Raw genomic sequence first — 60,948 nt, forward strand, 5'->3', positions numbered from 1 at the left:
AACTGGTGCAATTATGGGATGTTTCCAGAAGGCCTGTCCCCGAAATTATCACTACAGATGTGCCATCCAGTCGGGTAACGTTCAACACGGGGAGCCTGAATACGCGTGTGCAGTGGAGCCTGAACACGCGTGTGCATTTACGCTTTTTAAATCTTATTCTGTGCGTCTGTTTTTTTTTCAGGCTGCGTGTTGAACGAGGAAAACTTCTCCATTAGATGTCCGGAGCATAAGGTCAGTTTGAACCTCCGTCAGGGAGCCGTCCGACCTCTAGGGGTCACTAGTGATTCATTTAAGGCGTGAGGAGCCACGCGACCTCTAGGGGTCACTAGTGATTCATTTAAGGTGTGAGGAGCCACGTGACCTCTAGGGGTCACTAGGGATTCATTTAAGATGTGAGGAGCCGTGTGACCTCTAGGGATTCATTTAAGGTGTGAGGAGCCGTGTGACCTCTAGGGGTCACTAGGGATTCATTTAAGGTGTGAGGAGCCGTGTGACCTCTAGGGGTCACTAGGGATTCATTTAAGGTGTGAGGAGCCGTGTGACCTCTAGGGGTCACTAGGGATTCATGTAAGGTGTGAGGAGCCATGTGACCTCTAGGGGTCACTAGTGATTCATTTAAGGTGTGAGGAGCCACGTGACCTCTAGGGATTCATTTAAGGTGTGAGGAGCCACGTGACCTCTAGGGGTCACTAGTGATTCATTTAAGGTGTGAGGAGCCATATGACCTCTAGGGGTCACTAGGGATTCATTTAAGGTGTGAGGAGCTTTATGACCTCTAGGGGTCACTAGTGATTCATTTAAGGTGTGAGGAGCTTTATGACCTCTAGGGGTCACTAGGGATTCAATTAAGGTGTGAGGAGCTTTATGACCTCTAGGGGTCACTAGTGATTCATTTAAGGTGTGAGGAGCCACGTGACCTCTAGGGGTCACTAGTGATTCATTTAAGGTGTGAGGAGCCACGTGACCTCTAGGGGTCACTAGGGATTCATTTAAGGTGTGAGGAGCCACGTGACCTCTAGGGGTCACTAGTGATTCATTTAAGGTGTGAGGAGCCATGTGACCTCTAGGGGTCACTAGGGATTCATTTAAGGTGTGAGGAGCTTTATGACCTCTAGGGGTCACTAGGGATTCATTTAAGGTGTGAGGAGCTTTATGACCTCTAGGCAGGGCTCCAGACTGCGACCAAATGGTCGCATTTTGCGCCTAAAATTAGACACAGTGCGAGTAAATTTTTCATCAACTCGCGCATGCGCGACCAGTAAATTAGCAGATTTTTTTTGTTTTTGTTATTAAATATTTGTTGCTGACAAACTTGTTCTACACTTCAGCCCACTATAGTTAGCGGTAATGCCTGAATGACTGGTTTGCTAACCGACATTAACTCCAGAAGAAGAAGAAAGGAGACGAAAACCGAAGAAGAAGGCTGGCCTGTGTGTGTGTGGGGGGGGGGGGGCTAATGTGTGAAAAGAGGCGCACCGCAGCGGAGACACAACGAGGGCGAGGGCCGCAGAGTGAGAGGTCCACGAGGGGATCCTCACCACCGAGCGGCGTCCCCCGAGTTGAATCTCTGGGTCGACTCAGCCGACTCTCACATGTCTGCCCCTACAGACTGATGCTCACGGTAAACACATTCGATCGGGAGCGCGCGAGGGTTTTGAGAAAGTTAGCGGAAGGATTTAAGTGACAACATCCGGTTTTGCAAAGTTAGCGTAAAGAACCACGTGAAACAACAGCCGTTTTTGAAAATAAGATGTCGACAAATCATACACGAACATATAAAAGTAAACAATGAACTGATTTTGTATCTTTAGAGATCGTTTCTGAGATTTAGCTTAACATATGCTAAGATTAGAACATTTTTACTGGACCAAGGAAGAGTTTATAAAAATTAGTCAGACTTGTGTATGTTAAGAAAAGTCCTGTATATAGATTTCCCCAAGAGTTCCAGGAAATGAATGATGCAGATGTGTTCCATACATATCTGAAATCCTACAATAGCAATCAAACAATTGTAATGTATCAATTAGGACATTTTCAAAGTAAAGTCCTAAATGTTTAAAGAAATCTGTAATTTCTTTAATGTTTGAGTTGCTTTATATATGTATTTCCTCATAGTCCTCATAGCAATAATGCTACACAAAAAATAGAATGCTTCAATCGACACCGTGATCGGTATTATCGGTGATCGGCAGATACTGATTTCAGTGATCGGTGATCGGCACCAAAAACCTGATCGGTGCATCTCTAGAAACCAACAAATGTTTTGATTGGCCACATCGAAGTGCAACATGCACATGCTCAAGGTATGTTTTTTCTTAAAATATGTTTAAACTCAATACAGTAACTTCTGAAGAGTTCTCTGTTGTGAATGTTTTGCAGTTCATGAAGGCAAAAAGGCATAAGATTGTATATTGTCAAATTATGTATCAGTAATACAGTAGAAATGATGGGAAAACTTTGCAAGTCGATTTCTACTGTGCGCAGGGTTTTTCCTGCATAGAGAAAATTTGGGCGAGCCGAGAAGAGTTGTTAACGGGGGAGGGGGTGCTAGTGAGGAGTGTGCTTACCCGTGTGCGCGGATGTGTGCGCGCATCATGACAGAGCGGCCAGCTGCTGATCACTCAGGAAAACCCTGTGTGCGCCCCTAAATTTTCTGCTTGCGCCCCTAACATTTTAAGTTAGGGGCCACTGTGCTCCTAGTTAAAAAAGTTAGTCTGGAGCCCTGCCTCTAGGGGTCACTAGTGATTCATTTAAGGTGTGAGGAGCTTTATGACCTCTAGGGGTCACTAGGGATTCATTTAAGGTGTGAGGAGCTTTATGACCTCTAGGGGTCACTAGGGATTCATTTAAGGTGTGAGGAGCTTTATGACCTCTAGGGGTCACTAGTGATTCATTTAAGGTGTGAGGAGCTTTATGACCTCTAGGGGTCACTAGTGATTCATTTAAGGTGTGAGGAGCTTTATGACCTCTAGGGGTCACTAGTGATTCATTTAAGGTGTGAGGAGCTTTATGACCTCTAGGGGTCACTAGTGATTCATTTAAGGTGTGAGGAGCTTTATGACCTCTAGGGGTCACTAGTGATTCATTTAAGGTGTGAGGAGCTTTATGACCTCTAGGGGTCACTAGTGATTCATTTAAGGTGTGAGGAGCTTTATGACCTCTAGGGGTCACTAGTGATTCATTTAAGGTGTGAGGAGCTTTATGACCTCTAGGGGTCACTAGTGATTCATTTAAGGTGTGAGGAGCTTTATGACCTCTAGGGGTCACTAGTGATTCATTTAAGGTGTGAGGAGCCGTGTGACCTCTAGGGGTCACTAGGGATTCATTTAAGGTGTGAGGAGCTTTATGACCTCTAGGGGTCACTAGTGATTAATTTAAGGTGTGAGGAGCCGTGTGACCTCTAGGGGTCACTAGGGATTCATTTAAGGTGTGAGGAGCCACGTGACCTCTAGGGGTCACTAGTGATTCATTTAAGGTGTGAGGAGCTTTATGACCTCTAGGGGTCACTAGTGATTAATTTAAGGTGTGAGGAGCCGTGTGACCTCTAGGGGTCACTAGTGATTCATTTAAGGTGTGAGGAGCCACGTGACCTCTAGGGGTCACTAGTGATTCATTTAAGGTGTGAGGAGCCGTGTGACCTCTAGGGGTCACTAGTGATTCATTTAAGGTGTGAGGAGCCGTGTGACCTCTAGGGGTCACTAGGGATTCATTTCAAAGTGTGAGGAGCCGTGTGACCTCTAGGGGTCACGAGTGATTCATTTAAGGTGTGAGGAGCCGCGTGACCTCTAGGGGTCACTAGGGATTCATTTAAGGTGTGAGGAGCCGTGTGACCTCTAGGGGTCACTAGTGATTCATTTCAAAGTGTGAGGAGCTTTATGACCTCTAGGGGTCACTAGTGATTCATTTCAAAGTGTGAGGAGCTTTATGACCTCTAGGGGTCACTAGTGATTCATTTCAAAGTGTGAGGAGCTTTATGACCTCTAGGGGTCACTAGTGATTCCTTCAGGGTGTTTATTTGTTTACATGTGTTTGTTTGTTTGTTTGTGTCCAACAGAACAAACTGTTGACGGTGGTCACCAGGCAACACAGGAGATGACGTGAAAGACATTCGGGGGGAACTGGAGGTTTGTGATATTTAAACAATCGATTTTTTATATTCAAATGTTATATATAGACTTTATATATATATAAAGTATTTATAAATTTATTAATCGTCCCAAATACTTCTCTTGTTCTTTTTAGAACATTATTTACCTTTATTTTTAATCTTTCCAACTCCTTTAAGGATCGTTAGTGGAGTGAGCTTTAATAAATAACTTAACTTATTTTTATTTTAATACTTTTTCAGACTAAAACAAACAAGAAAATATTCAAATGTATTCTTTTAATGTCAATGTAATATCTTTGTTGTTGTTCTTCCAGAATGATCCACAGAGCTCCTCGACTGGTTTAAACAAAAAAAGAAAAAACACAAATTAATTTCACATCAAAGACGGATCAATCGTGTGTGTGTGTGTGTTCCTCCATCCACAAACACATTTGTATTAATTACCGTCGCATTGAAAATGCAGAAGGTTATGTTTTGATCGCCGTGTATTTATTTATTTATTTGTATGAGTGTTACTCGCATAACTAAAAAAGTATTAAAATTGCATGAAATTTGGTGGGATGATTGGTTATTATCCGGGGACCATTTGATTAGATTTTGGGATCCGTCGGGTCAAAGGTCAAGGTCATGAAAAGGTCAAAATCTTTTTACCATAGCGTGGTCAATTTTTATCCAATTGGCATAAAACTAATGCCAAAATGTTAATAATTCAATGCCCAATCTTGTGGTATGCACTCTACCGAGTGCCCGTTCTAGTTGAACATGTTTAAATGAGCTTCATTCATTCTTTTATAAGAGTCCTCTACTCCCCTTTTTTCTTCTCTTCTCTTCTTTTCAGTCATCACAAAAACCCGTAACATAAATATGTTCATAAAGCTGCAGCCACCGGCCACTAGGCACTTTATCGGTTGTTATTTTTTACTCTTATTATTTAAGTTTTAAGACCACGAACTGGACATTCAAGTTATTTGAAGCACTTTTTGTTTCCGGGGGAATTTTTTGATTGAAACGTGAAAGAAAAAGCAGAAATGTCTCGTAAACGGCAGCGTTCAATGTCCCGTGGTCGAGTCGGGGAAGTTCTCTGATTGTTTTGTTTATTTTAAAGGGCCAGTTAAACTAAATCACCAAGAAAACTATTTTAATTGTGATTTTAATTGAAAAGAATTCCAGCTTCTTGCAGTTAAAGATTTGCTTCGTCTAGTTTTATTATTATTATTTATTGGTCGTAAACAAAACAAACTATTAGACTATTAAATAGATTTATAAAAACATAACATATAGGCTGATGAATGCAGGAAACTATTTTTTGTGATTATGTTGAATTGATCCTTTTAATATAAATATGTATTTCTGAGCCACGTGGAGCTAAAACCGCGTTCTGCAGCTTTACCTTCCCCTATATATATTTATATAATTATATATATATATAATTATATTTATTTACATGTGTAATTATAATTAAATATAATTATTCATATATACTTGTGTATATATATAAATAAATTATTTAAGGTTGTAAGAACGGACGCGTTTTGTTTTTTATTGTTTGAAAAATGAAAAAGATAATTCAGGTTCTTTAAGTCAGTAAAACTGAACTCTGTCTCTCTTGAAATAGAAAAATAGATTTTATAAACTCAGATTCATGCTGTTTTTTGGGCGGGGTTTATACTTGTTTTATGTAAGTTTTGAACAATGTTTTTTGGGCAAATATCCAAATATCCTCTTAATGCAGATGTGTTATTCATCATGTGTGCGTATGTATATATATAATTTATGTTTCTGTGGTAGACAGATTGGTTTTGTACTTTTTACATTTGAGCTGAAGAAAAATTATGATTTATCGTTGACATTTTGCTTCATAGAAATATCATATTTGCTAGGATTTCAGTGAAAGATATTACTTTTTATTTTTTTTAATGTTCAGTATCTCTTACCCTAAAAGGTAATTGGCTGAAGCCATGCAGGTAAAGTCCAGGTGTGCTGTAGTTTCATGGGGGCGGGGCTAGAAGAGTAAAACAAGAGCCAATTAACACTCATACCACTAGGGGGCGTTTCCAGACGCTCATAGCCGATTGGTTGAGGCATCAAAAAGGGAAAAAGAAATTTTTTAGTCATAGAACTAACAGTCTGTTTATTAATTTTTTTAATTCGAAATCACAACATGACAAATATTAAAAGAACAATGTGGGTTTGTGATAAAACAAATCATAAATATATGCATCTGCTAGAAATAAATAATTTAACTACATAAACAAAAACACTTTACAGGAACATGTCTACCAAACACCACGCTGCCCTCGACCTCTTTCGAAAGCCTTCCCGGTTATTTGGTGGACTTTCCAATCATTTAAACATATTGCTTCATTGTTCTGGACATTGTTGTCCAGTGAGATCAACACGAGGCGCGTGACCGGGGGTCGATCCCGACGCTCAGGCGCAACACTTCTTCTTCTTTTTAATATTTCTTCTTCATCTTTGGAGGGATTTTTATTTCCTCCTCGGTCTCACTCACGCGTAACGCACGCCGCCTACACGCAGATCTCGATGGGCGTGGCCACCAGGAGGCGCCCCCTCTCATTGTTCTCCCGGTTGACGCGCTCGTAGCCGCCGGTGGAGGCCGGCGAACTGTTGGCGGAGGAGTAGTGCGTGTCCATCGCGACGCTCCCCTTCGCCGTCGCCGCGGGCGACAGGCTCTGCCGCTTCAGCCTGTCCGCTAACGCGTCGTCCTCCGATGACGAAGAGGAGGCGGAGGAGGCGATGTCTAGGGGAGGCGCGCTGTTCGCCGCGCCGCCGCCGCTCGCGTTCCCGTTCTCCGTGTCCAACATCCAGCACAGGTTGAAGTAGCTGAAGACCTCCTTGACGGAGCAGCGGCGCTCCTGCTCCACGCAGAGGAGCCTGCGGAACATGCGCATCGCCTCGTCGGTGAAGCGGCGCCACTGCGACGGCACGGCGGCGGCGGCGGCGCGGCGGCGGAGGCACTGCCAGCGCACAAACTCCTCGTAGAAGTTGTCGTCGGGCATGGCCTTCTCCCACGGGAAGTTGCCAGTCAGCATGCAGAAGAGCAGCACGCCGAACGCCCACACGTCCGTGCTGTCGTCCACGCGGAAGCCCTCGTGCCGCGCGGGGTCGCACAGCTCCGGCGCCGTGTACGGGATCGTGCCGCTCACGCGCTTCACGGGGGAGCCGGCGCGCCGCGTCATGCCGAAGTCGGACAGCTTGACGCGGCGGCACTCCTTGTCGAACAGGAGGATGTTCTCGGGCTTGATGTCCCGGTGGACCAGCTTCTTGCAGTGCAGGTAGTCCAGCGCGAGCGCCACCTGGTGGACGCAGCGCTTCGCCACCGGCTCAGGTAAACCCACCTGAGGGGGGGGGGGGGGGGGACAGACAAGGAGACCCCATCAGCTCACGGTTTACTTTTACTATTAGTATACACTCACACATGTTAAAATATATATATAAATGTGTATATATATATACATACTTAAATGTATATATATACATATTTAAATATGTATATGTACACATATTTAAATATATATACATATTTATATGTATATATATATATACATATTTAAATATGTATATATATAAATATATGTATATATAGAGTAGAGCCAGTGAAATGTTTGGCTGCAGGAGTAAATACGTTATGAGCTATTTTAATAAATATTATGTATAACTATGCTGGGTTAATGACTCAGAAAATGTATAATCATGTTTTTATTAGACAAAGAGTATTTCTACGCGCTACCAGCTGTCTATGAGTCATTCGTAGGTCTATGTATTTTAAATGTATTGTATTCTATTTCATGTTTTGTACCATTTGAATTAAAAGTTTAATTGATTATGTCCTAATTAGACCCTTTTTTTTTCCAGCTTGTATTTCCTCATATTTATTATAAATATGCCGAAGTAGCCACAAGCAGTTCCTGTTTTCCTAAAACCTTAAAAACAAACATGGTCCTCTCACCTGTGGCGGGATGATGTCGAACAGATCCCCGGCCAGCGCGTACTCCTGAGCGAAGACGTAGTACTCGTCCGTCTCGAAGGCGATGCCGTACATGTTGATGATGAAGGGGCAGGGCGACAGGTACAGGGACACGCTGTACTCACGCAGGAAGCTGCGCAACTTCGTGCTCTTCTTCCTCAGGAACTTCAGTGCCATCTTTGTGCCTGAAGAAAAAATAAAATAAAGATTGTGTTGTGTTATATATATATAAATATGTATATTTAAATATATATATACACACATATATAAATAAATTTACATATGTAAATATATAAATACATATTTATATCAGTATAAATATATTTATATAAATAAATATATTTATATATATATATAATTTATTTTCTCAACATATCAAAGTGATTTATTTCACAGCCGCCTAATTGCCTGAATGAAACTTAATTAAAAATATCAAAATGTGATTAATAATTCAAATCTGAATGAATCGCTGCCGTCTCTTAAATCCTCTCGTGTGAACTCGTTTTGACATCCTTCACTTAAATGTACTAATACCACACTGAAACTTTAAATATGTCAGCATAGTTGTTCTATTCATCAACTTATACGTCTTGTAAAACGAGCGTCACAGAAGTATTTAAACTCGAGGCGTACCTCGGATCTTGTGGACGACCAGGTCCACCTTGCCGTAGGTTCCCTTCCCGAGCTCCCCGACCACCTCGTAGTATTTGTTGATGTCCAGCTTCTCCAGGTTCTGAGCGGCGATCAGCTGGAGCTCCTCCAGGATGTCGATGGAGGCGCCGCGGGGCGAGGAGCTCATCGCGGTGGAGCGTCGGAGCCGGGGGGGCGAGGGGTCGGGGGGTCGGTGTTCCTGAGGGTCGGGAGGAGCCGGAAGGAGGTGACGCTCATTGTATTGGAGCTACACATTGTCTTGTATATGCACATTGTGCACATTGTATTATACGTGCACATTGTATTGCATGTACACATTGTATTATACATTAACATTGTACACACTGTACACATTGTATTTTACGTGCACATTGTACTGCAGGTTGAGGAAGAAGAAAAAGTCGAACCGCGAGCGAGACGAGAACCACGGAGCTATTTGTGGAGCCGATGTACTGAAAGTCTAATTCCGCTCCTTCGCGCCGGCTGGCTTCCAAATCTCAGCAAACCTGTCTCACCTTCCTCCTTCTGCCCGTCTGTCTGCTTCCACAGCGAGCCGGCAGGACAGGAGAGACGCCCGCCGCAGCATTGATACCGTCTCATTAATAATGGCGGGAACGCGGCGAATGAGGCGGGAACGCGGGTAGAGAGGCGGGAACGCAGCGATGGAGATAATATCACACAAGTACAATATCTGCCTCTAAGATTTAGTGCAAAAGAAAGTTAAAAACATAAATACTTAAGTAATAATACTTTGACTTTATAGGACCCGAAAATGTTACTTTAAGCAACAAATAAAGATCACACTCCTCGTCGAGTTGTCATATTTAACATGTGCAAATATTCTTTGTATTTTTACGTCAAAATCTATATATCTTTTCTTCACGCCTGATGAAATTTGACGCGTTCTTACGTAACATAATGCAATCAATACTTTTGAGACTCATTGATTTAAACCGTCTTCACGTATATCGATCGCACTGAGAGAAAACAAAACACGTCATCATTTAAAATGATTGACAGCAGCTTAAAAGTCGCCTTGCAGACACGGAGGGTTTAGGAAACGTCCCCGGACTCAAACGGCGCCGAGCAGATAAAAACGACGAGTCGGCAGAACCCGAAGGAGCCGGCTGTCCGTCAGCATCCGTCTGACAAGGTCAGTAAAACAAACGCACAGCGGACAGACAAACAATTCACAACAACAACGTCCAGTTCATCTTCCACATGAAACTTGACAGCCGGTTTCTTTGTTCTTTTATCACCCGTCCTCTGAAGATACCGGAGCAGATTGGTTTTAACTGGTTTTGGTGTTCCCACGCAGGCAACGAGCCTCGCGATGCGGCTCAGAGGATCTTCTGACGATGCACAATAAGTCTGCTTCAGTTCACCCGTCTTTACTGGACGGGCATTTTCCATTTGTGCATTAAAACCAGTAGAAATATATAAACATCGGTCTCACACCTGAAGGGGACCATGGCTCTGTGTTCTAGAGCTTTTATTCCTCATCCTGCAGCAGCCATGCCTGCTTTGGATTGCAAAAGAAAAGTTGTTCTTTTACAGTTTGTCCACTGTAAAAACAACCAAAGAGAACAATTGAACTTTGGGAAATGCAATTTATTGAAAATATCTATTTTTGCAATTTGTTGTAAATATCAAATTTTTTTTTTTATATCTATTTTTTTGAGTAATGTACAAATCACTCTAAAATTATACTGTATATATATATAAATTATTAAAGGTAAGAACGGACGCGTTTTGTTTTTTATTGTTTCAGGAATGAAAAAGAAAATTCATGTTCTTTAATAAAAGTCAGTAAAACTGAACTCTTTGTCTCTCTTGAAATGAATAAATAGATTCATAAACTCAGATTCATGGTGTGTTGGTTTTTTTACACTTGTTTTCTGTAAGTTTTGAATTAAATGTTCTTGCAGCTGCAAAAAGTGCGTCTGAGTTTTTTTGGCAAATTACCAAATATCCTCTAATGCATTTGGGTTCTTCATCATGTGTGTGTATGTGTATGTATATACTGTATATGTATTTATGTTCCTGTGGCCCCAGCTGCATCTTGGTCACAGTTACATTAATAAAGTACAACATTATTTAATCATGCAACGGCTCGGACTATAAAAAGTTGAAAGAATTAAGATGGCACAAATTAGTCAGCCTTTTATGAAAAGATGTTCCCTCTATCTGATTGTATTTTTTTTTTTAACCACATTCAGAAAATCCCATATGGAGTGCCACATTTTTTTAAATGCACATAGAGACGCGCGTTCCCTTTTCAAGTTTATCCACGAAGGCGAAGCTACACAATCGAACCTGGAGCGTCTCGACCTTTTCCAGGCTTCCCTCTCTGGTCCCAGTCTCTGCAGGACTTCAGGTCTGGTCCCAGTCCCTGCAGGACTTCAGGTCTAGTCCCAGTCTCTGCAGGACTTCAGGTCTGGTCCCAGTCTCTGCAGGACTTCAGGTCTCCTCTTCTGTGTAAAATGTCACTCTCTGAATCTGAGATGACAGAACCAGGGAGATTATTTCTTCACCACGAGCAGCTCTGTCTTCTTTCCTCTCTTCCTCTCTTTCCTCGCTCCCTCTTTCCTCGCTGTGCTGCTCGGGCCGTCGGCTCGCACCGCACATCAAAGCAGCGAGGCTCAAACCGGCATCTACGAGCACACGGGCTTCTGTGGCGGCACATCACCGGGCGCCTTTAATGCCAACCCAGCCCCCCAGTGGAAAAGGTACCGCCCTTTCTCTGCTTTTATCTCTTCTTGTTCTTCTCCTTCATCATTCCTCCTCTTCTCTGAACATGTGATCCTCCGTCTGCAGGGTGGCGGTGTGTACGCAAAAAAAAAAGAAGAGAATCGGGACGGCCATGAATAAAAACAGAGCTCTGAGTCTTGTGAATTATTTTGTATTTATTTTTATTATGTCTTTCTGACTGAAGACATCAGATTTGTGGCGACGCTGTTGAATTAAAAGATTCACGTGAGGGAAATTAAACCATCTGTCGCTGTCGTGGAGCCCCGGTGTGCGGCGTTAAATCAGCCGGGTGCAATATGCAGCATCACCACTAGATGTCACTAGATCCTCCGCACATGCACACTTACGCCGGAGATATTTTAACATGTTAAATCTGGAATTTCTTTTACACTTCACTGTAAATGAAACTGTATTTTCAGAGCCAGTTACACCACATGTCATCATTCGTAAATCGGTAGCAAACTCTTGCGGACTTGTGGATCCGGGAATCGAACCAACGACTCCTCGGATAAGAGGGCGACCTGCTGCGCCACGGTGACTTCTTGTGGAACGCTCCAGTAAAAACGTGTACGTAGGGCCAGTATGTGGAACAATGACGTCAACGGTAGCCGTCGTTTAAAATCAGGTGGATGCAATATGAAACTTCACCACTAGAGGTCACTAGATCCTCCACACGTGCTTCTTTATGCCGGAGATAACATGTTAAAATCGTGGAAATCTGGATTTTCGACACCGTCTCGAGTTCTCCGTTAAATTAACGTGCATTTTCAGAGGGTCCCGTAAAAACGCGTACGTAGGCCGACTGTGTGGAACAGTGACGTCAACGGCTGTCTTCACAAATACGAGTTTAAAAGAAAGAAAAGATCCAAACGAAGCAATATTTAAAAAGCCTTCAGGAAATGAATTCTCTTTCTATTGACACTTAATGTAACGTACGGGAGGCCACGCCCACAACAGACTCTTATTCACGTTATCCATTTGCCGGCGGTTCGAGCGGGAACCCGACGCGACATTCAAAGGTCGTGTTGCATTCAAATGAAAAGACCAAATCCTGAAGACAACGGAGGTCAAAGGCGGCAAAGTTGCCGACGAAATAGATCGTTAACGATTAAATTCAACGATTGTTCTTCCAATTAATTGATTAAAGCTGCAAGCTGTGTGGATGTAAACCTTCATTTGAGTATTCGGAACATTATTTTGACTTTTTGTGCTTTGAAAACACCTAAAAGGATAAACCGAGTATTAAATCGTACAATAGTAGATCATATTTATGCCAATCAAATAATGGATTAATGGACTCATCATTTCGGATATGAGACCAGACTCCATAATCTCTGCCGCCCAGTCTGAGGGATCAAAACGCTTTTTTATGCCATTTCAGCTCCCAAAAAAACAAAGAGTTCCCATTAATACAAAATAATTTAAATAGAAGATAATGAAGATGTTGAGCACCCACAGCGTCTCATCCTTCACGAGGCTGATGTCAGTGTCATTGTTTACAGTCTGGGGGGGGGGGGGGGGGGGGGGGGGGGAGTCATGAGAAGCTGCAGCACAAAGACATCATGAACCAGCTCTGCAGACACAAAGCAGCGCAATCGATGCACACGCAAAGACACGTATGCGCGTGCACGTGAGCACGTTTGCAAATTAATAACGTGATCAATAAAATGTTTTTTAAATCCCAAATACAGTGACGTAGCTACAGATGAGCAAGAGAGGAGGTTGACGGCAGCTCCATTGTTCTGCTCAGCCACACGGACTCTGACTTTTAAATTATAAATTATTTAAAATGCGATTCATAATTGAAATAAATCAGATTTAAAACAGATGAATTAACAACGGAGGCGTGTATGCTTTGTAGCACAAAGACGTGACGTGACCGACCCCAATCTGAGAATCAATGCATGATAATAATACAAATAAAACACATTCAAAGACACAAACGAGCATTTAATTAGCAGTTATCTGATCTTACCTTTCAAAATATGCTGCATGCAACCTGTCAATCCGCCCAGACACCTGCGTGTTTGAGAGAAAAGAGGACGCCGACGCTTCGTTTCTTCTTCTTCTTCTTCTTCTTCTTCTTCTCCTTCTTCTTCTCCTCCTTCCCGACCTCCGCTCGTCTGCCCCGCCGCTGTCGGTCGCCGTCTCCCCCGCTGCCGGTTCTCCCTCGAGCCGCTCCGTCTCTCTATTGTCTCGGCTGCTTCGTCTTCTCCTCCTGCGGGCGAGGCCCCGCCCACCCGCCGCCGACGGCCAATCAGAGCGCAGAGCGGCGGTGCGCTCCTCTGCGACGGTGTTGCGTTCACGTAACGTAGGAATTTAATATAATCTACAACCGGGTGAGATGAGAACAAATAAGACAAGATACACATTTAAGATAAGATAAAGTAAGGTAAGATTAAATAGGATAAGACAAGATATAAAATAAGACGAATTAATGTAAGATAAAGTCAAATAAAATAAGATCAAACAAGATACAATAACAGTAATATAATAAAAAATAAGAAAATTAAGAAAGAGTAACATTCAAAATATACACAACACCAAAAATGTAAACAAATATCCCAAAGTGGTTCTTGATGAGGTAAAGTTTCACGTTATTTTTATATATTTGAACGGAGAACAAAAACAGAGAAGCAGTCTGTGGCAATAAAAGTCAAAGATCTCTCTTTTGTTAAGATAAAATAATAATAAAATAACATAATCCTTTATTTTCAAGAGCAAAGTATAAAAAAAATAAAAAAATACAAGCGCAATAAATAATTAAACAGCAGCGGTAAAAAAATAAGTAAACCGTAAAAAACTAAAAAAATTAGAAATAAAAAACATCATCAGATTGAGTGAATTAGGTCATGAAATAGGTCAGTGAACGCCCCTTTGGTGGATTTTAAAGCTTTTCCATGCCTTAAAAAATAAGTTTTAATAAGACGATTAAATGTCCTCACAGGACAACGAGTCCTCCTAACTCAGTGCTGGAGACAGGAAGTCATGTGACCGTGGTGGAGTTCCTTTATTGCCTTTAAAGTCTGTTTATTCCAATTAAAAAATGTCGTTGGCCTTTTTTTGGAGGAACTTCCTGTTGACCTGAAAAAATAATCATCTTTCCTGTAGCACTCTAGTGACTTAGAACCATTAAAAGCAGGTAGATAATGGATTAATATGAGAATAATAAGTAAGGATATAGGTTTATTTCTCTGAGAATATGTAGGATAAGGAAGTATTATATCATATAAATGTTAAATTCATGGATTCTGTAACTGACTGCAAATGTTTCCTAAACACTTTTGTTCTGAAAATCCATCAAGGAGTATTTCAATAAATGTTGTGGTGTTTTTTTGGTGTTTTCTTGATAATAATTCCCAGGTCCTCGAATGCAGCACGAGGACAGGCAGAAATCAAAGCACAACATGTTCTGGATGAATCTGTGACGTTCACATCTGAATCAATAGTTCCCTGTTTGCAGTGAGTGAATGAAAGGTGCTGAGTCAAAAGAGCTCATGCAAAGAGATCGTTATTGGTGGATTGATTATGTATCTGTGCAGCTAATGATCACCGGGATCAGTTGAAGGCTTCGGGCTCTGTGGCCGTGATACGGAGGGTAAATAAGAACTTTTTTTGACATTATTGTTTAATTAAATCAAGCAAATGCAATGAGAAATCTGACGGATCACGATATCATTGAAAAAAATATGACTTTTGCATCATTTGTTGTTGTGATATATTAAATAGTTTGACCTCCTTGTGTCTCTGTTCGAATCAAATTGATTATTTGATTATTTTTAAATTCAAATAAGCCCAAAAAACTATTTTTCACACTCACTGATATCAGCAAAGCGTCTTTTAGGTTTTCCGTGTTCCCATTTCACTTTTTTCTTTTAACCATATCCTAAATGTTCCTTAAAGGAGCAGTGCCGAGGATTCACTGCCATCTAGTGGTAAAGTTGCAGATTGCCGTTCACTGCTCCTTTTTCATTATTAACTAATAAAACAACGTATCCATGTTTCTAAAGCATTTACATGTCTGTCTTTTCAAAATAAACTTCCTTATTCACAGGAATCAAACTCCGTTAAGTTTAAGCACCAAAAAATACCTCGTTAGGTGGAAAATAAGATTGTATTTTGGGTTAAAATAACTATGGAAGTGACAAATAAAGTCACAAAATTTATATATTTGTATTTATTTGTATTTTGTATCTTTTTATTATATTTGATTTTATTTTTTAAACATTATGTAATTACATTTTTTATATTTTTTATAAATATATATTTCAATAAATATATATATTTTAATATATATATATACTTATTTATTTATTTTAAATAAATATATTTGTATTTATATTTATTTATATTTTGTTTTCAATCTTTTTCTTTTATTTTGTAAAAAAAAAGTTTATTTAAACTTATTTTTTTAAATAAACATATATTTAAATATATATATATATGTTATTATATAAATATATATTTCTTCTTTAAAAAAAATATATGAACAAAAACTGACCAGGTCAAAGGTCATTAATAAATACTAAACAATGAGCAGTACAGAACACCTGACTGCAGGTCCTCGCCACACGGTGGACGTCTCATGATGTCAGAGGCTCGTTTTATGGCGTCCTGAGTCATCGGAGCAGATTGTTATTCTGTAGACGAAGGAATTAGGTCTCAGGGGAGAGGATTTCGTTTGTTGGTTAAATATGACAGTTGTGGCCATGTGAATCTGTCTGAGAGCATCTCTGAGCATCTTCAAGTCACATTTTAAATACCCCCCCCCCCCCCCACACACACACACACACACACACACATTATCAGACACACCTGAAAGCCCTCCATTACATTAAGGGTGCAGCACTAAGTGCCTCACGTTTGTCCTCACTTGCTTTTTGTTTCCCACCAGATAAAAAACAACAAGAACAACAACAGAACAGCTGAGAGTCCTTCAGTCAAGGTTATGGAGGAAATTACCCAGAATGCAGTGCAGTGCCATGATTCCCAGTCCCCTTGGCTGACGTCCAGTGTTTTTAATCTTCTCCTCAGATAACCCGACTCAATTTCCAGCCCGATGGAAATCTGTGAGAGGCCGAAGCAGGGGGGGGGGGGGGGGGGAGAGTGTTTTTAAAAGCTGCATTCTCTCTTCTGACCACCAGGGGGCGACTCCTCTGGTTGTATAGAAGTCTATGCTTCATGTGTTAAAGCTGCATTCTCTCTCCTGACCACCAGGGGACGACTCCTCTGGTTGTATAGAAGCCTCTGCTTCGTGTGTTAAAGCTGCATTCTCTCTCCTGACCACCAGGGGGCGACTCCTCTGGTTGTATAGAAGCCTCTGCTTCATGTGCCTCTCTCCTCATAGTCTCTAAACATCCTGCAGCATGTCAGTGACTCCTGAGGGATTACGCAACAAAGCCGATGAGAACTCTCCAAACTGGTCTTTCCTCAGTCCTTCAGCCTCCTGGGTCAAATAATGCGCTCTTTAAATTCCTCTCCCCAACACACACACACACACACCAGAAACTACGTCAGGTGGAGAGTGTCCACTGAACATCTGTGCTTTTTCATTTTGGGACCACAGAGAGTAAACATCCAGCTCCACATCGGACCAGCAGAAACGTCCACGTGTAGCGAAGACACGCCGCCGCGTGGACACGTGCACGGCAGGAAAATGAATTGCACCCTGACACTCGCTCTCTTGCTCTCTCGCTCTCTCGCTCTCTCGCTCTCTCGCTCCAGATATTTCTTCCGGGCGCATCGTGGACCCAGCGCTGCGGAGTGAAGGTTTATTTCCACCCGCCGAGCCGCCGGCCATCCTGATGAATTGAAGCGCGTGGGTTTTTTTTTAACGACAATCATTCAACTCTCAGAGCACGAGAACATAAATATCGTTTCCCCGTGTCGCGGTTCTCAAGACGAGAGTGGTGAGAATGATGAGAGTGGCCCGTCGGCCGCGGTTACCATCGCTTTCCCACCGCCGGTTGTCCTCTGGCGGCGAATCAGATCAAAGGAAGTGAATCACGAGAGAAAACAAGCCGACATTTTGAATCCAATTCACCACTTTGAGGGGATTACTTGCCTCCATATCTTCACAACTACTGGATGAATTATTATGAAATTGTACTCAGTATTTCATGGTTCCCTGAGGATATATCCTCCCAACTTTGGTTATCCTCTGATTTTCCCTCTAGCGCCACCATGAGGTTATATATGTTTTTGACTTTTTTGAAAGATGTATTATGAACATGAACACATCTTTAGTTCAGACTAATATCTTCACAACTACTGGATGAATCATCATTAAATTGTACTCAGTATTTCATAGTTCCCTGAGGATATATCCTCCCAACTTTGGTCATCCTCAGATTTTCCCTCTAGCGCCACCATGAGGTTGATATATGTGTATTTTTTGCATTTGAAAAGTGTATTATGAACATGAAGACAATTTTTGTTCAGACTAATATCTTCACAACTGCTGGATGAATCATCATTAAATTGTACTCAGTATTTCATAGTTCCCTGAGGATATATCCTCCCAACTTTGGTCATCCTCTGACTTTTCCTCTAGCGCCACCATGAGGTTGATATATGTGTATTTTTTGCATTTGAAAAGTGTATTATGAACATGAACACATCTTTAGTTCAGACTAATATCTTCACAACTACTGGATGAATCATCATTAAATTGTACTCAGTATTTCATGGTTTCCTGAGGATATATCCTCCCAACTTTGGTCATCCTCTGACTTTTCCTCTAGCGCCACCATGAGATTGATATATGTGTGTTTTTTAACACTGTTTCTCTTTTATTGGTCGCACGAAACAGAGATTTGACAGCTTTTCTTTGAGTAATGATGATTCAGTTTTTTAGTTTATGTTGCTTTATTCAAATGTATTATGAACATGAACACTTTCTATTTTTGAGATGAAACAGTTTCTTAATTATGGAGTAAAAACTGCAGAAATACCACCCATTGTTTGGTGTGATGCACATGTCTGATGGCGTCTGGGCTCCTCGTGCCTCAGATAACTGTCATTCACTGCGTCTCTTTGCTGCAGAGTGTGTAATTAATGTGTGTGAGAGCTCGTTTGATTTAAAGCTCACAGAATCTGGATATCCAGGATATTCAGGAGGCTCTCTCTTCTGATCCGACGGCTCAGCACTGTGAATATTAACCGTGTCGGATTATCAGCAGACTGCAGATGCACAGAGCTCCACACGGAGCTGCACGCCCAACGCCTTCCATAATAAACATTTCCCAGTTGCACGTCGGCGGTCGTGAAGCTCACATCGTTTTTTGTCAAACATAAAACATCCAAAACATCACCTGGGAATGCACGATGCGCCGTGTGAAACCATCACACGCTGCTCGTTTGGTCGCCTTTAAAAACTCCCAAATCCAGCAGAGTCACTGAGTTACAGAGCATATCATTAATTACCTCCCCTCCCCCCTTCCTACTCGTTGCAAGTTATGTCTAAATGTATGTGCTTATGTGCGGGTTGGTGTTTTCTATGCTGTAATCTTTCATCCACCCTTTCTTGTAATTTCGATGCTTTTGTACCTGTACTCTGGCAAACGACAAATAAATATATCATCATCATCATCATCATCATCATCATTTCCATTTGACCATTTTACAAAAAAGTCCACGAAAATACTTCCTAAATATTTTTCTAAAGATCGATTAAGGAACCAGCTGATAATTGATGAATCTAATAAATAATATACTTCCTGAACTAGAATGATAATGAGTTACTGCTTGAATGAATGATAATGTAAATAAATCATTAAGTAATGATTAGTTATATGTGAATTTACTGATTACTTTCTTCACGACTTGTAAGTAACATCGGTTTTTTCCCCCTGTCTCTCTACGTTGGAAAGAGGAGCTTTGAGCTAACTGCTAAAGTTGAAAGATGACATGCGGCTATAGGCCCACATGTCTAAGTAAAATAAACTGAATAGAAGCTCCTCTTTGACGCTGGTTGGTGAGAGGTTGGCGGAGCGCCGTGTGCTTCTGTTTGGACTTATCATCCCGTCGTTCAGTTGCCTTCAGGCGCCTCGGGGGCTGCTCGCAAACAGCTAGCGGAAGCTACGTCTAGTACAGGGGTCGGGAACCTATGGCTCGCGAGCCAAATATGGCTCTTCCGGTGACGGCATATGGCTCGCAGACAATTTTGAGTTGTAAAAAAAAAAAAATCTCCGCTCGCCCCCCTGTACAGCAGAAGTAATGTCAGGTGCTTTTCTTAAAGACGTCTTTGTTCTTTTATTAAACTAAACGTCTGTTATTGATCGTCTCTAACCAGCAGCATGTCATTCTGTCTCTACGTGTCGCGGTTACACTTCTCGGCTCGCCGTCTCGCACGCCGCAGAGCTCCGATGCCGGCGTGTGCGCGCATCGGAGCGGAGCAAAGAAAAAGTCCCCCCCCCCCGTAGCATCATGCAGCACCAGAAGTCGCATTAAAAGCAAAACATATTTAATTTATTATCCGTTAAAAATACGATATGGCTCTCAATGAAATATATTTAGAAATATTTGGCTTTTATGGCTCTCCCAGTCAAAAAGGTTCCTGACCCCTGGTCTAGTAGCTCCTCACCGACTATGGGTGGGGGCGGGCTAACATCAGGACGTTGCAGGTCATCCATGTTTTTACGTCTTTAACACATGCTTGAGCACCTGGAACAGGTGGTGGAGAGGAGGACGTTGAAGAAACTTGTGTACATATTGGACAACCCGGACCACCCTCTCCACCTCCTACAGGGACAGAGGAGGACTTTCTCCAGACGTCTCCTCACGCTCCGCTGCCACAAGGACAGATACAGGAGAACCTGCCGACGGCTTGGAGGCTCTCCAACAGATCACCTCTTGCCAGATCATAGTGCAATAACTACAACAATAACTGAATACTTACACTATGTTGATCTGCACTTCACACATCTCATTTGTTTGCACTACACACATACACACACATTTCATTTCATTTGCTCTGCACTCATACACACACTTTGCTTTTTGCACTCTGTCTATATTTAATATTTTTGTATTTGATTTGTCAGTGTTGTTGTGTGTTGTGTATGCATGTGTGTTGTATATTTACATATATATTTTGTTTTGTATTTTACTTTTATTTTACTTGTATACTTCTATATCTTTCATCCCTGTTTCTTATATTTTGTGTTTTGTTTTTATTCTTGTGTGTTGCTGCTACTGTCACGACAAATTTCCCCTTGGGGATTAATAAAGTATATATCTATCTATCTATCTATCTATCTTGAAGTTCAGCGAGCCGGTTGGCCTCTTCTGGTCTGATCGATAGATATAATTGAGTATCATCTGCATATTGGAAGTAAATACTGTAATGCAGTGGTTCCTTCGATTGTAATTCACTGTCTTACTTTTTCTCTACATAACTCTTATTAATAGGCTTCGTTACATTTAATATTATGCTAAAAATTGGTGAGTGTACTGAGCTATTATCTCAACAAAAAACTGAATATATCAGAATAATAACTCACGATTTATTTGAGCTAACGGTAAATTCGTCTGCTGGAAACGAGCTGCACACAGAAACTTCTCCTGATATTTGAGATGTGTTTCCTTAGAGAAGTTAAAACACGTCGGAGTTCATTTAATGTATTTAATGTATTTAATCTTCTTGATCTCGGCTCTACAGGACGCTGCAGTTCAGGCCTCCGTAAACAAACAGCCGATCCATCACAGTAAGATCATTTAGTTATATTGGACGTATATGGCGAGAGAGAAATACAGTCATTAGTCTCACTGTCGGGAATAATTTGGTCTTTTTGTCTCTGCAGCTGCAGGAAGTAATTTATGCAGGAACATAATGAAATACACGGGATACTCCCCGAGCTCCGAAACAACGTGGGGAGAAAATCTGCATCAATTTACATCACTGGCACAAAAAAAAGACCAAAGATATTCTGAAAGGTGGATTATATATTTTCTGTCTTTAAAATTTTTATATTACATTACATTATATGTCATTTAGCAGACGCTTTTATCCAAAGCGACTTACAATAAGTGCATTTCAACCTAGAGTACAAACTAAGAACAACAAGAATACAGGAAGTAACATTTCCTCAACATAGTCGAACTACAAAAGTACCATAAGTAAGTGCTATCTAAGTGCCACTGAAGTGCTAATCTGTGTTTTAATCCAGATATAGTCGGAAAAGGTGTGTTTTCAGTCTCCGACGGAAGATGTAGAGACTTCCTGCTGTCCTGATGTCAGTGGGGAGCTCGTTCCACCACTGAGGAGCCAGGACAGCAAACAGTCTGGATTTCGAGTGATTAGCTCGAGGTGCAGGAGGCACAAGTCGATTGGCTGTTGCCGAGCGGAGCGAACGTGCCGGGGTGTACGGTGTGACCATATCCCGGATGTAGACGGGACCCGATCCGTCTAGAGCACGGTACGCCAGGACCAGTGTTTTGAAGCGGATGCGAGCAGCCACCGGTAACCAGTGGAGAGCGGAGGAGCGGAGTGGTGTGGGTGAATTTCGGGAGGCTGAAGACCAGTCGAGCTGCTGCATTCTGGATGAGCTGCAGGGGTCGGATGGCCTTAGCAGGTAGACCAGCCAGGAGGGAGTTGCAGTAGTCGAGGCGTGAAATGACCAGAGCCTGGATCAGAACCTGCGCCGCCTTCTGAGTAAGAAGAGGACGTATTCTCCTGATGTTGTGCAGCATGGACCTACAGGAACGCGTCGTCGCAGCGATGTTGGCCGTCAGGGAGAGTTGACTGTCGAGTGTCACCCCGAGGTTCCTGGCAGTCAGGGTAGGGGCCAACACAGAGCTGTTGAAGGTGATAGTCAGGTCGTGGGTGGGGGAGCCTTTCCCTGGAAGGAATAGTAGCTCAGTCTTGTCAGGGTTGATCTTCAGGTGGTGAGCAGACATCCACTGAGAGATGTCAGTCAGACAGGCAGAGATTTGTGTCGCCACCCGTGTTTCGGACGGTGGAAACGAGAAGATCAGTTGGGTGTCGTCAGCATAGCTATGGTAGGAGAAGCCATGCGAACGAATGACAGAGCCGAGAGAATTTGTGTACAGAGAGAAGAGGAGGGGACCCAGGACGGAGCCTTGAGGAACCCCAGTAGTGAGAGGACAAGGATCAGACACAGATCCTCTCCAAGTTACCCGGTAGGTGCGGTCTTTAAGGTAGGAAGAGAAAAGAGCGAGTGCAGTGCCTGAGATCCCCAGGTCCTGAAGAGAAGAGATCAGGATCTGGTGGTTCACGGTGTCAAATGCTGCAGAAAGGTCGAGAAGGATAAGGACAGAGGAGAGAGGCTGCTCTAGCAGTGTGAAGCTGCTCAGAGACAGCAAGGAGGGCCGTCTCTGTCGAGTGGCCGGCCTTGAATCCAGACTGGTGAGGGTCAAGAAGGTTGTTACTGTGGAGATAGGAGGACACTTGGCTCAAGATAGCTCGCTCCAGAGTTTTGGAGAGAAAAGGTAGAAGAGAGACCGGTCTGTAGTTGCTGACTTTAGACGGGTCGAGCGTGGGTTTCTTCAGGAGAGGGTTGACTCTCGCCTCCTTCAGAGAGTTAGGGAAACAGCCAGTTGAGAGGGAGCTGTTAATAAGATGGGTGAGGAAGGTCAGAAGGTCAGGAGCAACAGCCTGGAGAATGGGAGACGGGACGGGGTCAAGGGCGCAGGTGGTCGGTCGAGCGGAGGTCACCAAGCTAAGAACTTGATTGGGAGACAAGGGGGTGAAAGAGGAAAGAGAGGGGGATGAAGAAGTTAGTGTTGGTGAGGTGATAGAAGATGGATTTGTAAAGGAGGAGCGTATGTCGTCTATCTTGTTTGTAAATCTTGTTTGTATATCAGAGATTATTCTAGACAGCAAACAGATAATACTGTAAATATGGTTAACATTGTTAATATGGTTAATACTATTATTACTGTTAATATTGTTAATAAGGTTAACATTGTTAATATGGTTAATCCTGTAAATATTGTTAATACTGTTTATCCTGTTAATACTGTTAATATTGTTAATAAGGTTAATATGATTAATACTGTTAATATTGTTAATATGGTTAATATAGTTAATATGGTTAATATTGTTAATACTGTTAATACTTTTTATACTACTATTACTGTTAATATTGTTAATATTGTTAAAATGGTTAAAATGGTTTCAATGGTTAATATGGTCAATACTGCCCCCAAGTGGACATAAGAGGTACCATTAGTTTTATGCAGGTCCTCAACAATGACCACTTTTCTTTTTACAAATGAGCTATAAAATAATATATAAAAAAAGTTGAACTGAATGCTTTCATCTCATTTTACTTTGTCGGTCGACCTTCCTCTAAATCAACGTGTGTGTGTGTGTGTGTGGCGCTCCTGTTACCATGACAACCGGTCAACGGAATGACTCAACAACGACACACACACACACAAACTTCTCAGAAGATTTAACTTCTAACAGAAGCAAAGGAATTCAAGTATTAGTAGCATCAAAGTATAATCAACGTACCAAAGTACAAGTACTCGTGATACAGAATGACTCATTACGCAATGATGTATTATTTTATTATAATTATTGATGCATTAATGTGTTCATCACTTTAATGTTGCAGCTCATTTTAATTGCTTTATCTTTTGCAATGTAGCTTCCCCCCCCCCTCAAGGATCAATAAAGTTTACTCTTAATCTATGATATAACATTATAATTTATATGTTGATAACATTTTGTATTATTAATCTCAACATCCAAATTCACTCAAGTTATTAAATAAATGAAATGGAGTAAAAAGTCCCTCTGTGTTGTAAAGTAGAAGCATAAAGTGGCAGACAGTTAAAATAATACAGATATTGATTATAGAATTTTTTCAAATGTTTCTAATTATTATTTAGTGGTTTAAATAAATACAGAAATTTGGGTAAAATAAAATGAATAATGAGTGAATATGAGGTAGTGAAACATATGAAAGCCCACATCCTGAAATGTTCACTTTTTAATTTGTGATTTTACATCTAGAGCAACAATACATTAAAAAAATATATATTTGTATTTACAGTTCTTTATTTATAAATGATCCTCGTCCTCTTGGCTTCTTGTTTTCCTCCAGCAGAGGGCGCCACACATAATGTTCACCCCTTCGTTTGACTGAAGTGGGTCAGAGCAGGAAGTTACTGTGATTTTCATCATGGATACGTCAATCAATTGATTGGTTTATAAAAAATAAAAATAAAGCACTTTTGGGTAGTTTATTTATAACAAAAGACGCTTTTTATGATCTCTTTTTTTCTTCTTCTATATGTTTTGTGTCCAACATTTTTTTGTTTGTAAAGTGACTAAACTAAATGTTTAGTTTGTCCCGCTGCGATGTCGTGGAGCAGAAGTATAACATGGTAAGAAAAGAACAAATACATATATAAATCACAACAAAGTACCAGATTTAAACTAAATTGTAAGATTACAGAAACACGGGACTTTCAGATTCTTGTAATTCAGTATTTTCATTTCATGCCACATAATACCCTCAAATCTTTGAACTCAAACTATCCAAAAGAATATAAATACTTTTTTTTTATTGACGTTGTTTAAGATTTTGAATACTTTTGCTTGTAACTACATCTCACTAATACAACTTTAACTTTGAGTATACTAACACTGTCTTTTTGCTGCTTGAATAAATACTAAATACTTCTTCCAGCAGTCCTCATTAGAGTAAGTTTGTTTAGAGCCCAAAATACATCAAGTCCTGTTCTTACATTTCATGTTGCATGAGTGCACAGTGGGGAGGGAAAGAGGGGGAGGGGGAGTGTCCCTGACCCCCCCCCCCCGCCCCAAGCCCTGTTCTCCACATACCAGCAGCACACCTGTGGTTCTGCATTTGGTTTGTTAGAACCTTGAAATCCACTTTGAAGTGATCCGCCTGTTGTCGCAGCATAAATATGCATGAGGGGAATTTTTTATGAAGAGCAAAGATAAAAAGACGACTTTAGTTTAGCGTTTCTCTCTGAGGAAGCGCGTCGTCAGAAACATGAAGAAGAAGAAAGAAGGTTTATAGTTGACTGAGTTCATTCGTCGGTTTCAGAAGTTTTGAAACTCGGCATATTCAATATATTCAAATGATGTTAGCATTCCAACGCATTTTCAGATTGAAATGCTCTTTCTAGTTGTACTATATAGTACATAAAACTACGAAAATATGATGAATTACGAATTGTTTAGAATTGTATATAAAGATTATATATAATGTGTATAAAAAGGAGAGTAAAACTAATATCTTTAAAAATATTAATATTTCCAAGTCACATTGTTCTATGGGAGTTGCAGTTGAATTCCCAGTTTGAAAACAGACTGATATGAGCAGCTACACTGTGAGTTGTCTAAGCTTAAGAAACAATAATAGTAATAAAACTTTTTTTCCGTTATGGTGGTTCATCCTACTTTCAATTAGTCGGTGAGTCAAACTCTCTCAGACTCGGAGGAATCTTTACTGGCGTTTACCTTCGTCTCCAGACGGGATTTCCTGTCTGTGTCTGAGGGAGGGGCTTGATCTCCGGACCCCCCCCCCCCCTCCCAACCGGGTTCCTAGCACTGATACTGGGACATTGACTCAGGACTGGTAGGAAGTCGGCATGGCGGTGACAACACTCACTCTTGCCGTGTTAAAGTGGTCGCCATGGTTTTGTTTCCTGCCTCCATTGTTCGAGATGAGCAGGAAGGATGAGCAATCGCACAACGATCACGGCGTTGTCCTCTGTTCCCGTGATTTCTGTTGAGCAGGATTAATCCGGTATCTCTACGGTCAAACTGGGTGTCTGAAGACCCTCAAGTTGTTCAACAACAGGGTTAGCAACAGAATATAATCCGACCTGCGGTTATAACAAAGATTATGCGAAAGCTCAACTAATCGGAAGAACACACATATATATATATATATATATATATATATATTAGGATTTTAATGATATCAAACTGTGTCGTTATCTAAAAGTAGTGGATACAAAGTTGAAATAGTTATCTAACTAGCTAACGGATAAACAAATAGTTCGCTAAAAGTAATGTATAAACTAATAGTTATGTAAAACTAATGGACAAACAATAAGCTATCTAAAAGTAATGTATAAACCAATAGTTATATAAAATTAATGTATAAACTAATAGTTATCTAAAAGTAATGGATACCAAGTTGAAATGTTAGCTAACTAGCTAATGGATAAACAGCTAGTTATCTAAAAGTAATATATAAACAAATAGTTAGCTAACTAGCTAATGGATATACAAATAGTTATCTAAAAGTAATGAATAAACAAATAGTTATCTAAAAGTAATGAATAAACAAATAGTTAGCTTTGAGGCCTTAAAAAGTTAAATTAGAGAACTTAAATAAGAAAAATAAAGAAAGATAAATGTACCAAAACGTGTTTGTTTATCTTCTCCTCGCCCCTTAGATTTATCTGCTGGCCCTTTGGAGGGGCCCGACCCCGAGGTTGAGAACCACTGCACTAAACTAACCGGATATTGAAAGTAGTTCCACTTGGAGCGGCGCTATCAACCCAAACATGTCATACATAATAATACATCAATCACAGGAGAACTTTTGATAATTTCAGGATATATTTACGATGAATACTCTTGAGCTTGACGTACGACTCTGACGAGTATTTTTACGTTGTTTTATCGGCACTTTTACTAAAGTAATCAATGTGAATATGTCTTTGTTAACAGAAGGAGCAGCATTATCGAGTCAAAGGTTCAACGGCCTCTTCTTCCTCATGTCGAGTGAACATTCAGACAGAAGAGTTATTTCTGAGCCGTCAGCAGTAAATCACTTCCTGTAACTGAACATGTGACCTCGACCGCTACTTCAACGGAGACGACCTCAACGCGACCTTTACACACGGGTTGTTGCCATCGTTGTTTTTATGTGTGTGTCGGTACCACCACCTCACTATTATTGTTTGATAAAATATCACCATTCTACAGAAGAGAGGCACAGTCTATTTAGGGGCTTTGATTAAAATGTTAATGTACTACTATTTAAGAATATTATATATTTGACTCATTCACTCAATAACTATGTAGATTGTATTGATAAACTCATAACACTTTAAATTATTTTACTTAAAGTTACTGCAAGGAACTTTTATTTAGTGTTGCATCTGGTGCCCCCTGTGGACTAAAGTGGTAGTGTTGGTTCTGTCGCCCCCTGTGGACTAAAGAGGTATGGTTGGTTCTGGCGCCCCCTGTGGCCTAAAGTGGTAGTGGTGGTTTTGGCGCCCCCTGTGGACTAAAGTGGTAGTGGTGGTTCTGGTGCCCCCTGTAGACTAAAGTAGTAGTGTTGGTTCTGGCGCCCCCTGTGGACTAAAGTGGTAGTGTTGGTTCTGGCGCCCCCTGTGTACTAAAGTGGTAGTGTTGGTTCTGGCACCCCCTGTGGACTAAAGTGGTAGTGTTGGTTCTGGCGCCCCCTGTGTACTAAAGTGGTAGTGTTGGTTCTGACGCCCCCTGTGGACTAAAGTGGTAGTGTTGGTTCTGATGCCCCCTGTGGACTAAAGTGGTAGTGTTGGTTCTGGCACCCCCTGTGGACTAAAGTGGTAGTGTTGGTTCTGGTGCCGGCTGTGGACTAAAGTGGTAGTGTTGGTTCTGGCGCCCCCTGTGGACTAAAGTGGTAGTGGTGGTTCTGGCGCCCCCTGTGGACTAAAGTGGTAGTGTTGGTTCTGGCGCCCCCTGTGGACTAAAGTGGTAGTGTTGGTTCTGGCGCCCCCTGTGGACTAAAGTGGTAGTGTTGGTTCTGGCGCCCCCTGTGGACTAACAGGGGAAAAGGGCATCAGAGAGAAATGTTGCAGGTTCAGGACGTTTAGCATAAATAATACAGCAGCGTGAACCTTAAATTAAAAGCCTGCAGTGTGAACATGAAGCAGAGCTCATAAAAAAGAGGATTAATGTCAGAAAGCCGCACACTCGGCACTTTATTTACCCCGTCAGACGTGTTCAGCGTGCTGCACGTAGAACTTTTATTCCGGTATAAAGCGGTTTGTTTTTAATCTGGGCCTCTGGGGCCCAGCTGTGCTGATCTGGAGTCAGTGGAAAGTGGAAACCGCAGAGCAGCTATAAACAGCCGGCTGGTGGCCGACCACTAAAGCGTGCCGAAGCCGACACGCCCAGCGGGCGTCCAATCCCACCGGTTAGATTCCTGCTGCAGATGTAGCTCACTCCAAAAACACACACTCCACAGGAGTGTTTGAAAACAGTCAAAATACTTTGAATAATAGTGTGAACTTTACTTAAAAGACAATTCAATTCAATTCAGTTTATTTGTATAGCCCATTTTCACAAATTACAAATTTGTCTCGGAGTGCTTTACAATCTGTACACATAGACATCCCTGCCCCAAAACCTCACATCGGACCAGGAAAAACTCCCAAATAACCCTTCAGGGGGAAAAAAAGGGAAGAAACCTGGAGGAGAGCAACAGAGGAGGATCCCTCTCCAGGATGGACAGAACAATAGATGTCATGTGACCAGAAGGACAGATTTAGAGTTAAAATACATTCAATGAATATGACAGAGTGTATGAATAGTTCATAGTAGGCATATTCCACGATGGAGACCTCCACGATCCATCAGGCAGATGGCGGTGGGGAGGAGGAGTGGGCGGAGTCTCAACAGTGGGCGGAGTCTCAACAGGACAGTGGCGTAGTCAGGAGCAGGAATTCCACGACCCAGACCTCGATGATCCATCAGGCAGATAGGATCTATGCCGTCTCATAGGGTCCGATGACCCCATGATACGTGAAGTCAAAAGGACTCCGGGGAGAAAGCAGAGTTAGTAAAGTGTGATTGAGAGATGAACATTCATCCTTAAGGAGAGAAAAAAGAGGAGATAGGTACTCAGTGCATCCTAAAACGTCCCCCGGCAGCTATAAGCCTATAGCAGCATCTCAAGGGGCTGGACCAGGTGAACCTGATTCAGCCCTAACTATACGCTCTGTCAAAGAGGAAGGTCTTAAGTCTACTCTTAAACGAGGTGACTGTGTCTGCCTCCCGGACTGAAGGTGGAAGCTGGTTCCATAAAAGAGGAGCTTGATAACTAAAGGCTCTGGCTCCCATTCTACTTTTTAAGACTCTAGGAACTACAAGTAGTCCCGCATTTAATTGGGAAGAAAATGACAGATGTTGATGTTTTTCATATGAACTGATCTCAAATCAGTAAATCATACATGTTTTGATTTTGGCCCAAAAGGAAAAGTTCACTGCTATTTACGTCCTTGCTGACCGTTTGATTCACAACACTGTCTGGCATGAACATGGGAAACAAGGGGAACACTGGGCTAGCTGTATCCCCCGTTTCCAGTCTTTATGCTAAGCTAATAGACCAGTGGTGCCAATCTTCTCATCTAACTGTAACCAAGCATAAAACCCAAAATGTTTATCTATTCCTTTGTTGATGCATCACTAATGAACATGTGTGTAACTGTATGTAAGTGTGTGTGTGTAGATGTGAAAGTCGCTCCACTAAAATATCCCCAAACCATACAAACTGACCAATTAAGACACATTTTTTAAATTTATTTCTGTGCATTCTTAAAATGTAGAATAGTATTTATCTCCCAAAACGTAAAAACAACTTTTTCTTAACTCAGGAAAGAGTTGCGTATCAACTCATAAGAGCCAAATTATTATCTTGCCTTTGTGTCACCTGATGAATTTGAAGTGCAGTATTCTCACTTTTCGCTCCGTTTTTGGTCTCCTCCACCTTTCGCTGCTGAAGGCTCCACCAGCTCGTCTCTAACTGCTTGTTTTACAGCTTTTTCTCTGGAAACAACGCGATGAGAGAACTGAGAGGGAACCAGAACAGTAAAGTTGCGGGATGGAAATAAAAACAAGGATCTGAAACTCACAATAAAACTCCTTAAAGCCGCAGACTCGGATGAATACCAACGCTTTTCAAAAGAAAATGTAAGGATTTCATTTGATTTGAACTTACATTTTTTGCCCTAGTGTTTTACTATTTCATAGTTTCTTTTTCTGTTGTATAAAAATAAATAAAGTTGAAGAGGTAATTCTCTGTAGGTTCATCACTATGACTGATCTACTGTTATGATAAGTAATATAATAATTACAGCTGCAATGAATCATCCTCAAGTTTGTTTAAATGCATAAAAAATACCAAATCATTTCAGTTAAAATTAACTGTCACACGACCTGCTGTCAACGGATCAATACTTTTGAAGAGCATTCTTTCCTGTGATATAAAAGTGTAGATTTTATTCCGAATGTTGAAAAAACGACCAACTGCTAAAATGCAAAGGATTTTTTTTTTATATTGTCTCTTTTTTTCTCCATAGAACAACAACCAAAGAATCCCAGTAAATTGAGATAATTCTGCTTGATCCCCATTTTTCTAGAAAAGACAGAATATTAACAAATATATTTTTCCGAAAATACGCTGCCCAGTGACAGATCTTTTACTCAAATGACTTCAATAAACATGTCCGTAGTGTAAAAACAAACGATTCCAGTCGTAGCCAGACGTGAATCTCAGCTTGATGAGGGTCGTCAGACCGAAAACCGCAAACTCAGACATTCAAATAGATATTTATAACTACAAATTGCCCTCCCAGGCAGCTCCTCTCCTCCTCGCTGCCAAACCACCTCTCGGTTTATGAGTTTGTTTATTGTCCAGAAATTCGCGCCGTCAGCAAAAAAACAATGAGCCGCTTCGGGTTGATTGTCTCAAACGCAGCTCTATTTCACGTTAAAAAAACATAGTCCTAGGCGAGTCCGTCGAGTCGATCTTGGCCACCAGCAGTCTGAGGGTGTCTCCTGCCGATCGGATCAGTTCCCTGCCGCTGAAAAGAAAACAGAAGAGCTGTAAACAAACACATAACAGGCAGAAGAGGTCGTACCGTTGACGTTTTAATACTTACACGCTGTAGTCCGTTCCGACCACGCTGACGCCGTTCACCGCCAGGATGCGATCGCCCTTCCTCAGCTTCAGGCACCGAGCGGCGGGAGAGTCGGGAACCACCGACTTCACGTAAATGCCGCTCATCCTCAGCTGGGTTTTCTGAGAAAACACAAACAACGGGGAAAGTCTGAAAATACCTCAACGAATAAAATACCCCAATAGCTATTGGAGGGGTTGACATGAAGGACTAAGGACGTGGCTTTGAATTTGTTTTAACTGTAAATACTGGTCATTAAATCGATGTGAAGGAGTGTGTATGCTGGATGAAGGAGAATTCTTACCGTCCCGTCCACGAGCGCCAGGCCAAGCCCGCGGCGTTCCTTGTGAAGCTCCACCGTGAACACTTCCTCTCGGTCTTCTTCTATAGTCTCCGGCCTCCCGTCGGCACGTCCACCGGCTGGACGAGAGAACAGAGAAACAACATCAGAGAAAGGTAGAAGTACTCAGACGGGTCCTGAACAGTTTGTTTACGACAGTTGAAACTATTAAAGATATACAATGATGAGTTGTTCTGGAAATGGAGACTTCTATACAACCAGAGAAGTCGCCCCCTGGTGGTCAGGAGAGAGAATGCATCTTTAACACATGAAGTATATGCTTCTATACAACCAGAGGAGTCGCCCCCTGGTGGTCAGGAGAGAGAATGCATATTTAACACATGAAGCATATGCTTCTATACAACCAGAGGAGTCGCCCCCTGGTGGACAATTGAGAGAATGCAGCTTTTAAGAAAACACTTCCGTATCAGCTTCACTCTGAAGAACTAGAGGATGCCGCCTGATCACAACAACAATGCAGCAACGGGCACAATCCCCACCCCCCAAAAAAACACACCCCTCCAACTCCCTCCCCCTTTTCCCAGCATGCATTCTGTCTGCCCCCCACGCAGGACCTGCCCCGAACAATGCCGCCACCGATTAAGATTCCACGCGCCAACCCGACTGTAAATTCCCATGACGGATCGGCCGCCGCTCTTTTCTCTCCTGACATCGCCACCTCTCTGTGGTTCTTGGGGTCAGATTAAAGGATTAGCAAAACTTTCAAAATAACATAAACCACAGAGGTGGACCCACTGGAGGCCGAGGTGGGACGATGTTTAGGGTCCCCGTCAGTGGGATGAACAAGTTCACGCCACATACACAGGGTCATTTAAATAAGTGTCTGATTCATTTGTTCTGAATACAAAAGCAGCAACACCTTTAAAATGTTAATATAACGAATTTGAGACATTACCTTATTTTTATTATTGGACATTATTAGGGCAAATATGAAGTGGTAAAGTAAAAATATTCATTTTACTCCAGAAAATCAATGACAATCTTGGATATCAACTTTTTTTTAATCCAGAAAGGCATATAAGTAAATTAAATTGTTATAGTTCTTCGAACTATTTGTAATATGAAGTATCAAATTAATAATTTTCACTATCTGTTAACGTGCTGAATATTTTTCTATAAAACATCACTGTTCACCAAATGTCTTGTATTTACCAACAAACAGTCCAACATCCTAATAAAATACAAATAAAATATGATATAAACAAGGAAAATAAGCAATTTCTCCATTTTAAGAAAATAGAAAGATTATCAACACAATAGTATAAACTCTGCAGATTGAGAAAGTATTAAACAATTAAATATACTGCTAATTAAGATGGAGATGGTGCCAGATGGCCTCATCCCCCGATGTAATCCTCAAACCCTTTAAGTAAATGACTTCTTATAAAAGGTACTAACAGAGAAACCGTCATGCAACAAGTAACCAATGAGAGTAAAGACATCTGATGAGGATCAAGCAAATCCCTTAAAACCCCTTTGCTGCCTCAGTGGGGGGTCTGCAGCTCTTAAACCTGAACACAAAGAACATGTGACGAGAACGTCTCCGAAGGTTCAGAGCTCCTGGGCTGCAATTAGGATTTATTAATCAAGGAATCAGCCATGTGTGTGTGTGTGTGTGTGTTAAACTCATTTGGTCCACGTTTTTAATTAAGAAATTAGAGAGGTTTAAGTTGTAGAAGGTTTAAAGCATTTGGGATGCTTTAAGTACACACTTAGGTAAAGGGGATTATGTTTCATAGAGTACTTCTGGTCATCAGGTGAGAATCACTAACACACATGTCTGGTCGTAGATGGGTTACGCTTTACTGAGAACTGGGATATGAGGACTTGAGTCTTAGTTTAATTTGCTGAGATCAAAATTTGTTTTCTTCTTTTTGTTCGTTTGTGATAAATAAATTTTAAAAAATGAATTATTTTGTAATTTTTATGATTTAAAAAAAAAAATCTTTAATTTCTTAAACATTTTTTAAATGTTCCATCATTGTTTTTTTATGTTGTTTTGCATTTGAAACTTTATTTAATGTGCTACTGCTGTCTTGGCCAGGACACACTTGTAAAGGAGATTTTTAATCTCAATGAGGCTTTTCCTGGTTAAATAAAAAAACTAAAAAAACAAAAGATTAACCAATGGAGAATTACTTAATTTTAATTTTAAGGAGTCTGGTGGCTTCGAAGAGAGAGTCGATAACGGCTTCAGTGGCATCAGACGTGAACATATTCTAAATACAGCGTAGATTTGAAACTCTTTCAGGTGCGTCGAATACGCCCACAAAAAAACGTAAAAACACCCCAAACGATCCCTTCAAGTAGAAGAGTCCTTGTCCAGGAACAATAGGGGTGGGAAGAGGAAGCGCTCCTTCCTTTGGCCCCGGCGAGCCCAGCCTGCACCGCCGTGCACTTGGCATTCCTGACCCTCCTTAGGAGTCAAGTCGGAAGATGAAGGAAGGACTTTTATTGTGGCGGGGCGGGGGTGGGTTTATTACCTTTAATGTGGAGCCCGAACAAATATGCAGCGGGGTCCTCGAGGTCAAGTCACTAAATACTTTCCTTCATACTTTTTCCTTGTTAGGTTTTAAGAGGTGACCTCATGCCAGACTCTGTGTGTGTGTGTGTGTGTGTGTGTGTCATCTGAATGAAAACCTGCTGTGTGTAAGCGAAGCCATGAATGGGCCTTTTGAGACGCGGCCGGGTTTCATCTCGGTTTCTTAACAACTCTCAATTACCGTCTTCTGTTGCCAGGTTTCACTGAACGTGGGCCGGCTGTTTGTGAACACTTTAAAACGCTTTCATGTGTAACTTTTACGCATTAAATGTCTAAAACCCCCCAGTAGACTCATGTTGTATATTGTGTCGAGTCGTGTAGTTACATAACCTCAACTTCAATCCGTCCTGCTGTCGCCCGTCACGCCTCTCTGTGTGTCGGCGTTCTGGCCGTCTGTCAAAAAGCGACTTTTTAATTCAATTTTAAACGGAATTTTTACAATAAACTTGAAATATTTTGGTCGTTTTTAACCGGAGGATTTTTAGTCCCTCCAGGACGTTGTGTCTTAGGACTCTCATATTCTAAATCTACTTCATTCAGTGTTGTTATAGTTTTTTGGGGGTTTTCAATGAAGACTACAACTCCCATGATCCCACGCTCCTTCTCAACGTCCCCAAAACTGTTCGTTGCAGCTTCTCGCCTAAAATCTTTTGACTTCGGCCTCCAGCTCCAGTGACTTTTTAATGTAGTTTTAAAGCAAATTTGTTACAATAAACTTGAAGTATTTTGGTCGTTTTGAACCGGATGAAGGACTTCAGTCCCTCCAGGACGTCGTGCGTTCGGACTCTCGTCTTCTAAATCGACTTCATTCAGTGTTTTGAGAGTTTTTACTGAGTTTTTTGGGTGTTTTCCTGAAGACTACAACTCCCATGATCCCTCGCTACGTGTTCTCTTGACTTGGGTCACCTCTCTCCCGCGGGTCGGCCTCCAGCTCCAGCTCCATGCCCTGCGGTGTGTTGGGGGGCGTGAGCAGGCAGGACGGGTCCAGCGCCGGGCTCTTGTGGTAGCCCGTGTCGGCGTGACCCGGCAGGGCGTTCTGCAGCTCCAGGCTCCTCAGCTTCTGGGTCAGCACCGCCTCGCGGCCGCTCAGGTCGCCGTGGGACCCTCTGGCCCGGGTGGGCTCGGCGGGGTCGGGGGAGGGGCGGGTAACCGGGTTGGGGCCGGGGGAGGGGCGGGTAACCGGGTCGGGGGAGGGGCGGGTAACCGGGTCGGGGCAGGTAATCGGGTCGGGGCCCGGAGCCTGGAGGGTCTGGTGAACGTGAAAAAACAAACAATCAGGACCAAATGTAGACGCATGGAGGGGCCTCACTTCCTGCTTCACTTCATGGCGCCCGTTACCCGTTCCTCCTCCTCTTCCTCCTCCTCCTCGCCGTCGGGCATTCTCCGTATGAACTCCTGCAGGCGGGCGAGCTGGCGGAACAGACCGGGCTCCTCCACGGGCTTCGCCAGCTCCAGGTGGAAGCCGGCGTCGGGCAGCACGAGCGGCGGGTGGCTGTCGAAGCTCTCCAGGATGTCGGCTATCAGCAGAAGAAGAAGAAGAAGAAGAAAAGTCGTCACGACGGAGCGAGCGTCTTCCCGGGCTCCGACACGAGGAAGCAGAGTCGATGGATTTGGGTCGACAGGCGAATTACAAAAGGTGTAAATAACGAGCAGGACTGACGCGAGTGTTGTGGGGATCAGTGTGTGTGTGTGTGTGTGTGTGTGTGTTGTTGTTGTTGTATACGCGGCGGGGCGCCGTCTGAGTCTGAGGTGGCACCAGGTGAGAACCCGACTGAAGCTGATTGGTGCAGACAGGCCATCAGGACGGGATTACCCACGGCTGCTGCTTGTGTGTGTGTGTGTGTGTGAGTATGTGTGTATGTGTGCATGTGTATGTGTGTGTGAGTATGTGTGTGTGAATGTGTGTGTGGTGTATGAGGTTGTGTGTGGGTGCGAGTGTGTGTTTGTGCGAGTGTCTGTGTGTGTTTGTGCAAGCGTGTGTGTGTGTACGTTTCTCCCCAGACATCAAAAAATGAAAATGTGAATTAAATTTATTTTCAAGTGTTCCGATGACATTATTTAAATTCATGTCACATTTCATTTCATTAAAATAAAAAAAGTAATATTGAAGAAACATTTATGATATATATGTATTATTTCTTTATATATGTATTATTTATTTATGTATTACTTATTTATATATTTATTATTTATTTATATGTTTATTATTTATTTATATATTTATTATTTATTTATTAGGGCTGTGAAACGATGAAAATTTTTAATCAGGTTAATCACAGGTTTCTGTGGATTAATCATGATTAATCACATATATACATTTACAGGGCTCTCAAGACAGGCAAGAGCTCCGAGAAGAGTTGTTGACAGGGGGGGGGGGGGGGGTGCAAGTGACTTTTTTTTGTCCGTATGTGCGCGCACAAGCCGGCATCCGAGCTCTGCGGCGCGCGAGACGGAGCTCTGAGACGTGTTAACGCGACACTAGAGACAGAATGACATGCTGCTGGAGCGACGACCAACAACAGACGGATTGGAAGCTCATTCTGCGCATGCGTTAAATGCGTAAAAAAAAAGTTAAACCTGTAATTTAATTAACTGAGTTAACGCGTTATTTTTCACAGCACTATTATTTATACATGTATTATTTATTTATATATGTATTATTGATTTATATGTTTATTATTTATTTATATATGTATTTATTATTTATACATGTATTATTTATTTATATATTTATTATTGATTTATATATTTATTATTTGTTTATTTAAAGTGATCTTCATTCCTCGTTCAGCTGCAGCAGATTTACAACAACGTGGTGACAGAACAACAAAGACACGAGTACAATGATGTCATCGCTGAGCTCAGCGATGTCATCGCACCAGTTCTCCTTCTCTCTGTTATTGTAATTATGACGATCTGAGTCTCGTGAGGAACGTCTACCGACGGGTCCGGACGCCGCTCGCCGGATTCCTGCTGACAGGAATCTGTCTCCTGTGATCTTTATGATTTATTATACATTCATCTCACTGCCGTTGTCCTTGTTGACGCCAATGAAATGCAACAAAATACATTAAACTAAATTAAATCTAAGAGTTGACGGTCTTTAAACTCTTTGTTTTTTCCAAGATATAAATATATAAAATGTGCAAGGATTGCATTTTTATTTAAATACGTGTCCAATTCATTTGTTCTTTATACAATAGAAGAAAAGGTGTGTGTGTGTGTGAGTGTATGTGTGCGTATGTGTGTGTGAGAGTGTGAGTGTGCATATGAGTGTGTGTGTAAGTGTGTGTGTGAGTGTGTTTGGGCATGTGAGTGTGTGTGTGTGTGTGTGTATGTGAGTGTGTGTGTATGTGAGTGTGAATGTATGTGTGCATGTGAGTGTGTGTGTGTGTACGTGCGAGTGTGTGTATGCATGTGAGTGTGTGTGTGCATGTGTTTGTGCATGCAAGTGTGTGTGTATGTGTGAGTGTGTGTGTGTGTGTGTGTGTGTATGTGCGAGTGTGTGTGCGTGCTGCTGTGTTTTCTCACCCGTCCTGAGCGCGTCCTCGCCGTCCGGCGGGGTCGGGGTCCACCCGGCGGGACACGGCTTCCCGGAGCTGTACTCCCTCAGCATGTGGTGGAGCTGAGAGGCGTTCAGGGCCGCGTAGTCGGTCCGGAGAGAAGACCACGACGCCTGGAGGAAAGAGGACCACGAAGAACACGGAGAGCTTCATGTGAAAGGGGAATTTGGTTTGTTTGTTTACTTCTTCCAAGAGCTGAGACAGAAATACAATTTGAATTTTTTCTTTTTTAGATCTTGAGGTTAGGGACGTCGTGGAAAACATACAAGCTGGACGACAACACTGTAGGTTCAGATACACCGATTTTATTCTTCTTACTTGTGTTATGAGTAGGGATGGGTATCGTTTGGGTTTTTTCCGATACCGGTGCTAAACCGGTACTTTTAAACCGATACCGGTGCCTAAACGGTGCCTGAACCGATACTTTTTTTTTTTTAAACGCACAATGAGGACATTAAAAACCTCTTTGGCCATATTCCCTGTAGAAGCCGTTATCATGGAGCACTGACACACAACGGATATCAGACTGTTAACATACACAATATATGTTCTCCATTATATGATGTGATATGTATTGTCATGTCATGTCATTGTCCTAAGAATTTCAGTGCCCAGTCTGACCCTGTGTCATTCTGTGTATCTGACAATAAAAGACTTGACTTGACATGTGCAGCCCTTATAGGGTTAATCCTGTCACTGTTTTGATGGGCAAAGAGAACAACCAATCAGAGGTACTGAAGATGACACGTGACAAATAAAGTTTTGCTTCTGACAGCGAGAGTTCCACTGAAACAAAGTGACGCCCCCCGGTCTTTATTCCTCCGTCATTATATTCCCGGTAACACCGGGTATACAGCCGGAACCGCTGGACACCAACAGATCTGCTAGCAGACTGTCACGCTCGTAGCTAGCTAGCTATCTTAAGCATGGTTATAATGGCTAATTTATAATTTCTTGGGCTACTTTTATGAATGCAAGACTTGCAATCAACGATACGGTACTAATCTGAGTTCAGGCTGCTTGTCATAATCGGTCTCCACGTGTTCCTTTGTTTTTTTGTTTGTAACTATGTGTTTTTTTTTTTTAAAACTATGTGTTTCTTGTGTTTTTTTTGTTAACTATGTGTTTTTTAGGTTTTTTTTTTAACTATGTGTTTCTTATGTTGTTGCCTGTCTTGTTCAGGTCACCCTCGAAAAAGAGATTCCTAATCTCAATGGGTTTCACCTGATTAAATAAAGGTTTCATATCTTTTTAAACAGTTTGAAGTGCTGCACAGGCTATAGACTGTTAAAAAGTCTTAATGAAATAATCTGCATTCTTTACCCTCCCGGCGCCAAACAGACACTTAAACTCATTGTTTTACAAATATAATAAAAATCCTAACAAAAATTACAAGCGAAATGAGAGCTTTTCTCAAATGGGGCTCTGGTGCACTACCGCTTCCGTCCACAGGGGTCACTAGAATCCACCCAGAATGTGTGACTTCAAAACAAGGAGGCCACAGCAGCTCTTTGTCGTCGCTGTGATATGACAGAGAGGCACAACGAAGTATTTTCCCAGGAGACGTTGTCTCCACACGAGGAAACAAAGTGGCTGCTGCTCTCTCATTAGTATTTAAGTATTCAAAAAACTAAACAATTCTATTATCTAGTAAAAAGGTTTCCACTCCCCTGCGGTAACAACGCCTCGTGGGAAAAATGTTTTCCCGCCGTGTGAAAATAAGAAGATGCTCGTGTTTATTCTGCGATGCGTTTAAAAAAAGGAAAAGGGCGGGCGCGTAATCATCAACACGTCGGGCTGGTTCTCCGCAGCGTGAGAAACGTAAAGTCCTCATTCTCTCACCGCTCGGCGACTCAGGGTTTCCTCATCCCGAGAGACGGGTGTCACATCCGAGGCAGGTAGCTATTTGAAGAAGCAGGTGAGTCACGTGTGTGTGTGTGTGTGTGGCTATTAGAGACGTAACATAGTTTATATAGTTTGAACTGGCGGAAGCAAACAGAAGCCAGAAGTGAGATGCTGTCGTACTCCTTTAAACACAGACGCCGCTCTGAGCTTTTAAACAACAAGCTGACGTTTAAATTCTGCTTATAAACTTGCGGTAAATGTAAAAAATTGTAAAATAAATGTCTCTTTCTTTGTTATGTCTGAGATTAAATGTGATTTCTCTCCTCAAAATAACTCTGCCGAGGACGTCGCGTTTTTCATAACAGCTGCTGGCAAAAACAAAAGCCACTTGAGCCACTTGAGCTTCTTTAAAAAAAAAAGTTTTTAAAACAGAACTCCATATGGAAAACTGTGTTAGAGGGCATTTGCTCCGCAGCAGCAGCAGCAGCAGCCACAACGTGACCTCATGCCAGGGCAGGGAGACGGAAAAAATCAACACCCGGTCTCCTAGCAACCATCGGGTTGAGGAGGGGTGGGGGGCGAGAACAGGTGTGCAAAACTAGACGTCCTGCTTAAACCCCCTACCTCCAAATAGTGTAGATATAGGAAAATATAGTGAGATACTGTGATTCACGAGATCCTGATGATGATCCAAAAATATCTTTTAATACTCCTGAAAATGATATTCTGTAAATAATAATAATAATAAATATTATTATCATTTAAAAAGACAATCTTAAGTTAAAACATAAGTCATCATTTGATGCTCTATACCAGATTGTAGCTACAGCTAATAAGCATCTGTAGTCCCTTGACAGACCATAAGAACCATAAAACAATAACAAACGTAAAAAATAACAAACATAAACAATAACAAACATGAAACAACAACAAACATAAAACAACAACAAACATAAAACAACAATCAACATAAAACAACAAACAAAACAATAACAAACAGTACAGGATAAGACACACTACAAATATAATAACATAATACAACAGTATAATAATAATAATAATAATAATAATAATGCATTTCATTTATATAGCGCTTTTCAAGGTACTCAAAGTCACTTCACGTAATTAAAAACCTTTTTTTTTTACATCTATAAAATAAAAGTTTTTTTTAAAATCCTGTCACTCCATTATTTCTGTTTAGAAACTTAGCTATATTTATTTAAGGTTTGTAGTTTTTGTACGCCGTTTAGTCAAAACTAATTGTTTTCTCCGGTTTACAAAAAAAAGCCAGAGTGAGAGCTCCTGTCTTCCTTCTCCAAAGCGTAACAGAGAGCGTGTGAGCGCGTGAACCTCGAGGATCAAACGTGTTGGCACAACGCCACCGCAGCAAAGACTCGAAAGGCAGATATGAATGACGTTTGAGTGACACGCTGTTAACTCCAAAGGCTTTCAAAACGTCACTGAATGTTCTCCTGAGTCTCTGAAACACTGAAGTGACATTTGTGTCCTCAGGGCCACGTGTTTCCACTCGTCTTGACGTCAGAATAAATAAAGAAGTGAAGTTGCCGATATACGAGATAAACACTCGGGCTAACAGGGTTCAGTCGTCACGTGGTGTTCAAGTGAGATAAGTTACGACTACGGTGTCATTTAAGTGTATTTACTTTGTTCCTGAAGGCCGTTTCCTCTTATCTGATCCGTTTAAGACGTTTTAGACGACATGCCTCAATGGACTCTACGGCATTGTAAGTCACAGGTGTTTGGCAACAAGCAGAAGAAGAAGAAAGGACGAGGAGTTAGAAACAATCGGCTCTTAATCCATGAGCGTACGTAACTAATATAAAAACGTTAAGACAAAGTGTGACTGGACGCTCGCCCAACAGGAAGTCACAAACAGGAAGTGGACGTCCTCTGACCTGCAGGAGCGATTCCCTGGGCATGGCCAGCAGGTTGACGGCCGCCGAGAGCTTCCGGAGGTATTCGTTGGCCAGGTCGCCCAGACCGATGCTCTGGATCCAGTCCATCAGCAGGTCCAGGTTGGCCCGGATCTGAACCCCTCGGGACCACTGGTAGAACCCAGCGATGGACCCTGAGGAACCGAAGGTGAGACGTGACATCGATGTGCTCCCTCACTCATGCTCCCCTGACATTTAATATTCAGTAGCAGTATAGACATGTAGCATAAATTAGATTATTAGCATCAATGCTATTAGCCGGTTTACACGTAAATACTTAAATGTTCTGGACTATAAATGCTTCATACGTCTTGTTACCATCACATCTCTTAACCCCTTTAGTGAGAGTTAAATGTGCATTATGGGAGTTGCAGCAAATGTACCTGCAGCATTATATTTTCGATTTGCCGATAATCTTTTGACTGAATTTGCTCATTAAATAAATGTTTTATTTCACAAAAATATTCTTTATGTTATTGTTTTACTGCCCCTGAATATTTGAGCAAACACTAGCATAGCAAGTAAACAATCCCGATGTTTTGCTGTTTTGTTTTCCATCTCATAGGTTAGTGTGTTAGCGTGTTAGCATGCTAACACTTGTAAATTAGCACTAAAGACAAAATGTATGCAGAATTTGGTCATTTGGTCATAAACCAACACATAAACAGAACAGTTGATATTTTCTGCTGATAATTGCACTAAATGCAAACATTAAGTTCACCCAGAGGGGAAAAAGAATGACATTTCATGGCAATACATCGATTATTTGCCAAAACAATTAACTTAAAACCACAAATATCAACCTCATGGTGGCGCTAAAGCAAAAAGTCAGAGAAACTTCACAAGTCGATCCGTACACCCGAGTTATTTGATCCTGAAGCGGAGCGGACTACTCAGACTAGACTCTTCACGACCTCACCTTTCTCCATGAGGGCGTTGAAGAGCGACGCGTTGATGAAGAAGAGCAGGTAGGCGCACAGCTGCAACGAGATGTCCGGGTGGACCTGGAAGGTCGTGAGGAGCGTCAGCGCCTCCTTCAGGACCTCCAGGACGCCGCTGAGTCCGTCGGGCGCTCGCAGCTGACCGCTCTCCGAGAACGGGTTCCCGTCCAGCAGGCCGGGCAGAGCCGAATACATGCTCTGTGGAGAGAGACGGGGATGGTCGACTCCTTTAATAAACATCTTCATCATGAGAAAGCCACATAAATAGGTGTGTGTACAGATGTACAGTTTTTATGGCATTATTAGAGTGGTATAAACCATCTCCGTCCCCTGTGGTGTGCCCCAGGGCTCCATCCTAGGCCCCGCTTTATTGTTCCCTGATATGTTTATTTCTTTTTGTTGTCTTCCCTTTTACTTAATTAAGTGAAACACTTCATCTTCAGTTTCTTTTATTTGTTTGGAGGATGCAAATCACTGCGTCAGCAACTATTTTCAACCTCCTGGTGCCTTTAAGATGTTTTTATTTAACATTAATAAACCCATTGCCACATCCGGCATGAACCAAATGAATAAAACTTCTGTTGTGGTTTACAAATGAAGCTCCGATTGACGTCATATTTTAAGATGAAAAGAAAAAGAATAGAGTTTTTTTTGTGGTTGAGGTTACATTAACAGTATTTTAGGAGGTAGATTAGTTATATTGCTGCTTGAATGTTGTTTTTTAAAAGGCTAAATGCCAACAGACAGAGTGAAGCAGAATATCTTCTTCATCTATCTTCTTTTAATGCATTTTTACTTTGGAAAGGGTCAAACTTCCACACATATACACATAAATAACAGGTGGAATAAGACAGTTAACTGCAAACACTGCAGAAAGGTGTCAGAGGTCGTTGCATTGAGCTCATTGTCAGTCAGTTCTCACAGCGGCTCTCATCTCTACTCCTTCTAACACAGTTCTGCCATTGTTTTGCATGGTATGACATCACCTGTTAGGCACACACACTCACACACACTCACACACACTCACACACATTCACACACATTCACATTCACACACCATGACTAAGATAATTACCTCAGACAAAGGGCCATAAAAACTATAATAACTCGGCATGCCTTAGCAAATATTCAGATGCTGATCGGTAATTATGAAGATATCTACAGACTGTTCACTGTTAATATTGTTTCTGGATAGCACATCAATATAGATCTCCGCCCACATATAGTGTCTTTCTCTTTGTTCTACTCAGCACTGAACTTGTGTTTTAAATTACAGCTGATTGAACAGCAGCCCTTCTTGGTCAAGTTGTATTAATATTCTATTTTTAAAATAAATGTGGCCAGACGAAGAACAAGAATAAGAACAAGAAGGAGAAAAAGAACAAGAAGGAGAAGAACAAGAAGGAGAAGATGAACAAGAAGGAAAATAAGAAGGAGAAGGAGAAGAAGAAGAACCATAACAAGAACAATAAAAAACAGACAAAGAACAAAAATAACAACAAGAACAAGAAAAACAAGAACAAAAACAAGAAGGAGAAAAGGAACAAGAAGAAGAAAAAAAGAAGGAGAAGAACAACAACAAGAACAAGCAAGAAAAAGAAGAAGAAAAAGAAGGAGAAGCAGAAGAAGAAGAAGAATGCTGTCCGTACATTCTGAACATTGAGTTATATTTCACAGGAAGTCGACAGTGAAACTGTCCTCCCTTCTTTTCCCTGCCGGGTGTTTCTCAGATGACAGTTTGTCTTCCTCTGCAGGAAGCAGAACCTCCTTTTCTCTCCACCGTAACATTATGTCATAATCGACTGAAAGGTTGCAATGTTAATGCATCTTACTGCTAAAAACAAATGAAAGAAGCTCCTCAGCTCCGTTTCCTTCAGCCTGACGAGCGTAAAGCTGTTCAGTGAAAGTACCGTTTCCTCAGTGCAGGCTGAAATATGCCGGAGTATTAAAAACAGCAGCACAGACTGTTCCTGCTTCCTTCCTTCCCCCCTTTCCTCAAACCTTCCTCTGTGGAGGGCGGTGCAGCGTCTACACACTCACCAGACACCCTTTAATAAACATCTTCGTCATGGGAAAGCCACATAAATACAGCCTGGGAGCGTCCCGTCTGGCTCTCAGACAGCAGAGTCGACTGCTGACTGTCACACAGAACATTCAGAGAGAGGCACGGCAACTTTGACTGAGGCGTGTGTCCAGATTTAAAGTACTTAAGGCATTATTAAAGTGGTATAAACCATCTCCGTCCCCTGTGGTGTGCCCCAGGGCTCCATCCTAGGCCCCGCTTTATTGTTCCCTGATATGTTTGTTTCTTTTTGGAAGTTAGCTGTTCTTTCCTTTGATATGAAACACTTCATCTTTAGTTTCTTGTATTTTTTGGAGGATGCAAATCACTGGATCGGCAACTATTTGCCTCAACTAAATAAGAGGAAGGATAGTGGTGTATGTGTTGTCTTTAAGTTTCTGTACAAAAGCCAATAGCAAAAAGACAAACGCATCCGTGGTTTTAAAACCCGGAGACCATCTCACATGCTTTTATTACTTCATGTCTTATCTTAAAATCCAGCAGTGAAACTCCTCACTGGGACCAAGAAGAGCAAAAATATAGGAATGATTTTAAGACACTCGTATCTGTTTTTAAATCTCTTCATGGATTGGCCCCAGCCTACATCTCTAATCTCATTTTCTGATCAGTTACTCAATAATCTGCTTCTCCCAGATCTACCCATTCTTTTGCGACCTGTTGCTACCTGTAATACCTTTAATACCCAATACCATTAATACCTTTAGCTACCTGTAATACCTTTAATACCATTAATACCTTTAGCTACCTGTAATACCTTTAATACCCAATACCATTAATACCTTTAGCTACCTGTAATACCTTTGCTCCCTGTTGCTAACTTTAATAACATTTACTACCATTTGCTACCTTTAATACCGTTCATATCTTTCATATCTTTAATACCTTTCATATCTTTAATATCTTTAACACCTTTCATATCTTTCATATCTTTAACCTTTTAATACCTTTCATTTTGACCAATCATATTACACCTTCCCCGCCTTTGGGTCATTTTGACCTTTCAATGTTTCACTCCTGTTACCTTTATATTTACTAACATTTAATACCCCTTTATCAATTTAATATGTTTAATACCTTTACAACCTTAATACTTTACATTAAACATTGAATATCTTTAATACCGTCACTACCTTTAATACCTTTCATATCTTTACAACCTTTAATATCTTTCATATCTTTACTACCTTTAATATCTTTAATACCTTTACAACCTTTAATATCTTTCATATCTTTACTACCTTTAATATCTTTAATACCTTTACAACCTTTAATATCTTTAATACCTTTACAACCTTTAATATCTTTAATATCTTTACTACCTTTAATATCTTTCATATCTTTACTACCTTTAATATCTTTAATATCTTTACTACCTTTAATATCTTTCATATCTTTAATATCTTTAATATCTTTACTACCTTTAATATCTTTAATATCTTTACTACCTTTACAACCTTTAATGTCTTTACTACCTTTAATATCTTTAATATCTTTAATACCTTTACAACCTTTAATATCTTTCATATCTTTACTACCTTTAATATCTTTCATATCTTTAATATCTTTAATATCTTTACTACCTTTAATATCTTTCATATCTTTAATATCTTTCATATCTTTAATACCTTTACAACCTTTAATATCTTTAATATCTTTACTACCTTTAACACCTTTCATGTCAGGCAACAGTTTGCATCTTTAATATTTATACTACCTGGCTAAAGTCCCACTGTCAGGCAACAGTTTGCATCTCGCTTATTATCAATATAACAAAAATGTTTGTTTTGATTATCTCACCTTTTTAACTGTCTTTTTATGACCTGAATGTCTCTGTAAAGCACGTTTGCAATGTTTCTGCCCGCGCTCTATGAAAGCATTTGACTCAACGGTTCCGTGAAGCAGCTACAAGACTTTAAAACAGGCTTTGGGAGGTTCATGCAGCGGCTCCCACCAAGTCAGCCAGTCTGGAGGTTTGTTATTCAACCAGTGAAACCAGTGAAGCCTTGGGAAAGAGATAGTCTCATTTGTTTTTATTCCAGTGGGTGGAAAAGAAACCCCTCTCACTATCTCACAGGCCTTTCCTGACTGACTTTCCATTCCATGATTGTGTTTTCTCTCGCCGGGGTATAACAGAATATCGTGTTTACACAGCACGATTTCCTGATTCACACGTGACGGGTTCCAGAGGATGTGAAACATGCTGAGGTCACCATAACGCCGTGTTTTCATGTGTGGCACACAAACCTTCGTTAGGTAGTAGACGGACTGCTGGAAGGTGAACATGATGACTTCTTCCAGGACGGTCATGGCTTCCTCACAGGCCGAACGAGTGGAGGACATCTCAGAGTCCGACAGGCCTGACAACACACACACATATTTACACACACACACTCTAACGGTGTGACGCTGACATCAAAGCTAATAATAATGCTGTGCACCTGTGTCCTCCCGGTCGTGCCTCCAGGGCAGCAGCAGAGGGACCTCGTGCTGAATGAAGTGCAGCAGTTCAATGGAGTTGGCCATCCACAGGACCAGAGGCTGCAGACCTGGGATCAGCTCGTCCATGCTGAGCTGCTGAGGACACTCGGACGGCTCTTCACTGGAGCGCCAAAACACAGAGACAGAAATACGCAGAGATTAGTGCTGAAGCAAGTCTTAAAGTGATAGCTTGTAGTGGAATATCTATATAGGAACGTCTTGACCATCGATTTGACACTTTATCATCGATTCTATCCAATTCAGTCTCTGGACCGCACGTGTATGAGACTTTATTTCCATTTAAAAGTCTCCCCCCCCCCCCCCCCCGCAACAGATAGAACCTCTCATTCTGCACCGGCTGTGGGCAGGCGGGCGTCTCATCTCGTAAAACCACAACTTGACGCATTTATTTCGGCTTTGATTCTATTTTTCCTACAAATGCTTTGAGGTTGATGCCCAATAAAAAAGGCAGAAAATAACAGTGTGTGAGTGTGTGTGTGTGTATGTGAGTGAGTGAGTGAGTGAGTGTGTGTGTGTGCTGGTAGTTCACTTAGCTGTTCGCCAAACACACTGTCAAAAACAATAAAAGTAACTTTTTTTCCCCGGCGCTCCAATGACGCAGATGAAGCTGATTTAGAATTAAATGAAGTTTTACTTCCAATATGCCGTGGCCCTGTTGAGACTCCGCCCACTGTTGAGACTCCACCCACTCCTCTCTACCTCCATCTGCCTGATGGATCGTGGAGGTCTCCATCGTGGAATATGCCGACTACCAAGTATTCATACACTCTGTCATATTCATTGAATGTGTTTTAACTCTAATCTGTCCCTCTGTACACATTACATCTATTGCATCTGTCCATCCTGGAGAGGGATCCTCCTCTGTTCTCTCCTGAAGGGTTCTGATCCTGATCCGATGTGAGGTTCTGGGACAGGGATGTCTATGTGTACAGATTGTAAAGCACTCTGAGGCAAATTTGTAATTTGTGAAAATGGGCTATACAAATAAACTGAATTGAATATGTTCAATTGAAAAAACTGAATTCACTAATATTTGTTGTTTAAGTGACGTAATCCAATCATTTTATAATAATGAGACAGCGAAGATAGTAAGATGAACATGTTATCGTTTCATCCAAATCATCCCACGGATAACCTTGTTTGAACTACCTCATTTTATTTTGAAAATCAGCAACAAATACAGCACAAACTGTACAACTTTCCTCCCGGTGAGGTCATCGGTAAAGTCAAAAGGAACCTTCTGTTCCATCGGTTGATAAATCAATAAGTTAATTGACTGAATGATCCATTATTGTTGAGCTCACTCATCCGGAGGATTCTCCGTGTTTCTCAGTGTTTTACAGACAAAACAAAGCTCGAGCTCACACGTCATCAATAATAAGAATGAATGGGGTTATTTGATTGTTATTCGCAGCTGTTAAACCTCTCCTTTTCTCAAAGGAACGCTCACACTATCTTTATTATGTCTGAGTTTACCTTCCATTACTTCGCTCCGGAGATAAAGCCAGAAGCGCTGGTGAGAAAACGTCTTTCTGACGGTGGGAAAATCCCTCTTTGCACAACTTGCATTTTAAAAAAACCTCATCGTTTTCCAGAGGAGCAAATAGTTGTAAAATCAGACTTTAACTCCTCTTTTATTCAGTAAGAGCTCGAGGCGTCGTATATCTTTTCTATTTCCAGAGACGCTTTGTTTACTCACGTTTCTGGATGGATCGCTGCGAGTTCCTTTGTCTTCGCCTGAGGGGAAGGAAATGTACATTGAATGCTTCGTATGCATCAAAATACACCAACGATGTTACATCCTTCTTCCCACTTATTATGACGCTGAATTCACACTTACTCTTTTTTCCCCAAAGACATTATTTTAATCACTGAAAAATTATATTAGTACCAGCTATGTGTGTGTTTATGTGTATATGTAGAAGTCTGGCTCTATGTATTCTATGTATTTATTTTCTTGTTCCTAGTGGGTTTGTTGTCTGTTTGTATGTTAACAAAAAGATGAAAAACAATGGAAATATCAGTTAAAGTATGTTTACTGTGTTATGTATCTGTCAATATCTCCAAATAAAATAAATAAAATAAATAAAATAAATAAAATAAATAAAATAAATAAAATAAATAAAATAAATAAAATAAATAAAATAAATAAAATAAATGTTTTTAATGGCTATTTACACCGTGAGTCCTGCAACCATTCCAAAAGAAATGCATTTCAGGATGACAACAGTTACAGTAACACTTACCCACATGACGATCTGGATCTGCGCGGCAGTCCGGAGCAGCAGCTGCCTGAACTGCATCAGCTCGAACGCGGAGGCCGAGCGCCGGAGGCAGAGGCTCAGCAGGAAGGCGGGCGTCAGCTTGGGTTCATCCCCACAGGGGTCCAGCATACCCAAAACCTTCTGCAGGACCCGCTCCTCCTGCTCCGGCTCGTAGATCACCATGGCCTCCGTGCCTTCCGGGTCCCTCCAATGAGGCGGCGAAGGCGGCCTCCTGCGGAGCCTTTTCTTGGCGGCGATGGAGGAGCCGCACGACGAACACGAGGACGGCGCCTTCGCGTCCGAGTTCGGGAAAAGCGCGCTCATCCACGGGGGAGGGGTGTGCGGGGACCCGGATGCGCCGCCGGTGGGGTCCTTAAACATGAGCAGGTAGTGTTTCCCCAAGCCGACCAAGTCCCCCGAGTGCAGTTCCACCTCCTCTTTGAGGAGGACGCCGTTCCTGGTCACCGCGGCGCCGTGGAGCGGCTTCAGCATGGTCACGGCCTTCCTGAGCTCCCCCGTGGAGGGCGGGGGGTTCGAGTCCACGCGTTTGACCCGGCAGTGCTGAAGCGACACGTCGGGGGCAAAGAGAAGGATGTCGACCTTTAACCTCTCCTCGTCTTCCCCGTTGCTGTGCTCCCTGCAGCAGCCGAAGATGGTGGTGATCCCACTCATCAGGTAGATGACAAAATCCTGCAAGAGAAAGGGTTCTGTTCAATTCAACGTGCAGCAAATCGCCATTTTTAATCCATTTATCGTCTATGAAATGTAGGAAATTGGTGAAAACGACGGTCACAATGTCCTATTGTCTTATATATTCAGCTTACAGTCAGAAAAGTAAAAGAAAACGCAGTAGATCCTCTCAACCGAGGAGCTGGAACTCCTGCAGGTCATGTGTGGTGCTGGTGTTTGAAAAATGCTTTCGAAGGATAGTTGAGATTCTTTGAGGTGCGGCTGTAAGAGGTACCCATTACCTCCATGAAATACTTTCTCGGCGTTCCCTTGCCATCTGTCGCCTCAACAGCGTGGTTTGTTTGTCTGGTGGTGTTAAAGGATTAGTTACATCATAAACTAACCCATCGAGGCAAAGGAACCAACAATATAGAACCAACAGTTTCTTGTCAAAAGGAGTCTGGGGGCTTTAAGAGAGCAGAAATAGTCGGAGACGACTCGCACAACCACATCTCAAAAAACTATTTGTTCTATAAAAAATTTTTCAAAAATAATCAAATTGATTCGTCCAAAAGAGATATTCATTCTAGAAGGGATTAGGAGTGAGACGCCGGGGGAGGGGTGGGGGGGTCGGGGTCACCGCATTGAGCCTATTGGTGCTGATACGGTGTCATCTGTGCCGGTGTCGGTCGATGTGGAGGCGGAGCAGCCAGATATGGATTCCACTTTACACACTTCATCAGATTATCCTGCACAGCCTCGTGTAATCCGAGACGCTACGCCGACGACGCTCCGCTCTCTGTTATGATGACATGTTTTAGCAAAGTGCAGAACAATCCGTCATGTACGTTGAAAAACAACTACAACCTCGACGATGAAAATAATTCAAGCAAATCTGACACGAAAATCTGAACATTAGAAACTTTGTAAAGGTAGAGATTATATAATAGATTCTACATGCGTACCCAATAAAGTGGACATTCAGTCATTGTGTGAAATGCCTGTTATTGCTGTCACTGTCCAGAATATATTCTATCTATTAGCTATTTAAACACGACTGTGTTCTAACTACTGGATGTGGTAATAGTACTTTAACGTGTAGCATTTAGTTTAGAGCTGCAACTATCAATCAACAGCAACATAATCGGGAACTATTTAGGCAACTATTCATTATTTTTTGCAAACTGTTGAAGTCATTTGTTCACAGAGAGTCCTGCTGCTCCTGCTGGTACTTCACACTGGTTGTGAAGACACCGTTTCAGGAACAATCTTGCCAGTTATCCGACCCCTCACATCCCACAGCCCCTCCCCCCATTGACCTATTGTTGCAGAGGTAGATTAGTCCTGCTGTGGTTCTACCAGAACCAGCATCCTGCACAGTCAGCACATCTCCACCGGCGGCGGGGGTGGACCACATTGCGAGAAAGAGCTTCCTGTTCCTGGGAACGGAGCCGGAAACACAGCCTGGTGCACTGGGAAGAGAACGAGCTCGACCGAGACGTCGACTGGGTTTCAAACCCTCGTCCTGAATACTGTGTGCAGAGCTTCTGTGTGGTTTCTCCCTCCTCTGCAGTCTTCAATCAGGGTTATCTGAGCAGGCTTCCTTCGGACCGCACCGGGGGAACACTTCTCCCTTGGGACCGGATGACTCGCCACGACACGCCTCTCGTGAGCCAGAACCACCAGAGTCCTCCAGAGGACTCTCTGACTCGGAGGTTCTTAGGGTAAGACGTTCAACAGCCTCGTGGACCAGTCTACACCCCGTTGTCTCCGGACAACACACTAAACTCTCAAGGACCTTGTGAGGCCTTCAAGGACCTTTTTACAACAAATTCAAAGAAAGATCTGAGATTTGTTTCAAGATGATCAGTTTAAACATTTGGGTTAGTGCCCTAGATGCATATTTAGCTGTGTAATTCTGTCTGCCAACAGGGAAACTAAAGAGTCAACCATTCCATAACCAAAACCTGGAAGAGGATAGCGCTTTGGTTCCACTTTTCTACCACAAGCTACCGGTTGCTAACGCAGAACCAAAGTAAGTTCTTTGCAGCTACTATCCCGAAACACAATGCAGTGTGTCCTGTGGTGTCCGGTTCCACTTTAATGTGGACGTAGTCTCAGGAAATGAGACTTTATTTGAGAAAATGTGCCACCTGGTTGAGCCTTTGCAGCACAAAGAGCGTTAATAAGGAATAAAAAAATGTTTACGGCAAATATATCTTTACTTAAAAACGGCAAAAGACAAAGCGAAGAATATTTGGCGAGCAAGCAACAGGGCTCATGGGAAGTGAAGTCTTACTTGTGAGAAACATCACGGGGAAAAAGAAAACGTGCAGCTTCGTCATAAAAAAAACATAAAAACGATTCAGAACAAAAAACCATATGAATCTACAACAATGTTCACATGTTGTATGAATCCACTCATTATTTGAAGCCCTAGTTATCTGCTCGAGCCATGTCATCGAATGATTCGGACCGCGAGACATCAATGTGTAAATGGTGCATTAGCCCCGCCTCTCACCTGTCTGTGGCTGTAGCCCTGCAGCAGCAGGAAGTACGGGAAGTCGAACGGCGCGTGGATGGAGTACTGGGTGGAGTTGTCGTCGCTGCTCTCCGTCTCCTCCTTCTCCATGCCGAGCCGCAGCACCTCCTTGTCGGCCTCGGCCTCCGTATCCTCCCTGAGCTCGGCGGCGCTCTGCCGGGCCCGGCCGGCCTCCTCCCCCGCGGCGGGCAGGTCCATCTCGCTGAGACTCCTCCAGATGCCGAGGCCGTCGGCGTCCTCGCCGCTGCCGTCCACCAACAGCGAGGTCACCCTGGCGCGGCTCTTCTGCAGCTTACGGGCCTGAGCGTTGATGCCTGGACCGACCCAGAAGACGGTTATTGTGAGATATTACGATATGAAAGACACACGGTGGCATGTTCGAGGTGAGTATGCAGCAGCTGATGGGAAGCGATTTAGACATAACGTACAATATGTCCCTTTTTTTTACGTTATTTATTGTCAGTAAGTCACACCACATCCGTCACATGTAGCGTGACACACAAAATCAAATATAAAACATAAAAAACTGATTAAAACGCTCCACATTAAGTCCTCATAACTTTAAAAAAATGTACTTTAAATTTCGCATCTTAAGAGCAAATTTTTCGAATGATAAAAACCGAGAATTTATCGAGGAATAACTTCAACTTAATTTTTCTTTATAAGATGATAATACTAAGTAATTAATCATAATTATTCTCTTCTTAAATGTTCTGTTGGTTCCGGCATGTTGTTTGGAAGATACAGACACACACAAAAAGAATTTATTATTTTTGCTATCACCAACAAAAAAATCGTTCTTTGCTTATTTGGGAATTATTTTTTCAGGTCTTACAAGAGTCGGATAAAAAATTAAGACAACATGTAAAGATAAGCCTTTATCGATCTTAAAAGGGGAAATTTAATTGTTGCAGCAATTTCTAGACAGAAAGAAATAGAGCATGAATAGGTACAAAATTTAAACTTTATAAGAGCAATTAAAGTCAAATGACTGTATCCATCAGACTAACATGATAATTAAGTAATAATAGTTAGAAGTTCCTGTATTCATACAGACATATGACATACGTAGTATAAGGGGAAATATCGTGGAATAATAATGTTAGAGCATATAGAGGACCAGGTATCTTTATCTAAAACCTCTTTACGTCACTGTAGGTATAACTTTCAAATCCATTCAGCTTCACAACGTCGGACCGGCTCCAATTCAAACGAAACATGACCTTGACCTTGACCTTGACCCGATTGATCCCAAAATCTAATCAAATGGTCCCCGGATAATAAACAATCATCACCAAATTCCATGTGATTCAAGAAGATTTGACCTGTTCATGACCTTTGACCTTTGACCCGATCAAATCAAAATCTATCAAATCAAAATAATAATAATAAATCATCAATCCAAATTTCATCAATTTCATACTTTTTGACTTTTTTTTTAACATAAATATAACAATATAAAAAAAAATAATAAAATAAAAAACATATCAAAAACGCACCTTTCCTTCCGCATTCACGAATGAGCAGAAAAGGAACGAGAGCAAAGTGAGATGTGACGTAACTCTCAAACCCCATTCGGCGGCGAGGAATGTCACCGCTCCTCCGCCGCTCCTATCAGCTGTGGAAGTGGGTGTTGCTCCACATTGTCCAGCAGCGGCGTGACAGCGGCGAGAAAAAACTCTCGTATTGTCGAGGAGCGGGTCAGTGAGCGGAGGCTTGGTTCTACGTCGATCTTTACATCGTAGAACACGCGTTTGCTCTTGACTTGTGTTCTTCTGGTGGTTTTTAAACACGTTAAAACACAATGAAGACTTCAAACTCTTCATCAAAACACAGACTAATGCATTTAAAGCATCCCTTCAACATTTTGAGAGTTACTATATGGTTATTAACACTCCCGGTAAATGCAAGCCGGTTAGCTTAGCTTAGCATAAAGACTGCCAGCACCTCTAAAGCGCAATAATTAACGTTATACATTTGATAGTTTACTGTTTTATGAGAGTTATGTTCCAGACTATTTCCTGGCCAGGAACAGTCACCTTCGACTGGTGGGCAAAGGAATCGTTTCCTCGTGTAGCTCCTCGTCAGAAACACAGAATTGTTCTTTCTACACTTCGTTTTTGTCCGTATTAAACACTCAACATCCCGAGTTGCTTGGTGGGCGGTGGAGGTGCCGGCAGACGGAGTTTGTTACATTTCGGACGTAGCCGGGGTTAGCTGTTTACATTACTTATGCTAAGCTAAGCTAACTAGCTGCTGGCTGTAGCTTCGCGTTTTCTACACTGAGGGTGGTTTCAATCTTCTCATCACGCATTTGGCAAGAATGCAAATAAACATATTTACCAGATTAATAAAATCAATTGAAGTCGGTTAATCTTGTCATACTGTACCACTTATTTTTTTAAACAGCAGCATGCGGTAACCTCTTCTTCTTCTACATTTATTCACGGTTGCCTTAATTTCAGGACCATGAAACATCAGCAGGCTGCGCTTTAATCTATACAACACCCGTTTATATAAATAACTACAACAAAGAATCAGTTAAATGCAGAATTAACACACAAAAAGTGTGATTTTAACAAAGCAAAATAGTGCCAAGATTATGACCCCGGTGGGCCTTTGCACTAAAACAAAGATAAGAGCTCCTCCTCGATCCCTTAGGGCCCTTTGGTTTCCTCCTGACCTCTCCGTGCCTGCCCATCTCCGCCGGTGATAAGCCGGACAATGAAGGCAATAAGAGGCCAGGATAAAGGCTCCCCGTGGCACCATTACAGAGCCTGCGTGATTAGTCACCATGGGGTGAGAACCTTAGGGTCACCGAGTTGTCCTGAACATCTTTGGATGTGCGCTGTTTGACCCCACTTCACTTCCAAACCCTGAAAAGCATGTTTTTATTCAAATTATAGCTAAAGAGTTTATCATGGTGAGAAATTGTGGAAACCGCAATTATCCTCGGATGTTCGGCTTGCTGGCGGTCCTTGAACGCATCCACGTGCGGCAACCGCTTCCGTCGGAAGAAAGCGCCCAAAACAAAGCTTAAATTGTGATTTAAAAAAAATGTAAAATATTATAAATATTCTGCTTTAACCGTAAAAAACATTAAATTCTGTGTTCCTCAGCCCAACCAGGAAGCCGTGATTGCCTGAGACCAACGGTCACGTGACAAGACATCTGAGAAACTTCGACTGAACAAAGAGCAGCAGAGGACAGTAGAGGTCGTAAATAGAGGTCGTAAAGACGTAAATAGTTCAATAGAGGACACGGAGAGGCCATTTCTCTCCAACGTCGGTCACACGTGTGGGCCCTTTGTGGGCTTTATGTCACGGGAGCATGTTTGAATTCTCTGTGCAGCCGTGATCGGTCGGCCCCGGGGTTCACGGGGTTCAGAGGGTTCCAAGGAGATTACTCGGTCTTTGGACGAGGGACGGCGAGCTAAAGCCGCGAGGCGTTTACCTGCCGTGACGGTGTCCAGGTCCTTTAAGCCCTGCTCCTCCACGCTCGCCCTCAGCTGGATTTCGAAGCGCCTGGAGAAGCCTTCCTTGGGTTTCCACAGCGACTGCAGCACCAGGGGCTTCTCGTTGTCTCCCACCACCCGGAAGCACTCGCGGCTCCACTGGTTGTCCTCGGCCTTCTGGCCGATCACGTCGCAGAGCACGTAGTCGTTGGCGTCTTCTTTTTCCAGGCAGTACCTGAACAACAACAGGTGGACAGGAAGGGGTTAAACCACCTGAAGATCTCATGGGAAATGTCGCCTCAGCACTTTGGTCCAGGATCAAATATCTCAACGAATATTAAACCCATTGGTTTAACATTTGGTAGAAGCATTCATGCGCTCCTCGGAATGGTTTGCCGTAAATTTGACAACTCTCTGACTTTTCCCTCTTGTGCCATCATCAGGTCATAATTTCTTTTTTTGTCCAATATTAAGGATTATGGCCGAGTACCGGCAAAACTAATGACATTCATTCCAACCGGCCTCAACTGTATATATATTAAGTATTAATATTACTAAATGTTTGCACGCCAATATGCTCCACTCAGATGGTGCACGTGGTAAATCAAATTATTAGTCCTGCTTAGCGTTAGCATTTAGCTCAAACTACAGCTTCAATGTTTATTTTTTGACCGATTATTCATTTAGATCATTACCATTAAGAACATATTAAGAGCTCATCCCCCTTTGTTCGAGAGCTTAAGTGGCAGTTTTTTAAATTTCAATAACCATCAGCCAAAAACTGAAATATATGACCTTTATGATCATGAAACTTTGAGGAAAAGCAGCAAATCCTCACATTTCAAAAGCTGGAATTAAACTTTTTTGGGGCTTTATTTTCCTCAATAAATGGCTTTAACGATTCCCATATTAGGTCAGGTAAGGTAAGGATGTTTATCATCATTATTGTCATGGATTAATACTGCACCACTGGTCCTGAAAATATCTAAGAAGGAGCCTCAAATTCTCTTTTTGAAAATCCAGGTTGAAAGAAAGAGGCTGCGTGGTCGCAGAAGCGCCTCGTTTTATTTCTCAAACACTGGTTTTAATGGTTGTTGACATGGTAGCTGAGTCGCGTCACAGGTTTTCTCTACTTGATCCGGTCCGGTTCTGGTCCTGTTCAACTTGACCCTCGGCAGAACTTTCAATCAGTCACCGGATCTCACCTCTCCAAGGCCTCCTTCACCAGCTCCTTCGCACTGGACTGCGTGGTGGCCAGCACGCTCTTATAGTTGGCCCCCCGACAGATGTCGTTTCCGAAGATCTTCAGGATGCCCGGCACCGACTTCTGGCTGGACAGCTCCGCCGGGTCGTCCGCGGCCTGGAGGTCCGCGCCCCCCAGCGTCTGGCTGCGGCGCCCGCTGCCGGGGCTGAGGTTGAAAACGGCCGAAAGCCGGTTGTGCCGGCGGATCTTGTTCTTGGCCGGCTGCCGGATGCCTGCGCTGTCCGTGGAGCGGACGGTGAGGTCCGAGTTACTGGACCTGAGAAGACGACAAACACCGTGAGGTCCGATGGAGTGTCGCCGTCTCCTATGTTATGTGTTTTATTCATATCTTTCTGATCTTTTAATGATGTGTGACTGCACATCGTGACTTATGGGTGAATAAAAAAGCTTCACAAACACAGATAGATACAGAACAAAATGTCCCCAGTACTTTTACATTAATATGGAACAATCTTAACACTGTAATATATCTCACATGGGTTTTATACGACTTAAAACCAGTATAGAAAGACAGCGCACAAGCTGAAAAACTCCTCGTATTTAACTTTTCCATCGGGCGTATCTATGGGTTTTATCATGAACCATACTTCAAAAATGAAAATGTTAAGTTACATTGAGAAGGTGATAAAAAAATAAATATATTTATGAGAAGAAATTTGAAGAAATGTAAAAAACACACTATGGATAAGTATGTTAAATTTTGTGACTATAAATCTGTATGAACAGATGATGATTGACCACTTATGGGCAAAGATGGAATATGTATTCAGATACTTTACTCAACACACTAGAAAATAAAATCCTCATGCAAACCTTTACTGACATAAAAATTTAGAAAGTATTATTATAGCACTAAATATGCAGAATGGCCCATTTCAGAATATAACAATATAATTAATATTGTTAATGTTGCAGAGAGGAGGCTGTGAAGCTGAATCTATAAGAATAATACATCCTAATGTATTCGTTTTTTATATTCTGATACATGTCTTGGAATAGAGGTACCATAACATATAAATACACACTTAAAGTAGCTTCAAAGGTGTGAATGTAAACTTAAATGAAGACTTACTGGACGGATCCATTGCTGGGTTTCCTCCCCAGCTTGGCCAGTCCCTTCTTGGGGGAGCGGATGATTAAACCCACCGGGAAGTTCAGGGCTTGTTTATTTACGTGGCCGCTTTTCTCCTCCGAAATCATTGTTGTTCTGTATTCACGCCACAAAACTACCACAATAAAGCATTCTACGCTTTATTACATATTCTTTATAAAAAATAAAAAAAAGTGTGTAAAAATACTCCAACAAGTATGAACTATATCCATGAAAATAAAAGTTATAAAGTTATTAAAAAAAATTAAAAAAGCGCGTTCACGTAATATTCCCCCCCAAAAATACATCGAAAATCTAAATTAAAGGGTTGAAAACCAAAACGGTGTGCAGCGGCGGAAGCAGCAGCGGCGTGTCCACTCAGTGTCCGCCCGCTGCGGGCTGGAAGCGAGCCGCGGAAGAGTCCCGGTACATCGTCGTCCCCCGTGAGACCCGCTGAGTGTCCTCCGGTGAGCCTGGACCCGGTCTGAATGGGGGGAGAGAGACCGGCTGCAGCTGGAGACTCGCAGAGCTGCCGCGGGTGACGTCACCGCGGCGACACGCCCATCGGCCCCGCTAAGGGAGGCGGGACTAATCACACACACACACACGGACGGTAGAATGGACAGACGCACAGGTGGGGACCCTTGTGTGACCGACGTCCTTGTGGGGTCCTAGTCTGGTTCCTAATTAAATAAAAAATATCAAAACCGGGTGAAATGTGAATATAATATGAAGTACAGAAATAAGTACAACAAAGTAACTAAGTACTTGTTGCCAAGAACAATTATACTTTGAAAACTTATTTACACCGATGAGATAAAGATTTTTCCTCAACATATAGCAAGCTACGAATTAAATGAAGTATATTTAATAAATACACTGAATAATAATCATATACAGTAGCACATTATAACATAACAAATAAGATACCATGCATATGTAAAATACTGTAGACCTATATATTCAAGTAGATTTGCACATAACAAGATGTTTCTGGGTGTATTGGTGAATTTCTCATAGAACATTAGAGTTGAATGACAACATGTATGTTGTTCATAGGATTTTTTAAAACACTTTTTTAACCAAATCTTAAAGAAACCTGTGAAACCTTTGCAAATGTATCAGAAAGTGTTACATGAGCGATAACTAGCTTTATTTATGCATTTTTTGTTATTTATTTACTTTAATAATGTTCATTTTTCATCATATACAAAATGTAATAATTTGCAGACACAGTGGCTCATACGATTCAAAATCAAGCAAAAACTGTAACAAAGTGATATTGCTTGTGCATTATTTTGCTATATTGTAGTCTATATGTTGATGCACAATACTGTCTAATATATTATACTGACTATTGACTATTATTAACATTATTACTGTGCACAAATTGTATTAGACAATAAACACAATGCTTCGCTCCTCCAGCTAAGGCTCATTTGCTCATGAAGAGCTCCCTCTAGTGGCAGTAAAGTAGAACTGTCACCCAGCTGCAAAACATCACATTCAGTCAACAGAAACATTTCTTTAGTGTTTTGTATAGAGCGTATTCACTCACGTGACCACAACAAACTCTGGCGGCCATGTTGGGGTCCCACCACGGCATTGTTTTGCTTGTTTGTATGCCGCTCTTCCCTGAGAAATGACTATTATATCCTGAAAGAGACACGATTTCAGTTCAAAGCGGTGTGCCTTGTGATTATACTGTGCCTCATTGTTGGATGTGGGACTAATGATTCAGAATATGGGTTTATCAGCTCAACAAGAGGCTATTACTTCAACTTGTCATGCATCTACTTCGGCTTCACTCGGCGTATGAGCGTTAGGACTGTTCTCATGTGTTTCTGTTGATACATCGGGTTGTGGGCACGTTTCCATTGACACTCTCGTCAATAATCTCTTTTTGCTTTTTTCGCCGAGCGAAAATCAATGTCTTTCACTTGCGCAAAAGGAACTGTGGATGGAAACTTGGGAGGAAGCCATGAACATGGCAACTCCGTCGGGCGATGTCTGCCTTTACTCTGTGATTCATTTCAAGGTAAAATAAAACACTGTCTCCATGGGAACAGCATCAGCACGGCCAGCCAGTCACTGCTGGTCCTGAAGGAGCTGGAAGCGGCTTCATCAGACACTCGTCCTGGAGGCGGAGCTGTGACTACGGATCATATATGAACCCAGACACGGGGCGCTTGATGTTCCGACATTTGTGGTATTTCCACAACAAGTATAACGCAGAAATAGTTGTTAATGTCCCATGGTCGATAGTGGAAATGAAAACTGTTTGACAGGAATGTGACCGGGCTATGTGCTGGTAACTAGCGAATTAACCACAAAGTGTTGAGCGAGTAAAATCAGGTAAAAAAGCGTTGCAAATATTCAATTCCAACCGCTGAAATCTGTCTTTGGTAATGCAGAAGGACATGAGGTTGCTGGGCTCTCGCATAATCAAACAGCGACACAATAGGAGGTC

The 60,948-nt window shown here is 41.9% G+C and overlaps 3 protein-coding genes across 4 annotated transcripts in view; 1 reads left to right on the forward strand and 2 right to left on the reverse strand.

The window, feature by feature from the left end:
- si:ch211-165g14.1 (transcription factor 20) overlaps positions 1-4,664 on the forward strand; it is an 8,438-nt gene extending 3,774 nt beyond the window's left edge. Inside the window, exons 3-6 of the mRNA XM_056406711.1 lie at positions 1-74; positions 182-231; positions 4,055-4,124; positions 4,423-4,664. The exon at positions 1-74 is cut by the window's left edge and continues 20 nt beyond it. Of these exons, the coding sequence (XP_056262686.1) occupies positions 1-74; positions 182-231; positions 4,055-4,096 (166 nt within the window). The 3' untranslated portion in view covers positions 4,097-4,124; positions 4,423-4,664. The remainder of the gene's footprint in view (positions 75-181; positions 232-4,054; positions 4,125-4,422) is intronic.
- A 78-nt stretch (positions 4,665-4,742) lies between these two features.
- unm_sa1261 (un-named sa1261) lies at positions 4,743-13,618 on the reverse strand. 2 transcript variants are annotated; one of them, XM_056406737.1, is made up of 5 exons: positions 13,474-13,618; positions 11,064-11,246; positions 8,730-8,946; positions 8,079-8,281; positions 4,743-7,467 (listed from the first exon to the last, which is right to left on the reverse strand). In XM_056406737.1, the coding sequence occupies exons 3-5, from the start codon at positions 8,893-8,895 to the stop codon at positions 6,637-6,639; spliced, it is 1,200 nt and encodes a 399-aa protein (XP_056262712.1). In that variant the 5' UTR covers positions 8,896-8,946; positions 11,064-11,246; positions 13,474-13,618; the 3' UTR covers positions 4,743-6,636. The 2 variants fall into 2 exon arrangements, with proteins under 2 accessions (XP_056262712.1, XP_056262711.1); XM_056406736.1 differs by lacking the exon at positions 11,064-11,246.
- Positions 13,619-30,012: 16,394 nt separating this feature from the next.
- On the reverse strand, positions 30,013-58,944 carry radil2a (Ras association and DIL domains 2a). Its single transcript, XM_056406708.1, has 16 exons — positions 58,461-58,944; positions 57,330-57,644; positions 56,124-56,359; positions 52,650-52,984; positions 49,442-50,149; positions 48,895-48,932; positions 47,135-47,295; positions 46,941-47,053; positions 42,592-42,811; positions 41,634-41,806; positions 37,841-37,985; positions 35,648-35,826; positions 35,216-35,558; positions 31,711-31,826; positions 31,389-31,528; positions 30,013-31,310 (listed from the first exon to the last, which is right to left on the reverse strand). The coding sequence occupies exons 1-16, from the start codon at positions 58,586-58,588 to the stop codon at positions 31,217-31,219; spliced, it is 3,444 nt and encodes a 1,147-aa protein (XP_056262683.1). The 5' UTR covers positions 58,589-58,944; the 3' UTR covers positions 30,013-31,216.
- Positions 58,945-60,948: the final 2,004 nt, after the last annotated feature.

Source organism: Pseudoliparis swirei, chromosome 23 (genome assembly GCF_029220125.1).
Source record: "Pseudoliparis swirei isolate HS2019 ecotype Mariana Trench chromosome 23, NWPU_hadal_v1, whole genome shotgun sequence".
Lineage (NCBI taxonomy): Eukaryota > Metazoa > Chordata > Actinopteri > Perciformes > Liparidae > Pseudoliparis > Pseudoliparis swirei.

Excerpts from the sequence above, each read along its gene's own strand:
- unm_sa1261 (XM_056406736.1), bottom strand. The coding sequence starts at position 8,895 with ATGAGCTCCTCGCCCCGCGGCGCCTCCATCGACATCCTGGAGGAGCTC. Across the intron at positions 8,282-8,729 it reads GGTCGTCCACAAGATCCGAG|GCACAAAGATGGCACTGAAG; the intron begins GTACGCCTCGAG and ends TTTTTTCTTCAG. Across the intron at positions 7,468-8,078 it reads TCGACATCATCCCGCCACAG|GTGGGTTTACCTGAGCCGGT; the intron begins GTGAGAGGACCA and ends CCCCCCCCTCAG.
- radil2a (XM_056406708.1), bottom strand. The coding sequence starts at position 58,588 with ATGATTTCGGAGGAGAAAAGCGGCCACGTAAATAAACAAGCCCTGAAC. Across the intron at positions 42,812-46,940 it reads CCGTCTACTACCTAACGAAG|AGCATGTATTCGGCTCTGCC; the intron begins GTTTGTGTGCCA and ends CTCTCTCCACAG. Across the intron at positions 41,807-42,591 it reads CAACGCCCTCATGGAGAAAG|GGTCCATCGCTGGGTTCTAC; the intron begins GTGAGGTCGTGA and ends TCGGTTCCTCAG.